The 72,089-nt window shown below is 39.2% G+C and overlaps 3 protein-coding genes across 7 annotated transcripts; all 3 read right to left on the bottom strand.

The window, feature by feature from the left end:
• Positions 1 to 21,966: 21,966 nt before the first annotated feature.
• Positions 21,967 to 22,827, bottom strand: LOC146582907 (uncharacterized). The gene has a single exon (XM_085279776.1). It carries the CDS (start codon positions 22,825 to 22,827, stop codon positions 21,967 to 21,969), a length of 861 nt encoding a protein of 286 aa, XP_085135902.1.
• Positions 22,828 to 29,599: 6,772 nt separating this feature from the next.
• On the bottom strand, positions 29,600 to 52,026 carry cyld (cylindromatosis (turban tumor syndrome)). 3 transcript variants are annotated; one of them, XM_085251968.1, is made up of 17 exons: positions 51,688 to 52,026; positions 50,044 to 50,586; positions 47,933 to 48,244; positions 46,075 to 46,180; positions 45,313 to 45,414; positions 43,131 to 43,247; positions 39,528 to 39,916; positions 38,889 to 39,054; positions 38,648 to 38,789; positions 37,784 to 37,906; positions 37,476 to 37,567; positions 36,402 to 36,468; positions 33,733 to 33,865; positions 33,158 to 33,266; positions 32,811 to 32,929; positions 32,256 to 32,472; positions 29,600 to 31,826 (listed from the first exon to the last, which is right to left on the bottom strand). In XM_085251968.1, exons 2-17 carry the CDS (start codon positions 50,533 to 50,535, stop codon positions 31,642 to 31,644), a joined length of 2,871 nt encoding a protein of 956 aa, XP_085108094.1. In that variant the 5' UTR covers positions 50,536 to 50,586; positions 51,688 to 52,026; the 3' UTR covers positions 29,600 to 31,641. The 3 variants fall into 3 exon arrangements, with proteins under 3 accessions (XP_085108094.1, XP_085108170.1, XP_085108251.1); XM_085252044.1 differs by lacking the exon at positions 43,131 to 43,247; XM_085252125.1 differs by lacking the exons at positions 43,131 to 43,247; positions 45,313 to 45,414.
• Positions 52,027 to 56,739: 4,713 nt separating this feature from the next.
• nod2 (nucleotide-binding oligomerization domain containing 2) lies at positions 56,740 to 62,899 on the bottom strand. 3 transcript variants are annotated; one of them, XM_085251689.1, is made up of 12 exons: positions 62,705 to 62,899; positions 61,848 to 62,407; positions 61,498 to 61,551; positions 61,236 to 61,362; positions 59,207 to 60,980; positions 58,974 to 59,057; positions 58,807 to 58,890; positions 58,644 to 58,727; positions 58,486 to 58,569; positions 58,265 to 58,348; positions 58,068 to 58,151; positions 56,740 to 57,840 (listed from the first exon to the last, which is right to left on the bottom strand). In XM_085251689.1, exons 2-12 carry the CDS (start codon positions 62,331 to 62,333, stop codon positions 57,768 to 57,770), a joined length of 3,018 nt encoding a protein of 1,005 aa, XP_085107815.1. In that variant the 5' UTR covers positions 62,334 to 62,407; positions 62,705 to 62,899; the 3' UTR covers positions 56,740 to 57,767. The 3 variants fall into 3 exon arrangements, with proteins under 3 accessions (XP_085107815.1, XP_085107901.1, XP_085107982.1); XM_085251775.1 differs by having other exon boundaries at positions 62,709 to 62,899; XM_085251856.1 differs by lacking the exon at positions 61,498 to 61,551 and having other exon boundaries at positions 56,741 to 57,840; positions 62,705 to 62,897.
• Between the last annotated feature and the right edge of the window lie 9,190 nt (positions 62,900 to 72,089).

Raw genomic sequence — 72,089 nt, 5'->3', positions numbered from 1 at the left:
ATATTAACCTAAAGCTCCTTATATCTAATATATCAATAGTGAGGTGGTCAAGGAACATGGGCCAGTGCTAAACTTTGCCCGCTGCACGCTGGGAGGTGAACTTCCAACTTTGCAGCCAGATTTATCCACTGAGCTACTCAAAGCCATTAACAGTGATGTGCTTATGCCATGAAGTAGAGTTCTTGGCAACAGGGTGACCATTACAGAGTAAACTTAGTGAGTGCCTCTAACAAAAGAGGGTTATGGACTCTCCTTTTCTGTTTGTTTCTGTGGGCCTCTCACGTGTCCTTGTATCCCCAGACTTAGCACTCTTATGCAAAGTTTAAATCTGTAATGCACTTCCCATAAAAGGCCGAAAGTGCCCAATCACACCTAATGGCGGTGTGTTAAAACACAGTGTACATAGCCTCCAGGGCTCCATATACTACCCAGAGTGCATTGACCACAGTGACTACATGCAGAAGGGCACTGTGTTGTGATCAAAGACACGGTGGGGCTAGTGGGGATGGAGGACGAGAATCGGCTCTCATTATGGCTGCGGAACATCCATTTGAGCATTTTTAATATGTGTATCCTATTAGGCAGTTTAAGTGCTTTTTGATAATTGTGCTTTGTACTTTTACAGCACTTCAGTCTATTCCCAGTTCAATTTCCTCTTTTATCGGACGTTTGAAATATTGATCTCTGACAGATAAAAGCAAACACCATAATCTCACTCGGGTGAGCTGGTGAGTGAGTGAGCGTGCGGTGCTAGGGGAATGCACCGGGGGCCGGTCGTCCTGCCAACCTCTGTCTGTTTTATTACCTTTATTCGTCAACAGAATTTGCTTACTGCTCTGGGATGTTTATGTAAAGCCCCTGCAATCTGATAGGTGGTTGATATGACCATCTCTCCTAGTGACCCCCCCAGTCCCCCACTCCACCCCCATTCTGTCTACCAGACCACCCGTCTCTTTCCCTTCCATCAACCCCCCCATGACATTTTGCAGAATGCAGCACAGGGGCTCCCGAGGTGCTTCTGATGATTGCCGCTGCTTAAACTGCTGTCAGCGCTGTCAGGATAACAGTGATTTATCTCCATAGCACTTTATGGAAGTTAGTGTTTTCTGTTAACCTGAGCACTGAAATGCTGCTTGGTGCTGGCTTGCAGTCACATTAACCTGAATCAATCACGTCTTGATTTTTCCATAAAAGAAAAACCCTCTGTAAATAACACTCGAGCTATTGGCGCACTGAATACACTAAGCTCAATAGCAGCCCTGCTGAGCTCTGGTTGATGCACAGATATCGTTACCTGTTTCCAATATCCTCGTGCCAACGCAGGGATTTGATGCTTTGACTTGCGTGTATAATTTCTTCAAAAGGGGCAACACTTAATACCGCTACTGTCAAGAGATGCACTAAACCAATGGTAAGAATGATGGAGAGAAAAAAAAGTTTCCTATAAAAATCCTGGGATGGTGAAACAATAATGCACATTGTGTATGAAGCAGTATGTTCTTTGGTCTGACTTAAAATCTGTTCGGTTTCAGATGGCAGGTCCGTCTTGAGATAACAGAAAGACTTGTTTTGATGTTTAAAGCATTGCTAATCTCCTAAAGCTTTAGGCTACTCATCCCACTGCATATTTGCAGGGTTGTCAGTTTGAGTGTGGATGCAAGAGGATGGTCCTCTGAGGAAATGAATATTTTTTTTCAGTTTTTCCTTTTTAGCTTTGCAGACACTATTTGAGATTTACTGCAAACATTTGACCACCAGCCTGGTGTATTGACTGCATTTGACAAGCGTAATCCTTTTCTTCTTTCCAGTCACTTCCATTCTGCAATCAATCAGAGCATCAATGCCCTGTAGACTGCTATGAAGTGCAGAGTGTTCGATCATGAGCCAGGCACCTTGTGGACTTTCGCTATAATATAGTGATTGATTCATCTTCAAAGATATCTTAAGTGGTTGGCTGGGCACGGTATATAATGCCTTTTGTTGACTGCAGCCCTTTCTTTTTACCCAGCTTGCAATCCTTTAAAACAGCAACACAAGCACACACGTCAAAACTTAACCCGAGACAAATACACGGTATCACTTTTGATGTGATTCATTCCCGCTCACCCCTTGAATTTCTCTTGTGGGACAGAACTTTGATTTGAAAAATGCTAAAGTGTTGAGTAGTGTACAAAAAGAAGATGCTCTTTCAGTCTCTTCGGATCTTTACTCTGACTTTCTTGTTTGAAAATTGCAAATTTGAACCTGAATCACAAATAGAAAACGGTTTGGATTAATCTTGCAGTAACCCTGTACTTTAAAGGAAAGTTGCAGCAGACCTATACTTTGACCAAACACACAATAAGGCCAAATAATAGACTTTTAAGTTTCAGTAGAGGCCAGACCAGACCCATAGGTCTGCAATACCTTTATGTTCAGTCAGATGTTTGAATTAGAGTGTGTTCAGGTTTGATTGACCTATTTGGGCTGTGATACCCTTGATCATCTCTGTGAGCTGAAGTTTAATGCTACAGCCGTGTTACCAGAAACCAAAGAGCTGCTTGTGAGTGGAGCGAAAAGCAAGGATGGGTCGTGTGGTTTCTTGCCAAGTTACAAATCTGCCTTTTTATTATATCAACAGGATCAGCACCTTCAAAATCTTGTCCCAGAGAAAATGAAGATAGCATTTAACTCAGACAATGCACTTGTTCTCTTACCGACCAACATGTTCATGTTGGTCTGGAAGAGGTGTGTGTATGTGTGTGTGTGTGTGTGTGTGTTGGGGTAGTGGTGGTGGTGGGGGAATAGAAGGAGATGTGGGTGGGAGCATTGCAGAAGTAAGGAAGTGTAGTAATTACAGCAGAGGCAGTGTCAGTGACCTCTAGATTGCACTATCTTGTCTCCTTTGTGCCTGCCTTTGCAGCCCGCCTCATTGAGTGAAATTGTATCTTTTCACTTTGGCTCTCTTAAAAATGTGCATGGTATTGGGAGCCAGTGAGGCGTGATTTTTTTTTTTTTTAATGCCTTTTCTCCACCTCCCCTGCACCCCTCCCTCCAGCCTCCCTCAGCTGCCCCTCTCCTCCATCCCCACTGTCTTACTGGGAGGTATTTCATGAACAGCTGGGTCCCGGGAGAGGAGAGGTTAGTCAAAGAGGCGCACTGTGTATAATTCAATGATTATCAGGTGTGTGTATGTGTGCGTGTGTTTATATATGTGCGTGTGTGTGGCCCTCCCCCTTCTATTGGCAGGTGTCAGGTGACAGGCAGGCCATGTCACTGGCTGTCAGCTGGCTTTCTATTGGAGCAGTCACACTGTTCACAACATTACCATAAGCTGATGAGCAAGGCTTGGGCCGTCTCACGCTCTAAGCTGCAGCTCTGATGTCACATAGGAGAACCGGACAATGTCAGTGCTAAAACACCTAAATCTTAACAGCCTTCTTTTGTTATGATTTTTTAACTCATTTTGGGTTTTGATTAGTCTTAACCAGCATTTCTACTGCATGAAAAGTAAATGAACTTGAATTTTTGTTGTATGAAAATCTAAAAATTGGTTTTTTGAAAAGCCTGATTGTGATGGTTCCAAGCTTAGCAATACTTTTATGTAGAGTTTCTTTAGCTGCAAACTCTTATCTGTGGCAATACAGTTATAGGAAACAAAAAACGCTTTTTACTGCTACATTATCTGTTTTATTTGTTTGTATTTTTACAGACCACAGTAAGAATTTGGTCAGGGCAACTGCACATAAATGATCTGATTAGCGTTGCTTAGTCGTAAGTTATCTCTAACAGATAGTTATCTCATTAACAATACATTTCTAAGATCTTAACATGCATTTCTCACTGTTATGTTATCATATTTTTAAAAAGATTCTTTATGTTTTTAAATGCTTCTGACAATCTCTGTTCCATATTTTAAAGCACCCTGATCTACTCATGTTGTTTTTAGGGGAAATTAATTTTATTTGATCATATTTACAGTGTGCATGTAAGTAATCTACACTAAAAAATAAAAAAAACTGTTTTTTGGCTAGCACATATTAACCTCTAGAATCTGCTACCTGAATTATGATAATCTTCGACAAATACTAACCAAGACCTCCTATTACTAAATTCAAATAAACTATTTGATTGGTTTAGATGTGAATTCAAAGTTTGTCTCACATTTCTTTCACCTTTTTAGCATGGTAATTGCTATTCTCCTCCTCAGCGGGGACCTGTTTGAGATGGAAGGGACATGTGAACTTCGTTCGATTCCTAGCTGTTGTTCCCGGCTGTCCTGTCAACATGGCGGGCCATGGGGAGCACAGTAGAGCTGGCATCAACACTTGCAGGACTTTTTAAAATCCAGCTTCTTTGATTTGTTATCACAGGTTATGTTTGCGAGTTCTTAGCAGTGCACTAAAATAAAAGTAAATTTACAATCCTAAACGTGCAATATATTTGAACAGAAATTGGAATCCACATTCAACTGAGTTTTATTATGCATCGTGAATAGCGTTAGTAGCCTGATTGGCACACCAGCACCTGCAATGACAGTTTTTTAGACGTCACGCTTTTATAAAAAAAACCTAAACAGCGGTATTCTTTTGCTTACAAAAAAGTACATTTTTGAAATAAACAGTAGCTTTATTTCTAAAAGACCATCAGACACTTTTGAAGCTAAAGAGCACATAAAAACGGAATTTGTTAAAGTTTTAAAGGGTCCACGGAAAGTGGCAGCCCTGATCTGATCAATAGCATTAGCTGGGACAAAATACATAAAAAGGGAATCAATGCTAATAAAGTGAGCTCAGCCTCACAAGAAAGCCTCTGCCATTTCCATTCACCTCCAGATTGGTTGTCTTCTTTGTCTACTTCTGTGTGAGACATGGCTGACTATATGTGACACACAGTCCAGGTCAGAGATTGCATCTATTTACACTAAGCCCATCAGTCCAGTCTTATGTAAAAACATGAATATCAGGACATCAACTGATATTACAGTAATGCATACATGTTTCTGTTTCTTGTATCTCCTCAAAATGGTATTTCAAGTGCATGCAGTTAGACTTTTAATGGTAAAAGTGATGCTGAGATATGAACTTATTTGCTGTTAGGCAGCTTCGTTTTTGATTGGCTACGGAATGATACTATTGAAAAATCCAAATATTGTTTTTTAAGACATTGGTTAAAAAAATATTGAGCAAGAAGCTGGTAGGGGATTGGCATTTAAAACTTTTTATTAGTAGTAGTAAATCTGTTTTTACAAACAAACTTTACTATGGCAGCAATCCATGTAATATGTTTTTTAAACTGACCTGGTCAGAATGAACAGGTTCTTTGTTGGTCCAAGCTCTGACCTTTCAACCACCTTTTATGAAAATTGTGAAGGTAGGTTTTGCATAATCTGACAGAGAGACATTTGTTACCACAATCTGGTGGAAGTAATGATTATTAACCTTCAGTTTCTAGCAAAGCAGCAAAGCAAGTTGTAATTCAAAATTGGAAAGAAGCAGTAAAACTAAAAAGAAAAATTCATTTCCACACATGATGCTTAACATAACACAGCAAATACTAAGTTTTGTCAGATAAACTTGATAAGTTTAGTGTGTAATAAACATTTTTCCATACCCTGAATTAAGTTGAATTTCATCTATGTAACAAGAAATCATCAAATGTGATATCTCAGGGTACTTGACACAGGTAAGTCAAGGCCTTGCAATATTATAGAGACCCAATCATTCACTTTGAGCAAGAATTTGACAACAGTGCAAAAGGAAAAAAAAACTTCTCACCAGTTAGAATCTTTACCTAGTCTTGCACAGTGTTTAGAGAAAAGTCTATAAATAAATGCAATGTCCAGTAATGAATTATATTCCATCTGCTTGTAATGGGGTTTTAAATGTGAAACACCAGGACGCCACTCTACATACCTTAGCTAACCTCCTCACTGTATGAGAGTCTCCCTCTCTTGAGTCTCAAGCACCTGTTAAACTGTGAGAACACTCGACTGCATGACTGCGTTCTCAAAAAGAATCATAGTCCGTCAGCAAAAGCACAAAGTCTTTATCTACAGAAAAATAATTTTATCAATAAATTCAACACAGACTTATAATATTAATGTGAAAATTCATGCCCTCCCTCCTATTAAAGAAAATGCTGTGTTTAATCATGTATAGGTGGGCTATTAACAGCAAATTTATGAAATCTAGTTTTTTTTTTAAAATGTTAGTCATATGGTAGTCTGTTATGAAGAAATGTAGAACTAACCTATGTACCTTTCCTTTGAAAAAATGCTTATCTTTTCAGTGTTCCCTGAAATATTAAAGGACTTATGTAATCTTCTGTATCTGCTTCACCCATGTATAATACAGGATCTGCACACAGAGGTCAAGTTACCCAAGGCTTGTTTGATTTAATCTTCATTCATGGAATTAATGTTCATAGAATTTGAATGAACTCTCTTTTTTTATCGCACTGAAACTTTTGACTTTGTTTAACTTGACATCGAAATCATGTTAAAAGCCACAAACATACAAACACGCCTTAGTGTGTGAACCTTGTTCGGTTTTGGTGAATTAAGATGATATTTTTAATCTAATTACTTGAATCCAGTGCATATGGCGTTTAAGGGAAATTCTAAAAATATATATTTTAATCAAATTATTGAACAATCTAAATATACTCTACCTTTCAAAGCAATTGTATGTGCATGAAAAAAAGAAAACATTTGGGGGGGGGGGGGGGGTGTTGTGGTCTAGTGTGATGTTTTACACATAAAAGGAGGTGGATTTACAAACTTTCTGCGTATCCAACATGCTTTTGACCAGAATAGGATATTTTCCAGCACAGTCTGGAAGCACAATTTCCAAAGAAAGAGAAAAGAGAACTGGTTAAACTTTTGTTGCTTAATGTGTGTGCACATGTGTGTAATTTAAACACACAAACACATTGGTTCTGGAGCACTCTCTGATCACTGTGATCTGGAGCACAGCGCCCCACAGTGGCTCAGTCTGGGACAGGTGTCCTCTCTCGCAGCTCCCAACTGTATGTGTGTCCGCTTCAAGGTGGACAGCACATTTACATAAAGGTGCAACCACTTTGCGCCTGTGATAATCAACACTGTTTATCGTTTGATCAGCTATGATTGATGCTCTGTTAATACAAATTTAAGTTAGCGTATTTTCCCTGCCAAGGGACCCATGAAGAGGTTCAATTACAGAGCAATCTCATTAATTCGAGAGCTTGTTACTGAGAGAGGACAGCAGGCTTTTTTAAATTCTGGAATGCAGATGTGTAAGGGACATAATTAGTAGATAAGAGTCCTAATTGGATCCTGCTGTGTGGCTGCAGAGGGTGTAGCCCTTGCAATGTTTTACAAGTTCCACGGTGTGGAAGTACACTTTTTTTTTTTTAATAACATGCTCACACACATGCGCCATCCGTCACATAAAGTGGGAAGGAGGCCCTTGTATTGTTAACAAATGATTATTGCTGAAGACAAACTTTGTCTATCAGTTGGGTAACATTAAAGGCACTTAAACAGATATAAGTACATGGATAAAATTTGTATTTGGAATTATAATTTGATATCGCTACACATAATTTATCCCAAATCCTTTGATATACCTGAGTTTGATAAAGTAGCAGTCCAGTACACTTTCAATTAAAAGAGCATTTTCCTTTTTTCTTTTGGGTTGACAAAAGCGCAGAGGGAAGGCATCAGACAGTTGTGTGCGCCTCCTTCTGAGCACAGTTGTAATGTTTTATGACAGAGGTTCTTTTTCTCAGCCTTGTCTCCCAGGCCGTGTAAAACGTCACTGATGTGGAGAGCTAAGCAAGTCCGCAGGGCCCCTTCAGAGGCATATCAAAACACCAACCACCCTCCAGTCCAGCACATAGAGGCCGACTTGATTACCCTTGTTAGCTGGCCGTGTTATTTAAGCATGCTTTTCTCCCAGTGGGAGGGGGACCTACAGAAGACTGTACTGATCAATGTGTGGGTCTCCCATGCACACATCCCCTCTGTGTTAGGAGCCCGATCTGTGCCGGGCAAGCACATAAGTGGCACAGCAGGACTGGGAGGCAGGACCAGGGTGGAGGAGGTGCCAGATGGGTGTGGGAAGGGGGAGGGTGGTGGTGCAACCCGGTACTGGCTGGCAGAGTTCCCCCAGCTGTGCCCATTTGAGGGGAAAAGCAGCCCAGAGGAAGCTCCATTAGTTCCTGGGCCAACCCAGGGCCTGAGTGCCTGATAGGAGTGGCAGCAGAGCAGAAACGCGCTCTCCCTCTTCTCCAGCCTCAGTGACCCTCCACTCTCAATTACTTCTCTAAGAAAGGAGCCTACAGACAATGAACACATCCTCTGGAGCACTGATTTATGCTTCATTCACAGAAGTTCTTTTTCTTGTTCAGTGTGAAAATTGAGAAGAGGTGTCCAAGAGCTGTACCTTAGTCTGGCTTATTATGTGGCAAAGGCCTTCTCAGCATTTACTGCACCTTTCTTTTCTTTTCTTTTTTTTTTTGAATATTGTCAGGCTTGTACTTTTTCAGCGATAAAATACTTGGACCAATCAGTCAACGAAATCTCCACCATGCATCATGTCTACAAGACAAGGACAAGTCTGAGTGAAAGGCTCAGTTTTCTATAGCCCAACAACCGTTTAATGATCAGATCCAGTCTCTATAGAAATGTATTAACTGTGAAGCCACTTTATCATACTGTTTTGTCTGAAGATTTGACTTGCTGGAGTACAAAAGTGGTCTGGCACACTTTTATAGAAAAGGATTGTGTTAACATCAAAGTCAGACATGCTCTAAGGCACTCCTCCCCACCCCAAGTGATTCATTCACATCAGTGTTTCTTTAGCCAAAAAGAAGCAGAAATGTCTGTATTCTGAAAGATGACACATTCACTACTCATTTTCTCCCTTCTTGGAACAAGTGAGGACGAAAAACACCAGAAAGGACCAGTCAGGAGCCTAAACGTCAGCTGCTTAATGACCCATATCTCTGTTAATTTCAAACTGTTTATTTCTTACACCCTGGTTGCTATAGGCCGGCCACTTTCCTCATTAAAAAAGGACAAGGTCACAAATTTGTGTCAGCTCTGTGATTTCTGTGAAGTTAACAACTCTTATCTCCTGCTAATCTATTCACCCCGATAGACAGTGTTGCAGAATTTCTGCATGAGACACAAACAACTGAGAAACACATGTTCTTCACGGTAAATTCGAATTTTTGACTCGATCTCTTTTAGTCCGAAGCTGATTTATTTCTGTTGTTTTAGGAGGAACACGTTAAAAGTCTGCAAGCTACCAACGGAAACAGATTAATTGTTTCAGTGTTTTACACATGTTTGTTCATTATGTTTTTTAACCTCTGTTCTTTTGTTTCTTTAAAGGAAAAACGCTTTAGCCATCTCTCCTATTTTCTTGTTTTTATTTGTCTCCCTTTTTTTGTAGTTGATACCACCTAGTTTGGTTTTGTGTCTGTGTGTCTCCATGTTAACTCTGTTTGTGTGTGTTTGTTTATGTGTCTCGTAAGTCTTGGCCAAGTAATCTTGGCCTGGTTGCCTGCTGTGCTGCCTGTCTTTCTTGCTTCCATTGACATTCAGACTGAGCAGCTGTGCCTCTTCATGTTTTTCAATTAGACATCACTTCAAACCAGCCTGTTTGGAATTTAAAAGGCTCCCTTTCCTTGTTTAAACACCCTGGAAACACTGGACATGAAAAACAAATCCAATTGTAGGGACTTTTTTTCTGGAAAAAATATACATCTATATGAGGAATTTTTTGTGTGTGTTGCCTGTGATGGGCAAAACTTTGACCTTTAATTAAGAGTGAATATGATTACTGCTGTGAAGGTACTCTTTAGTGATGGGGGATAAGAAGTGCAGATTATCAGAGGAAGGTTTGACTCACCTCAACAGGTGTTCCCTCTAGGTGCTGGGGAAAAAAAGGCAAAGGCCACAGTAGTGGGACTAAATAACCCAAAAGGTTTGCATTTTTCCAATCACAACAGAGGTGTCATTTATGTCCCCGTCACGAAGCGTGACCTGGACCCAGACTGAGCCCTGAGGAGACACGCTATTGATCTGCACAGCCAAGAAAGCCAGCTGCCATTAAAGCCATGACAGTGGAACTGTACGGCATCGATCGGCAGCGCCGGGGCCCCACCATATTATTTATAGAGGAGAGCTCCATCCACTACTCTCTTATGTCTGATAATTGATGGCAAGTGGGGCCTTGCTTCCTACCCTGACCCCGACAAACTGAAAGTCAGATGGATTACATCTAACACAATTATGATTGATATTATCAGATTACGCCACGCACGGCAAGGCATGCTGGGTGAGCAGAACTGGGGCATGCACTGTTAGAGGATGTCTGGCTTTATTCCTCCTGTGGGAAAAATGGTGAGCCTGTGGTGAAGGTGCGTGTCTGAATGTAACTGAGTCAGCGCATGCAGAGGTCCCGGTGAGGCTAGCGATCCTAGAATATCCAGTACCGTCTTATCTAAGAATCAGATATAAAACACGCATGTTGCAGCCTGTGTGTACTCGTGCATATTAGAGCTTCCACCTGGTTTGAGATGACAATTACAACTCTCCTACAGGTAGTGTGAAACTATCCTTGCAGTTGACTCAAGTTAATTAATACATTTTCCAAAGTTGAAGTTGCCACATTGCCTCATTGATTTATTTCCGCCACTTTCATAAGACTCCCCAAGCAGAATGATTGGATTGAGATCTTCACATTTTCTTCCACCTCAGTTCATTAACATTGTTTTATGGTTTTGTGGGTTTCCCTTTCTTTTTTCTTTTAAAGGATTTCCTTTGTCTTGGTAGATGTATTTAAATAATCAGCGTAGAATTTTCCTAAAAAATAATTTTTAAATGATTTCCCGTGAATAAATTCTACTGCGAAAACATTAGCGTGAAAAGGAGTCAGAGTGTTAAAAAATCAGTTTTGAAGCAGTTTTTGCTTGTAGATCCAAAATTTGACATTTGATTTTGTATGTTTTTATCTACAGTGTGAGAAAGCTTCTCCATGCTCACTCACTTGGTTATGAAACCGCTATTGTAGATGAGGCTGGCTGAAAGTGGTGTATTCACAGAGCTACAGGAGCATGCAGCACAGACTCTTCCTGTCCCATCAATGACCAGCATACTGCTCTCAATCCATTTCTTTATGTAGTATTATTATGAGGTTTACTTGCATTTTTTCCCCCTCTAATCCAATTATTCTGAATGACTATAATGTGATTCAGACATTGTTTATTATTCAATTACAGGACATATCTCTCTCTCAAACATGCAACGCTTGCTTGTAAAGCCCCTCTTTATAACTAAGAAGTTTCTGCATTCTTTGGAGTTCATCGTGATGGGGAATTGAATTAACATGACAGAAGGAGTAGATCCTTATGAGACTTAAATTCTAACGACAAGTCTGTTAAAATTCATTTTCCACTCTGATTAGATTTAGTGTGATCATCACGACTTCACAGACATGTCCGTTCTTCATTCATATTTGAGGGAAGAAAAACATAAATCTCCCAAATTGGTTCCAGTCTCTTCTTGTTAAAATGATGGAGATTTATAGCTCGACTGTACAAGGTCTAAGCCGTTTGCCTCTCCCTGCCAACATCAGCTTCATAAATACACCAACAAAAATGTCTTGAATGGTCACAGCAATTGCCCCAGATTAAATTAAATGTACATCTTTCTCCTGTTAGATTTGTATGCCCAATTAGTAAGAAAAACTAAGATTCTGACTAGATACTGATGGTGGTTTTATGGCACAGTAGTGCACAGACTACATGTCTGCATAGTGCTTTAGAATGAGATACATAATGACTTCCAGTAGGTGCTGGTCTCCCATTTTATATATATTACTACTTTAAGTAGCTGTGATAGATTTTAGGGTTGGAACTGGAGAGTGTTCGCATTTAAGGTATTCAAAAGTGAGCATCCTTTCCTGATGGGAAACTGTAGTACAGTAAATAAAATGTATATTTGAAAATCGTTATGTACATGTGACTTACAGTCTGTGATGTGTGCACAGCACAGTGAGCTGTAAGATCCCTGTAACAGTGAGATGAAGTGAAGGAGGGGACCAGGAACAGACTGGTTGGCTGACTCTCCTGTCTCTCTGGCCAAGTGCATTTTAACACCTGGAGTCCTGGCAAGGTCCTCTCCAAGCACTACACTAGGAGTTATTAAGAGCCCCCAAAAAAGGTGATTCAACTGATGTGGGTGGGGGGTATTGAGTGTCAACCAAACAAAAAAAACAAAAGAATTCTCATTCAAAAGATGGTGTAGCATTACACTCCTGCTAATCTTTATCAGCCTAATTTAATGGTTTGTGATATTTGATTTCATTTTTTACTTCAGCAAAGAGAGGAGGTACTATATGTATGGTGAACATATGGCACATATTAGATTACTCATATATTGTTTTGTTTCTGCAGTATCCTCTTTCTCATCCACTGGCTTCATGCAGCATATGTTCTCTGCCATTACTCATATCACAGAATCTATTGAAGTTTATCTGGTATCTGATACCAGCAGTATGTTATATGTTCATAAACGGCCGCTAAGCTCCAGGTAACTTTTTTTATCCCCCTCAAAAAATTAACTGTAAACTTGTGGCAAACATGGCTCCAAATGCATTTACCTGTTGTGAAAACCTGTTTTTTTTTAGCAACACTAGCCTCCAATTATTCAGGGTATTAATCATGCAAAACAGCAAATTGCATCACGTGAAGTTGTCATTTTGTTCTTAAAGATTTTTCCTTTTCTTATTGTTTACATTTTTTCGAAACTACCATAATTTCTGCACGCTTTTTTAATTAGCCCTAATTTCAAGGCACATCTGAGGCAGATAGTCATTCTGCAGGTATTTGCTCATAAACCAAAGTGAACCAAACTAGGTTTTGACCTGAAAATGAAATCTCACTGCAATCACAGTTTTACTAAACAGAAAAAATTAAACCTTCCAGATGGTTCTAGAAAAATGATTGAATCAAAAATTATAGCACAATAAAGTGTTTTTTGTTTGTTTTTTCAATTTCAAAGTGTCTGGTTTTGGATTATTCCTTAGGAACAGAAAATCTATGCCGAAGCCAAATTATGACACTCCAAAAGCAAGCAGTAACTGCAGAAAAATCATTGTAAGCATAGATCACGTCTATGGGTATAGTGATTTTTGCAGACAACACAGGTGCAAATTTAAATGTTTTGATAAATGATCACAGATAAATTCTTTTAAATACATTTTTGCAAACAATAAATATAAAAACAAAATAATAATGTTGCGAGATCAAGCCTATTTTCTTTCTGCTTGTACGGTGTGTCCTTCTAAATGAATCATCAATTGTCTCCTGTCTCTGTCATCATCTAAATTGTATTATAAAGTCAAAATGCAGCACAATACATCTTCAGCGCAGCTATTGTGGCAAGTAATTGAACATATCAGTTCACAGAAGCTAATAAGAGCTAGCTTTGTAATGTAGGAATTGTACATTGACAAACGGATTGCATTTACTTCTTTCTGCTGTGCTTATTATCAGTAAGTTGTAATATAAATATGCAAATCTGCTGCTTGAACTTTACAATCCTCAGTTGAGGCTATTCATCTCCTTTAAAGTGTTCATTTACATGTGGAGAGCCCCCATGCATCAAGCCGTGTCATTTTGAAAGCAAATATTAATCAATTTTGCATTGTGGATTGCCCCGGAGCGGTGTGTAATACATGCAGTGTCTCAGCTGGGATGGATGCACGCAAACGGCTCCCCATTCAAACTTCTGATAACTGTGAAGTGCAGGCAGCACCATTAAGTGCTATCACTAAGCTTTATCATATGAGGTGCACACATGCTCCACCATTCCCAACTCTGGACCTTTTTAAAATAGCTTTGTTTACAGATAAAACAACCTTGAATATAATGCTAATTTCCTTTATCCCATCTAGATACACCCAAACGCAGCTACTGTATTCAGGCTGTATTTCTTTGACAGACGTTTCCTTGCGTGCTTTGGACATGCAAGACAAAAATACCATATAAGTTGTCTAATGGATAATTATTTTTAAAAAAAATTAAAGCCAGATGGCTTGTTGTCTCGTTGGCTTACGGGTGATGGCACATGTGTTAACTGACACTGAATCTTCCATATTGTTCAGTTGATAATACCTAGTGAGCCACCTACGATAATCTTTCAGGCTGAAGTTTGTCTGAGTCATGCAAACTGCTGTATTTCAGCTGACGCGGTCTGTTAATGTTGATACCCTTCAGAACTTGTTAAGCTCATTCCACTGTTCAGCAGCATGACTATTCAGTTTCACAGGAAGCTACAGCAGTTTCACTTTAGTGTAATGGATTGGAATAATACTGTGATTTCCTGTACTCAGACTCATGGCCCATGTAATTTGGTTGTCGGCATCATGATGTTGTACTAATGAGCTCTCAGTGTTGTGTCATGTTTTCATATGGCACTCCTTATATTGTCTGCTGGTGATGGTGAGAGTCTTTGGCCTTGTTACAGAGCTTTATAAGCCATGATGGATTCATGTCATGTTTATCCATCTGCTCACATGCCCAGAGCTCCTCTCTTCACGGCTGCCTTAGCAGGAAAATATGAGTCTGTTTGGGGTCTTTCTGTTGTCTAAAAACTTGTAAAATGTGGTTATATTCAGTTAGTCATGTTTTCCAGGCAAATTATTTCAAATGTTTTTGGTGATTTGTTTTTTCTAGCAACAATATGAGAATGTGGTCTTGAATGAAATATATCAGCTATCGATAAGAGAGCCATGAAGTGTAGTAGATGCATTCCATAGTCCTCAAATATCAGTCACACTTTAGCTCATAACTAAAAACCTGAGAGTAGCATGTTATGATCCAATGGTTTTCCTTGAAAGTTCTAAAAACACTGTACAGTGATATGGGGAAGAAATAAAGCTTGCAAAGTAATCTACTGTACAGTAATGTATCTGTGCAAAATCTGTGAAAGTCATCACAGTTGCATGGCACCTTTGACCAGTGCAGTACAATCAGATTTTCTAGCTTTGTTGAGGAGCTTTGTTCTAGCATCACTGTCATCATACTGAGTAATACCACATTTGGCAAGGCCGCTGGCGTTTTGCAGGCCGTGTAACCAACCTTACCAGGCAATCTGACAGGCTGAAACAACAGTCCTGATAAAGCCAAGCTAGCAACTAAGTAAAAACTCAGCATACAGCAAATACAGCAGCCTGCCCCCATTTCCCTAAGGGCTGCCTCCTACTCAATAGCGTCAGACACGGCAGACAAACGATGATAAAGTGATCCTCTCATGACTTTGACAGGCCCGACAGACAGCGGCAGGTTTGGCTCACGCAATAACGCCAGTCAGCCAGACTCAAAGAAGAGCAATGAGACACGCGTTTCATCTGCAGCTGAGCAGTCAAAGCGAACACCTACCCTCACAGCCAGGTCCCTAATTATTGCAAACCACTTACTACTAAATAAAGAATATTGCTGCTGTCAGAACAGTCTCACAGTCTTTAATTTAGTTTTTAGAATTTCTAGATGACAAAAAATCTCTTTTGTCAGGAACAGGAGGGTTATTTTTAATACAGTATACAAACATATTAGTTTGTTAAGATAAGATAAGATAAGATAACCTTTATTAGTCCCACACGTGGGAAATTTGTTTTGTCACAGCAGGAAGTGGACAGTGCAAAAGTTATGACGCAAAAATTAGAATACAATAAGAATAAATACAGTACACAGCTGTACAGAATAGAATAAAATAATATACTATATACAGTAGAATAAAATAGAATAAAAATATACAATAAGATAAAAATAGAATACGAATGCTATATACAACTGAGTAAAAATACAACGATGCCAGAAAAGATTATTGCACTTAGTGTTATTGCACATGTGTGGATGTGTGTGTTTGTTCAGTTAAAGTCTTTGTTGTGGAGTCTGACAGCAGTGGGGAGGAAAGACCTGCGAAATCTCTCCGTCCCACACCGTGGGTGCCGCAGTCTCCCACTGAAGGAGCTGCTCAGTGCTGTCACAGTCTGCTGCATGGGGTGGGAGACGTTGTCCAACAGGGATGACAGCTTAGCCGCCATTCTCCTGTCACTCACCACCTCCACTGGGTCCAGAGGGCATCCTAGAACAGATTCTATTCACACTAAATCTTGGAAAAATATATTAATGTTATGAGAATGAATGTGTTTATTGGCCCAAGTGTGAGATGTGTAAACACAAAGCATGGTAAATAGTTTTAGTTTCCTATTGCTCTGAAACTATTTCTCTATGCGGTGACCTGTAATGACAGAAACAATGCAAGTAAACACAAAAACATTGTTTTTTGCTGTCATTTCCTAAGAATCAGAGGAAGTTTTCTGGTTTCTAAATCTAAATTTGTGGTCATAAGTGCGTGGTTATAAGCACAAGTCTTAAACCTGATGAAGGTAGTTAAACTGGCTGCAACAGAAGACTCTCATAATTGCACAGCAATGTCTTTGAACCTACCCACCATAATTCTGATATAACAAAAATGCATCTCAAACGTCTGTATCTGTAGCACAAACTTGTACTCCTCCACTGATCACTATACATGATTACACAACTTCCAGACTAGGTGCACGAGGGCACCTATCAGCCACATCTATGGTACCAATGACAGCGGCACAATGGCTTGATGACATTAAAACGCATCTAAAAGTGAACTACAAGTAAATGAATGAACAGTATTTTTTTTACTGTTTACATATACCAGTTTAGTCAAATGTCTTGCTTGATCTTCCAGGTAATTTAAAGCACCAGGAAGGACCATAATTGCTTTAAAGAAGCAACAAGGCCACAAGGAGAATGGTTGAGCCAAAGGTCAAGCATGTAATATCAAGGAGATCGCACAACTGTCTCCACTGCACAATAGCTTCCAGGAAAAGACACCATGTAGCCATTTCAGCATAAGACATTCATTTCTCTGTTAATTATAGTCATATTGCTGTATTGAAGTCCAGTGTTCTTTAACATATTCTTTGTTTTGAGTCCTTTTTGTCTCAGGTAATGGAATGTCAGCTCAGTGTGATTCCCGTGTGCTGCAGAGTGTTGATCAAAGTGACCTCTGCACCCCTCTGCTCCTGCAAATCAATACACGCAGTCAACAGGAGCTGACAGAAGCAGGCGCAACATATAATAAATGACAATTCACCAACACAATGGCAAGAGCATATCTGACAACTGCTGCTCATGGCAGTCATTTTCATGTGATGCCAAGCTGTTATGTTCAAAGTGGGATTCATTTGCCAGGACTGTCTCACACAGATGCTGATATTACAAGGCTGACTTGTAAGCACCTCATCCCCCAGTCATATGTTCCCGCTGAAGCTGTCCCAGCCAAGTGCTGACAGAGGCAGCGGTATTACAGTTGTATCTTTTTATTGTTGTTGTCTTTCAAAGGGAGCTTATATTGAAAGCAATTTTCCTCTTAAGGGAGCAAATTGTTCACAGAAAATTGTAACTGCCATTGCTTGGAGATGATTGGCTGCATCTTTTGGTGTTGGCAGCCAGGAATGGAAGGATTTCATATGTGGGATTGGAGAGGAAGAAAAAAAAAAGGAGCAGCGCATATTAAGATGTGTTGTGAAAAATGAGTGTGAATTTTCACACACTCCGGATGATGGAAAAGGCTGCTGTTTTTTTGTCAGGTGGAGGGGAAACAGAAATCTGTGTGTATTTTGTTCTTGTGCAAAGAGGTAGAGGCAATGTGTTGTGGTGATGGGAGGTGCAGTTATCATAAACTACTCTGTGAACCTATCAGAAAAACTGTCCATTTCCCTTCATGTTTTGTAGCTTTGTAGGGATCAAGAGGATTTGTTTTTGCTGGCAGTTTTCCCAACACCTGAAACAGAAGGAAAGGGACATCTGGGTTGTGTTGTGGACTAGGAAGCTAAAACGTATGTCAAATGACTGCTTCTAAAACAATGAGAGGGACCAGCAAGGCTCCCTGTTCCCAGACAAAATCTTTGTAAACTGCACATATTTAAATTATGACTGGCTTATAAACATACAGAGCATATGGTTTAGCCATCCTTTTTTTCATAAGCACATAAGAAATTGAAGAATATTTTGACAGTTCTGCCTGCATTGATCTTAAAGTCTTGCACGCTGCCTTTAGGAAATGCTCACATTTTAAAGCTTAGCTTTTAATCGAAATTTAAAATGTAAGCATATATATTCACAGATAAGGTTTCACATCATGAGGGTAGAGGTTCGCTAAGCTAAAAACAAACCATAGCAAAAAAGCTGCCCTATCCATGGTTAGGGTTGGGGAGGGACCTGCAAATCTGGCAAACCACAAATATTTTTTGGCAAGAGTACAAAATAGTAAAACACAAATATGGTTAAAAACAATGACAGGCTAAGACATTTCAGGGAAAATATCTCACATGCATTCAATGGAATAAACCACAAGATATCTGAATCATGGAGAAAGCTGATCTGTATTGCATTAAAAAGCCTATCCAGATCCATTCATTCAGTAGAACTGTTTAGAAATTATAATCAGACTAACGGTACAAAGTGTTGTTACAACAGCCACTAGGGCGGAGTTAGCTAGTCATCAGCGCCAGCTTCTGTAGATATCGCTAAAGTCCAACATATAGATTTCAAAATTCTTTTTCAATCTGATGACAACTTTCAAGATTTGGAATATTTTGAACTACCAACATTACAAATTGCACCTTTAATACTTCTCTACACACCTGTGTACAGGACTTAACTCGCAGTGCCAGCTCTCCTGCAGACTTGCTCCCCTTAACTTTTCCCCTTGCATGCCAAATTACGCCTTCTATGCCAAGGGGATTGATTGGGGAACAAAGCCAGACAGTAAATTCACTGCTAGAATTAGAGACTTCTCTTTGCTGTATGGTTAAATAAAATTTACTTTTATTGCAAATTCATTTATTTATTTTGGTACTTTGTCTTTAATATTCAATAATGTGTAGTTCTTCTGATTTCTACCATAGTAATAAAAAAAAAAAGAGCTTTATATAGCTCCGCAGCTTGATACCAAGCATGAATTCTAAAATAGTTTTACTTTTGGTTACTGCCAGTGGTGATGACCATCAAATGAATGCGTCAGCTGTTGCTTGTTGTATGCTGTTAAAATGCAAAGGGATCACATGGCTGTCCTCGTGTTTTCATTTAACTGTGAAAACACAGAAAGGCCTTAATAATGATGTGGTTTTCAGCCTCCCTAAGACAAGATTTGAAGTACAAATCAAATATGCATGTTTAAAAAAAAAAAGCAAATGCCATTCTAAAAGACAGCTGTGTATTTTATTTCTGTTTTCAGTATGTGTTGCAACAATGATGAACCATTGCATCTGGCCGAAATTATTGGTTAACCATGTAACCAGCCCAATCTGACCTAAAAACTGATGAAACCATGTACAATGTTTAAACCACAGTAACTGATGCTTAAGATCTTCCAAGATAGACAAGAAAACAAAAATTCTTAGCAGTCATAAGAACATCATTCAGCTGAACTGAACATTCAAATTCTCAGACTATAAAAGTATGATCCATCTATTCTTTGACTATCCCATTCAAGTTTGAAAAAGGGCTGGAGCCTAGCTGTCATGGATTGGGGGGAGCACACCGTCACCAGTCTGTCAGAGGACTATTACAGAGGGACAGAAAACCATTCATGCTCATATTCACACCTTGGGTCAATTTAGAATCACTGATTAACCTAACATACAAGTCGCTGGCAGGAAGCCAGGGTACAGAGAGAGAAGCTTTACAGGAGCAGGAAGAACATACAAGCTCTACACAGAAAGGCCTCAGCTGGTCACTGGATTCAAACCCAGGACCTTGCTGTGAGGCAACAGAGGCGACATGTTAAGAGTTCATTTGCAACAAAAAAAGTGTGACTTCCTTTAAAGCCATACTTCAATCTATTGCTGTCTGTCTATTCTCCAGTAAACTGCCCCTCGACATACCACATCCTCCCTCCTCCACCATCACCAACAGGTCGTTGCAGCTGCTGCTAATTACCCACATACTGACATTTCTCTAACTATAGACATAATGAATTATGAAAGTGACAGAGCCAGACCAAACTCACTCAGCAAACATCATGCCACACCTTCCACCAAACCTGTTTGTTTTGGGCGAGCTTGCCTCATCCGTTAGTTGTTATTGTTTTTTCTAAACATGACATTGATTCAATTTACCACCAATCAATTTCAAATTGTTCTGACATTTCAGATATGACCTTAAAGCCAGGCAGTCCAAGAACTATGAGTAGGATTAAACTTTTGTTAATGAGGTGATTTCTCTTCACACGGGGCCGTGTGACACGATAGAACAGGAGTGGTCAGTAAAAATTAGATCAATTATTGTGAACGAAACCGCTTTAACTTGATTACCTTTGCACTCGCTAATTTGTGTAATTAATAACCTCCCCTCAGCTGCAGAGAGCAGTTTATTAATAACAATCTATATCTGTGCTCCTTAATGAAATGGCAGGGGCCAGGCCATCCGTTCTGCAGGTAATGTCATAATCAATGGTGCCCAACGCACATGTTAATTACCGTAGTTATTAATTGTTACAGTTGGACTTGAATGCTACATGCTGTCAGCCCCTTTGTCCTGCTATGTATAGCAATCAGTGGATTGAAAATGGCAAATCTAATTAGCCATTCAGCAAGCAGGCTGGGAATCCAAATGAGACGGTATCAGCCCTGACAGCTGGCAGCCGAGGCGCCGTTCACACTGGGCCGTGAACAAAACCGGCATTATCCACTGCCCCGGGAACAACAGGAAAAGGCATGTATCGCAAACTAATAAATACATTCACAGCAGCAGCCTGCCATATCACACAATGGTCTAATGAAATGCTTGCTTGATGCCTTTGTTTGGGTACAAGGAGTGTTTATGCGTTTATCTGTACAGAGTGCACCTCGTCCATCCTGCAGGCACCAGAGAGTCATTTTTAAGGAGGAGAGGGATTCTGTACAAACTTCTGGAAACCATTTTATGTAACTGATAAAAAAAAATTTATTAAACCGATGATTCAAAATCCTTTATTAAGATGAAAAGAGTAAAAAAATAAAGTTGAAGTTTTATTTCAATATGAATTGCAGTCCTGTGTATTTATAATAAAGATCAGCATTTATTTAAATAAAGATGATATTATAATAATATAACCCACGTCTAATCCATGAAGCTGCTCCATTCATAGTGAGGTTTTGTATGTTTCATAAACCCTGTCAAGAGCTCATAAGAAGTTTTCCTACAAAGACAATAATGTCTGGATGGTCTCCAGCCCCTTTGCAACCCTTGGATAAGCATGATGGATGGATGGATGGACCTTCAGATTATCATTTGTCTCTTTAAATAATTAGTGTGAATGCTTGTAAAAGCATTCACAGTATTGTTGTTGTAATTTTTATTAGTGTGAATGCTTATCAGCATTCACAGTATTGTTCTTTCAATCTTTATTATTCCATTTTATATATTCCGTACGTTTTTCGGCATCTATCTCCTTCAACACAGTTCAACTTAGAAAACCCATTCAAACACCATTAGATTCCTCTTCTTTAGGACATTACTGCTTGTATTTTTCTCATTTTTAACATTTATATTTTTTAAATTATTCAACTTTATTCAACAAAAATTTTCAAAGGGAGGATCTTCAAATTCTCATTCACCTTACTCGTCTTTCAACTCTAACTACTTCCACATACATTCACATAGAGACACCATTAAAACTTTAAAATGAAGCCAAGACATTGAACTATTCAGCTTGTATTTATCTATTTATCGTTTTATTTTAATGAAGTTTACTTTAAGTGTTCAGATTTGTACTCATTTTTATTTGACTACATTAAAGTAATCAAATAAAGACAGTTTTGATAGAGCTCCTGATGTCAGATGGTAGGTTGGGCTTGCCAGAGGTCGTGCGTTTTCTCAAGTCTATTTTCTGTGAGACAAGTTCTAAAGGATCTTCTCGATGGCACAGCGGATGTTGGTCAGAAACACTTCATTTCCCTTCTTGTTGAAGTGAATTCCATCCTGTCCGAATAGGGTTTCGTCATAATATCTCAGGGAGGGATGTTCAATGATGAAGCCTCCAAAGGAATGAACTGCCTTTCTCATGATTGAGTTTACAGTTTTTTCGCCCATGTCCATCATGTACTTTGGATTTCTGTACCTCCACATTTGGCGTTCGTTGATGCAGGAATATAGGATTGTCATGGAGGGGATCCTTGCATGCAGTTCAGTCAAGTCTTTAGTCATTGCAGAGGAAAGTTCCTGGGCGGATACGAGTCCCAAGTCGTTCCCGCCTGCATGAATGACCAAAATATCAGGTGGACTCTTTCTGAACATCAACTCTGCATCAAAACAAAGAAGGACGCCATCCCAGCGCATCCCTGTTTTTCCAAACCAATGAACATTGGCATCAAGTCCAAAGTTTTCTCCAAACTCGTGGCGTGCTGCCCATTCTCCCCGCTTTATGTAACTTGAGCCGATGATCCATATGTTAGGTACCCTCTTCTGTGTCTTGCTCATTTCAGTGTGACTGCAGGGTCTCTCTTTAGAGAAACGCCGTTGCTTCTTTGCTGTGGAGAAGCTTCTTTTGTCATCAAGTCGATCCTCAACTTCAGATCGCTTTCTTTTTGATGCAAGTTTGTTGCTAGTTAAAGCAGATTGATCAACCAATGATAGTTTCATCACACTGGGTGGACTTTGCACTCCAGTGGAGAAACTGCTCCGTACTTGGCTTGTAGACACTGGCTGTTGGGTTGGATCATCTTTTAGGCTCAAAGCCTTCATCATTCTAATGATGGTCTTCATCGAAGATGAAGAGTATTTCTTTGATAACCCAAGCATGATATCACAGCAATGACTTCAGGGACTTTTAAAAACCTTTTGTCAAGACGTGTGAGAATTGCAACTATAAGCTCCGAACTGAAAAACAACAATGAAAAGAGTTGAGGTTACAACCTCTATTTAAGGGGTTTTGAAGGTCTGTCATGTGGAGTTCCTTTGATGTCATCTGCACCTCTATGATGTCACAGAGTAGACCCGCTTTTTGTATGCTATTTCCTTTATCACCATCAGAGATGGGCAGTAACGCGTTACAAGTAACGCGTTACTGTAATCCGATTACTTTTTTCAAGTAACGAGTAAAGTAAGGGATTACTATTGCAAAAATGGTAATTAGATTACCGTTACTTTCCCGTAGGAACGCTGCGTTACTACATTACTAAAACCGTGATTTTTTTAAGAGAATGTCTCATGACAGTGACGTAAGCAAGTGCGACGTTCGTGACAACAGCTGTGTGCAGATCAACAATGGATAATATATCGAGTGCAGGAGAGAGTATGAGCGTGCAGCGTTTAAAGCGTGGAAGTACTGACCTTACTTTGAGTTTGATTCCATAAAAAGTGACAAAAACATTAGTGTCCGTTGTGCGTGGGAAGAAAACTTCTTTTTACAGCAAAAAAACCCCCCTAAACTTCCAAGCAAGCACCAAGTGCGCAACGACGTAATGGGAAACTCACAGAGAAACTCGCGGATTCCTCCACTGACCGCCGCGGCACACCTGCACCAGGGTAAACCTCCGCCTGCCCCACTCCTGCTTTACAGGTGAAAATAGAGCAACAGGACCGCTAGTCTTTCATTTTATTTATTTTCTGCTGTGTTTTACTTTCATCTATTTGAAAGAGTGAGTGTAAACACAAAATTTTTTTTAAAAAAAATTATGTGCTGGAATGTGCAGAAAATAGGTTTAAATATTAAACAAAATTCTTCCAGTCAGAGAATGTTGCATATAATTAAATTTTTGCTTGATGCATAAAGTTAAAAGATTAAAACTAATAAAACAAGTTTTAAAAAGGGACCTTTCCATTTGATTACATTTTGTATGATGGATTATGTAGAAAAAGTAGAATTGGGCTGAAAGATCTATCGCTTTATCACCTATTCAGGTTGTAAATCGTGTTTTTAAAAAGTAACTAAGTAATTAATTACTTTTAAAAATAAGTAATCAGTAAAGTAACGGGATTACTTTTTGGGGGAGGTAATCAGTAATTAGTTACTGATTACTTTTTTCAAGTAACTTGACCAACACTGATCACCATTCAACTTAGAAAAACCATTCAAGCACCATTAGATTCCTCTTCTTTTGGAGATGTGTGCTTGTATTTTTCTCATTTTTGGCTGTTATGTTTTTTTTAAATTATTCAACTGTATTCAACAAAAATTTTCCATGTAATTTAAAGGGAGGATCTTCAAATTCTCATTCAACTTACTCCTCTTTCAACTCTAACTACTTCCACATATGTTGACCTAGAGACACCATTCAAAAACTTTAAAACGAAGTCAAGACATTGAACTTTTCAGCTTGTATTTATCTTTTCAATATCTTTTATACTTTTTCTTCAGTTCCAGTTTAAGTTTCATCCTTTTTTTTTCAGCCGTTTCAGAGTTTATAATGGGTGTGTATGGGACGGAATGTTGGGGCTAGAGTGAGACAGCTCAACTGCTAGAGTGAGAGGAGGGGGGGAATTTATCTTAAAATATTTTCTTAAAACTGTTGCTGTGTCCGCAGCGTTTGCTCTACAGGTCTGATTTTACCCTCAAAACGTAGCCATCGCTGTCCTCTTTCATCTAATGTGTTTATTATTATAATAGGTGTTATGGTTCTTTCATAAATGTCACCAATGCACAGCCTCCTCCTTCCAACTCTTCCATAGACTCTAATGTTAAAATGGCTCAGAAAGTTCGTTTGAAAATCAGAAGTACAGGCTGTCTTTCCACTGTCACCACGCCAATATAATAAAGTCCACAGGCATGAAAACTGAGAATTCGATAGACTAGACATTGCTGCCACGCACGGTGAAAGAATTTTGTCAATACGACTTGTACTTTTCATTTGGGAACAATTTGTTTCGGCCTGACTTTTCTGTTCATTTTAAGCAGCAAAAGTGAGGTGCATGTCTGTGTGCGTGTATATGGAGCCATTGGGTGCAGTCACTATAGCAACCAGGCTCACACCTGCCTGCTTAACGAGCTCTCTCTCACTCTGCCAAGATTCATCTTAAACACTTCTCTTTCAACTGCTGCTGTGTCCACAGTGTTTGCTCTACAGCCATCATTTTACCCTCAAAACGTCGCCATCGTTGTTCTCTTTCCAACACCGTCTCTTTAAAAGCTCAGGGATGTAAACTTTTTAAACTGTGTGGATCCAAGTGGAGGGATCACATTTTAGTCATTCAGTGATTCAAAGAGTATGAACTTTTAATATTCATTCAGATGTTTTCTGACTAAATTTTCTTTTCTCATTACTTAGGTTTTTCTAATTTACATTTAAAACATTTTCAGCTATTTTCCAACTTCTTCTGTGTGAACATCAGCTTTCAAAAGTTCTGCACTTTGGTTTTCAGGTAAAAATTTCTGTATCTTTCATCTTATTCAAAATGTATAACTTAAAATTCAGCAATTAATTCATTTCAGTGCATACATTCAGATTCAAGCATTCACACTGCAGTTTCTTCAGAAAATGCACTTTCTAGTTTTACCTAATTGTTGCTATGGTTGTGAGAGGAAAGGGTTAATAAGAGTACAAAAGGAAGCAGGATGTGGTTTACTGACACAAACCATAATGTGGATTGTGACATAAAAAAAACCTTAATATTCCCGTTTTTACACAAAGTGGATGACAACACGTAGTTCACAATGAAGCAGTATGCCTTGTGTGTGTCTGGTGTCAGTCTCCATATGCACTGCGCTTATATAATTAAGGGTTAATTCATATGAAATCATGGCCAGTAACTAAATGCTATCACGTGGGTCAAGGTTAACATTAAGAACAGCAAACAGTAGGCAGAGCTGATAGCAAAAAGGTCACAGGTTTCAATTTCCACAATGTGCAACCTGCAGAGACGATGGGGAAAGAGCATGCACGCGTGTGCTCTCTGAAAACCGTGCATCTTCAACTTTGCATGAGTCAAAAACAGTGTTTTTAGCATTTTAATAGACTAATCCCATTTCAAAGTTTGTCTTTTTTATTGATAAGAATATCACAAAAAAATTGAGCATTATTAAGGATTGTTTGTTTTCTCCAAAAATAAAGGTTACTGCAAAATGCTCCACTGCCATCACCAGGTGTTATTACTGTGACTGTTGTCCAGTACTTAGTGTCTCATTTTTTCATACTGGCACTTGACATGTTGTCATGTATTATATTATATTAGCATTACAAGTAAATCTACTAGTGAAATGAATTCATTTCACTCTTTTGCAAGCAGGCGTACACATATAGTGTGCACGCATTCATTGTTTGCACATACGCACACACACACACACACATATCCATATTTAAAGCAGGCAGCAGCTTGTGTCTCCATCAAGAGAGCACCTGTAAATAATGCAGTGTTAAAGGTGGCAGCCAGGAGCGAATTACAGGGTGAACAGGTGGAAGGATCCCCACCCCCACAACCTCCACCTACACACCCTTCTATGCACCAACTCCACCAAACACAAAGCCATGCCAAGTCTCACTCTCAGCTTCACCAGCCGTATTCTTAACACCACACGTGCTTCGCTATAGTGTGGTGGGCCCAGGGGGGCCGCCGGCCTTTCCTCTCGCCATACTCAAAGCAGTGATGGGCAATAAAAACACTTCACATCTTAAGTGAAAGATACGACTTTAAATATTTTACACACATTCTGCATATGCAATTTATCCACACCTGGCTCTTAGGACCAACAACATCTGGTAGCTGTTGCTTTAGAGGCAATTAATTCTTCATCCAAGCGACCAGGTCCTTTCTGAAAATGAGAGAGAACAACTTACGTGTTACTTAGATGAGAATAAATGTTAAGATTACAATACAGAACACAACAGCAGTTTAGAAGAAGCAATGATACATGTTTTACTGGAAAGACATCAAAAGGTGAAATGGAGTATTTGGCTATAAGTGTAGTTTTATCTTTTTACAAAAGACAACTATCGTGGCCAATGTGCTGTATGTAAGAATGTCGTTGCTGATTCAAAAAGTGATTAATGAAAATGTTAATTCCACATTTCTTTATACCACAAGTGGCATTTTAAAGAAATGGTGGTGTTTTTTTTAAAGAATGTTGTTTGATGAAACATGGAAGGCTGCAATCGATGCTTTAAAAAAAAAAAAAAAAAAAAAAGACAGAAATGCTAATTTTGTGTCCTGACAACAATCAAGCCAGAGGGACTTGCATCTCTCAGCTGATGAATTGACTTGATAGATCTACTAAATGTCTGAGTGTAATTTTAGAGAGGCACGTGTCCACGGAAAAGAAAAAACAATCTGGGTAATGGTGAAAAATAACTGTCTTTGGACGCCTGAAGAAAAGTTTGGGGGGAAAAAAAACTAAAGAAAAGATTTTAAGATAACTTAAAGTGACTGAGTAACTGCTGAGTTAATACTTCTGGCAATAAACATTTAGGTTGATTACACTACTTTGACTTCATCAGAAACTGACCTTTGAAGACACTAAATAAAACCGGTTACCGTGATGGAGTTAAAACAACACTGAAGTGGTATATTGAGTTAGGACTGATTGGCTTAAAACCATTCATGCTCCACTCTTTTTCATCTTTAGTGCCGGAAATCACTGCTTTCCTGTTGTCTGAATGGCCGCAAACATTTACCTTCCTTCTGCACTGATAGGATTCTTTTGTTTATAGCTGTTTTTTCCCATGGGAATGAAAGTAGATTCGAACTTCAATGCTAAGTGAGAACTCTTCTGCATTTCTGTGCACCATATAACAACAGGGGACACCAGATTACCTTATGAGATGGTGTTTAAGATGCCCATGCTGCCACCAAGGCCTGTGTCCATGGCGTGGATGTGAGAACCACAGCAATGAAATCTTGGCAAGGTTATAAAAGAACAAAACAGTCCTCTGTCAGTGAGAAAGAACAGGCTAGTGAGACATTTCTAATCCAGCACCAAAATAAGAGTTTCTGTTTTGAGAGAATTTTAAAGTTTAAGGTCAAGTGAGTAAAGAATGACTTGTGGTTTATGGAAATTGTTGAAACTCTCCACAGGATGGGGCAAGTCCTAATTTAGCTCTTTCCTAACCCTTCTATTTGTTTGGGTTTGACTGCTGTTTTTTGGTGAATCAAAAGTTTAAGACCAAAGCAGGTGAGGTTAAACTACTGTAATCCTGTTTGCTGTTAGTTTGTGTGGAGGGTGGGGTTAAGGTGTTAGATGGACACTGGTTCTACTGACTGTTTATCATAAACACAGCCTAGCCCAGAGAGGTCCATCTGCTTTGATTTTATTTAGTGATTCCCCCCAGGGGCCCTGAGCTGGAGAGAGAATAACAATACTTGAGCCCATCTGTTCCCATAGAACCAGCCCCGGCTAAATTACCACACGCTACGAGCGGCTGGCATATGCTGTGGCATAAAGCTATAAGAGGGCATTGTGCGCCAGCTGTTCTGTTGACAAATACTTATCTGGCACTTCTGAAGTCAGCTTGCTAAGCTGGTTTCAAGTTTGACTAAAAACTAAACAGGGTAAGGTGTGGAACAGGCCTCCCGTCCGGGGTGGAGATGCATGTATAATGCATGCTGCTTTATCCAGGCATATCATTTTGTCAGAGGTCGTCTGGGGAATTGGGTCACCGATGTAGACTTAAGCTGAGCATATTAGGGCAGCTAGAAGACTGCAACCAACCGAGTGTTCAAAACAGACTATAACTAATCTTTCACATTCTCCCGTAACAATAACAGGCTGTAATCATACTGTTGTTAAATGTTTATATGTCAGTGGATGATGGTAGTAATCCTGTCAGTAAAGAAACTGATCTTTCTATGCGGGGTTAATACACACTTTAAACAGTCATGAATACACCAAGGGATCTGTGGGGATTCATACCTATATGCCTTTAAAATAAATAAATGCAAAAATAAAAATAAAAAGTAATAACACTGAACAAGAAAATAGATACTGACATTCATGTTTGTTAATGGCAGATGAGATGCAAGCTACAGGTACTAAAATCAGTCTTTGTGCATTTGCACTACACTAGCCTGACATAAGTGAGTTTTCATCTGATTCAGAAAGTAGTATCACATCTGTGCCATGGAATGATAGCAGTCAGTTTAAACCTAGCACCATGATTTCCTACCCAGCCCAAAAAAGCCTGGGCATGATAAAGTCTATAATGAAGCCAGCTAGCTGCATCTGAGTTGCTTTATATACACTTTAATTTAAAAAAAAAAAAAAAATGTTTAGCATGAAAATTAATTTTAAAAATATCTATTTCTTCCCAAATTATTAGGCAAACATAAAATAAAAAGTATATATCATGCTATAACTTGCCATGTGCTTCAGCATCACTGCTGCAAATGAAGACCAAAAAACGCATTAGCCTCATTTATTCTTGTTAATGTAGTTTGACACATTTAAAAAAATAAATAAATAAAGATCTACTTATTCATGTGCCAAGTTAAAAACCCTTAGTGACTACATGGCTGAAATACCAACCGGAAAACTTGCAAATTCGCTCCAACACCACACAGCATCTGCAGAAAAATTCCTACACTGGCACAAAATACACAAGACTTGACATTTCACCCTTCAAAATGGGCTTTATTTTTAACATTTACAGGAACATCACTGACATAAATTTTCCACCTGTTACATATGTCTACACTGTACAGATGAAAGAGGAAAAAAAAATAATCTCAATCCTAATCTCTGCTCTGAGACTTCTCTCATAGAGAACAAGGCTCCAATCAGTGATAAGCTCCAGCAGTGCAGAAAAAGTTTGCACAGGTGTCAGAATACCTGCAACAGTGGAAACGACCACAGACCAAAATGGAAGTTGTCAGGTGGGAGGTACTTTAAAATTTGTCCTTATACGGTCACCTAATAATCACAACCTAATCCATGATTATTAAGGTGTGATTAAGTGTATATATATATATATACTAAAAAAAACTTTGTATTTAGATTGGTAAGCTTTTGGTTTTTGGGAATATAATGGAATCAAGGATCATCTTTTTATTTATTTTTTTCTTTACATACATTGATGCGTCAAGGTTACCAGCCTTGTGCCTCTTCATTTCCCATCATCTGTTAACTGTTCCATGTGTCACTATGAACATTCAGTAGTAGCTGCTGTTGACAAAAACTTACTTCATATAGAGTAAGAGGACAAGGAGTACCCAAAACGTACACTTTCATGAACCCTGTTTCTTTTTCTTAGAAAGGGAGAATAGTTTGTAATATGTTTAAAGTACAATAAATAATAATATTTTGATCACAACTGTTTTGTTATCTTGTGCCTGGATGGAAATATTGCAAGTTATGCTTTCATTAAAGGCAGCGAGAGTCAATACCTGCTTCACCTAAATCATAGGATATCCAATGCGCCACGATGGGCAGAGAAAAGGTTTTGTAAACATAAAACATAATTTAGTTTTACTCATCAACACAATGAGTGACAGACTTAAAAACACTGCATATGAAATTCTTCACATCACACACACTTACCTTAAAGAAAACAGTCAGACTTTTCCAGTATTTCACCTCATTGACCCTATGAATGCATGGAGTGCTCCACCAATCAGCTTTACAACAGCAGCCATTGTACAAGTCCCCCTCCATGAATGTATCTGGCATCTACACTGCATTAGCAATGCAGACCATTCTTTACAACGAGAGCAGAGGAGCAAATTTGTATTCTGTAACACAAAACCGATGTCTCCCGACCGACAAATTAGCACTCACTGTGACTTCAAATGGGGAGGAAAATAAAATAAAAAAACAAAACCTAAATGTTTCCTGATAGGTTCGCTTGGGGATGATGTAAAAGGTGCAGCATTAGTTATGCAAGTATGCAGTAAAACGTGAGACTTTTACAATGGCTACATCTGTTTCTGCAAAACATACTGTAAAGACACTTACACAGTTTGATGGGAAATTATGCAAACCTGTTCACAAAGAGCAAAGAGTCTGGTTTTGATGCAGCTGCACAGTAGGTTGACATCTATACTGTTGATGTTACTACCAAGACTATGCTACTTAGGTATTTTACACAGAAGCGTACAGGTTGGATGAGGATTTGCACACTGCATTACTTCCTTAATGTGCGTTATGGAAAGCGCCCAACATTTTCAGTGATTAAGAATAGCAAGACTCCTCTTTTCTTAAGGTAAATGAGGTGAGCAAGGTCTTCCCACTAGTTCATTGTGTTTTTGTTGCACATGTTTTGTCAGTCACTACAACGCAACATGCCCTCCCGCCCATTATCTCTTTCCTCCCTCAACAGGGAGTGATTCCTCATAATGCCTACATTTGCTTCATCATCCACTACCAATGCTCAGCTGTGAGACACAGGGAAGCTACATAGGACTACATGAAGAACACAACACTTCAACTAATGCACAGTGCAAATAGGCTTCTCCCCCTTTCTTCCATCTCTCCAGCCTCCAGAACCAAACAGGCATTGAGGAGAGTAAGAGGGGAAAGGATTAATTCTGGACAGTGCCCCTACTGGCAGGCAGCTGTTCTTCTTTTAGTTTAATTTTTGGTCTTCCTGGAACTTTTCTGCCTTGGGGAGGTGGAGTGACTAAGGAGCAGGAGGGTAGGGGTCTTGGGAGAGGGTTCTACTTGTACAGGCTCATCGTCGGGCTCTGGTACATGCACATATAAGCATCACACAGGAGGCGTCGGGCCTGGCCCTGGATGCTTTTGGGATCAAGGGTGTGCAGCTCCTCTGGGGTCATTTTCAGGTAGGCTTCCACTTCCGGACAGGGAGAAACTTGCGGGATGTTGAAACCATTCTGCCCTCCTGAAAAATCGCAAGCGAGGTCATTAGAGACAGCAGAATGGACACAACAAAGCTAGGTCATGACTAAAATACCTCTTCAATTTTAATTAAATGCAATCACTATTAGTTGATTTTTTACAACGACGTCCTTAAAAAAAAAAAGGTGAAACTATAAAGCTGTTATCAAGTTACCAGTGAACAGTAGCACAATCTCATAAGAAAGCAACAAAAATGCTACATAGCAGCTTATGCACTAGAGGGTAATTAAATATTTCTTGGCATCTTAACAAACAATTGTTTGCTTATTTGTATAAATAGTTTTTAACTTATTGTGGGTCGTAGTTTTGACATTAAACAAAGAAGATGGTTTTTTTTTTTGTTGTTTTTTTTAAATGGTAGTAACTTCAGTCAAAATTTACAAAAACGACATCAACAGGCCATCACACGCACCATCACGGTCGGCCATGCTGTCGAAGAAGAGCCAGGCTGAATCTGCGCTGCCATACTTGACGAAGGCCACGTAGTGACTGGTTTCGATGCACAGCACGGCGAACAGCTCCATCCTCTGGCGGGGAAAACTGCCCTGACGGCCTGTACTTTCTTGTAGCTCCTTGGGAATGGACAGTTTGCCGTGTCGATGGGCTTTTCTCCTCGGATGGAGGTGAACCTAAATCAGTACAAGCACATATGTCCCGCGTCATACACCATTTGTTACACTGGCCTTTTAGTGACAAACAAAAGATGTTAAACATGTTATTAGAAATATTCCACAGTTATTTAAGAAATATATAAAGGAGATTAGAGGAAACAAAAGTCTTCCAGGAATCCTACTGCCATACAAATTATTTGAAAAATAAATAAATAAATACAAAGAGTTTGTTAAACTTAACACTGAACCACTAGGATTTCTTTGGATTTGGCGCCACCAAATGGCTGATTCTGGCATAGACTTTAAAACTTGTTTCTGGTTGAAGTAATGCTGCAACAACGCCTTGAGTTATTTACCTGTGTATTGCACTTTTCACAGAACTGTTTAATCTTGCCAGCAGTGATGTCCCCGTCCTCATAACAGTCTCGGCACTCGTAGAGAGCCAGGCCTCCGCAGATACGACATTCCCTTGGAGCTGGATAAGAAAACACAAACCTTTGGTATAGTGTGTTGGCAGTGATAAAGTTAAATTCTTCAAAAAATTGAAAGCAGACTGGAAAGCAAGAAAAATTGGTTCCTTTATCTCGGCTGAGCTGAAGTGACAACTGAGTGGAAATTCAATACCAAATGCCACATACAGCTTTGAATCACCACTGACCAGCACATTACAGACCTAGACTGGACATAAATATTAGCTACTCACTGTCTTCAAGAAGATCTGTGATGTCCAGTTCCAAGGAGGGGAAAATTTTGTTGAACATTTTGAAGTCTTTGCCAAAGCGGGGCATTTGGATAATTAGGCAGGAAGGAGCCTAACAGAGAAAGAGAACCCATAGGTGGTCGTCTATAAATGTCCAAGTCATAAAATAGGAACTGAGACTATCGTGCTACAGACGAATAAGAGGAAGTCTTTCCAACAACAGGAAAGAAAAAGAGGATATTAAATACATAATATACGGTATAAACTGTGTAATCGTTAATATCTGGAAATATATGTCTTATTTTAAAGGAAAGGTGCAACTTCTATAGCACATGCTGGAGTAAAACTGAAAAACGTTTCTGGTCAAGTAAATTAAACACTCCAAAAACATTTATAAATAAGTACATGCCAATGTAATATTTCAGTTACAACCTCTTAATTCAAACTCTTTTTTTCTTTGAATGTTTAAAAAAAAAAAATAATAATTAGTATATAAAATGTTTTTAGACTTGCAAAAAAAAGTTTTCAAACAGTCAATGCACTATAATATCAAACTTTTGAAAATAATTCAAATAAACCTCTGCAAACTTTAGGTCGCTGTTGATGAAAGACCATTCCAGGAGCTGCTGGATGGTGGGAACTCCGACCTTGTCCTTCTTATCCATGAAGATCTGGTAAAAATAACAGTCTTGGACCTTTTGACCTGCTGACCTAGAAAACAACAGCAAAGTCTTTGTTCAATGATCTTCCTTCCTCAAGGGAAAAACTAATTGTGTACAGGTCTTGGAAGCTCTTCATGAACTGTGCGCTTTTTCGTAAAAAATGATACAGCAAAGAGCAATTTTTACTTATACAAGCTGAAAAATACCAGTACCAATATTTGTAACAATTTATAAAAGAAGTAAAAATAGTCTCAGAATTTGTGAAATATGAGCGGGAGGTGAAAGATCAACATAAACAGAAAATTTTAACATGTTTTTAAAATCAGGCTGTTTGACATTTAACAGCTCAAAATTTAACATTTGTTTCACTATATCTGCATGTCTCTGACAAACTGTAAAATCAGATTAAAGATTGTCAGTAGCATTCATTCCAAGTTCGGCAACTTGTAATGACACAGCTTAACAATTCATGTACAGCAAAACAACAGTCATAAATGATGACATCCAACTCTTTAAGTCATATAGTCTGCTCATCGGAATTTCAAAGATTTGTAAATAAAACCGCAACATTAGCTTTCAGTCTGTCAAACAAAATTCCCACAGTCCAACCACTTTGCCCATGTTGTAACCCATAAAGGTTCCAGTGTCAAGAACTGTGGTATAAATTTACATATTACAGATTTAGACACATGGTTTAGTGCTGTTGTGACTATATTTCCACTGTCTGGTAATGCACTGATAATCAGGGGGAAGTTCTTTATGGCACATCATAACCCTAACCTTTAATATTATTTTTGTGTGAAAAGTACTGAATTTTTTTTATTACCATCCCTAACTAATTCTTTACGAAAAGCAAAGTAATAACATGTTTTAGCAATTAAAGACTGTTTAGATGGAGGGATGGTGCTTTCTGGATGTTTTTTGTTTAAGAAATGTCATTTAAATGACTTTGAGCATAGCATGGTTGTGGGTGCCAGACAGCCTGGTCATAGTATTTCAGAAACTATGGCTCTATTGGGATTTACCCACACAACAACGTCTAGAATTTACAGAGAATTCTTTGGAAAAAAAAAAGAAAATATTCAGTGAAAATCAGTTCTCTGGATAACAATACCTCACTGCCAGGTCTCTCTTGGAAATGAGATTTTTAATCTCAATGAGATTTTTTACCTGGTTAAATAAAGGACTAATAACTTATGTCAGAGGTCAGATGAAACTGCTTCAAGTAGGGATGCACCGATACCGATACTGGTATCGGGGCCGATACTGTAAAATGTGTGTGTACTCACTCGTAAAAGTTAACCGATACCATGAACCGATACTAATTTATTTCATTAATCAGAGGGTGGCTTGTCATTTTTGTTGTAGTTTTTTAGATTGGCCACTAGGGGGACATCCCGCGCTAAACAGGCACAGGGTTAGACGAGTCAGACTGGCAGCACCAGATAAAAAAAGAGAAACTGGAGGCTGCTGTAGCTAGGCTAAACAAAATGTCAGTGTGGACCAGAACAGCCAACTTTAACTCAGGTTTTGGAAAAGCGATGAAAAATGTCAAGAGAAAATCCACGGGCAGTTAAAATAACAGAGGCTCATTTTATCGCTCTGGATGACCAGCCAATGCCAGTCGTGGAAAACATAGGATTCTTCTCAGCATACTCAAGCTGCGATATGAAATTCCCAGCCGCCCACACATCAGGGAGATAATGGTGCCAAAACTTTCTAAAGAGGTAAAGACAAGCAGTGTGTGCGCGATGTCAGTCCTTGGTTTAACGGCAAAGTGGACTGATGATCCAGATGGGGAGTTCGTTCGTCAATGCCAAATACTTTCGTTATTTTGTTTGTTTGTTTACAATATGGAAACTCTGCAACAATTGAAAAGTTTATTTTATTCTCAAACCTAATTTGTATTTATTTTATTCCAAACAGAAGTGTTTATTTATTGTTCCGAAAGCTCGAGACAGTGCCGGTTTGAAAAAATTGGTATTGTTGCATCCCTAGCTTCAAGCTAATAGCAAGGACCCAGTAACTCAAATAACCACTTGTTTAAACCAGTGTATGCAGAAGAGCGTACCTTGGTAGCCTAGAGTTCTAGACAACACTAGAGGTAACACTTTTGTTACTAAGAATGGGAAACCAATGCTGCTATCCACAAAGGTTCATCAAAACTGGGTAATAGAATATTACTGATAAGTTTTGTTTTTTTTAAGTTTACAAGATTCACATGGATGTCTAGCTGACAAAAAATGCATGAAGATTGTTGATATCATGTCAAAACAAGTCAACATCTTGGAAGAATTTTTCAAAATGTATATAGTATATTAACCAAGTACTATCAAGGTGTATCTAATGAAGTGGCCAGTGAGCATACATTCTCTCCATGGCTTAATCAGTTTTCTTCTTGGTGTTTGAGACAGTCACTTTTGGAGTAGTAAAATATTTTAATTTTACAAAACCTATCAGTTTGGGTATTTTCTGTTGGTATTTGTTTTTTTTTAATCTTGAAAAAAAAAAGTAAATTACATAAACCTGTATTTCCTTGGAATTTACAGATTTTCACATTTAGTTGTAAGTTACTTGGCCTTTACCTTAGCTTGAGCAACGGATCCACCCTCAGTATGTGATGGAAAAGGATATTGAGGAACTCCTCAGGATCTGTAATGCAAAATTAACTGAAATGAGTTTTGAGGCAATATTTCTGCACAAATGCCACCATAAACTGTTCAAACTATGAGTGTACGTATATATAGTATATTAATGATTTGGTATGTAAGTGTCTTCTTTTTTTATAGCATTTATTTTGAAATTTGTCACATAAAATCTACATCCTTAGCCAGACACAAAAGCAATACTAGTAGAATGGACACTCTTTCGAGGATGCCAATGTTCACATTTTGGACAGAGAGGACCGATGGTTTGAAAGAGGAGTGAAAGAAGCCATCTATGTCCACTGTGAGCGACCATCTTTGAACAGAGGCGGTGGTTTACGACACCAACTCTCTGCCATCTATAATCCAGTTTTGAGTTCTCTCCCCAGACGCCTTAACGCCCACTCACATCCTGGGCCATCTGACCTCAGGAATTCGCATGATAAGGTGGGGCCAGGTTTCACAATGAGCTCACCCAAAACCCTGGCTGATTGGGACCCACACCCATTTTTACACCTTGGCTCAGGCGATTAGAGGATCGTCAGGGGGGTCCTTTTGTCCCTCTGTGGGGGGGATACTCCCACTAGGTTTAAATCTGGGACTCCCCACCATTTGACCTTAGAACTGAAGAAGCTTCTCGGATGAGATTTGAAACGCCTTCAAACAATTTAAAGAAGTCCAGACACTTTTCTTTACAAGCTCCTTTGACTACTAGTAGAATACTAATAATTGAGACAACTTCCAATATCAATTTCCAAACCCATGATAATGAGCACAAGGTAAGTCAAAGGAGCTTGCAAAGAAAAGCGTCTGGACTTCTTTAAGTTGCTTGAAGACGTTTCACCTCTCATCCGAGAAGCTTCTTCAGAACTGAAGAAGCTTCTCGGATGAGAGGTGAAACGTCTTCAAGTCCAGACGCTTTTCTTTGCAAGCTCCTTTGACTACGATGACCTGGATGACTGAGAACCTTCACAGACATGAGCACAAGGTAAAAAAAAAAAAAAAGTCTCATACCTTTTTCTTCAGATGTAAATCCAGAAGCAGCTTCTACTTTCTCCAAGATCCTTCTTAGCTTCATAACTTTAGTGGCACAAACATATCCATGTCTAGAAAACAAAGTGGTCTAAATACTCCAATACAGTTTAGCTTTTCAGAAGCAGTTTGCTTCACATCTAAATTCAGGTTTTGATGGATGGAATAAAAACGTCTTCTTTTATTTAAATGTATGAGCTCTAATTTAAAATTGTTCAGCACTGTTCCAACACAGACTTACAATACTGCAAGAGTTAAATACATGGATCTGAGTATCTTTTAAGACTTACATGCGAAGAGGGTTGACTATCTCTGTACGCAGCAGCTCTTGAGTCTCTCTGTAATATTCTACGTCAGTCTTTGATCGTGGCCTCAGCAGAACCGTGTCCAGTACAGAACTGAAGGAAAACAAACTGCAAAGGACCACCAAAGGAATTAAAATGAATGTTGCCTGTTAGCTAATTGCCATACAATGGTTGTCTTTGTTTACTAAAAAAAACAGACCCAAAAGTATCACAGTTGGAAATATAACTAGCTTGATGGCTGTTTATCCGCAAACAAGAAGATATTTTCTGATAGTAAGATGTTCAGATGTTTCATTTAAATTTTAATCTAAACCTGGAACAAAAAGAAAAATAAAACAAAAAAACTGAAAAGATAATTCACTAAAAGCTACTGGTCAAATATCCATTTTCAACATTTGTATTAAATCATGGATACCTAGTTGTAAAACTTCATATGATGCACATAACACAATTTGTTCACTTACATTAGTGTCCATTTTGTTAATTAAGCATCACATGTGAATCTTGGACCTTCCTTACTGTCTACAGCCCTCAGACTGAATTTAATAACTACAACAATAGTTCAAGCACTATTACAGGAATTTCTACTATTCTGGATTGACTGCTTCACCTAAAATGACTGTTGACAGAAACTGCTATATAACCATCTCCCAGTCAGCTCACAGCTGGAGCTCATCCTGGTCAAAGCTTTAAAATAAAATAAAAAATCTATTAAGTTACTGCTTTAAGGCAAAGGCTGGTGAGGCTCTGTGCAGTCAATCGATAATTAAAGTGCACATAGGGCAATAAAACAAATTTCATATACTGTAGATAAAAAAGTATTTACCCTTACACCTAAAGAGTACTGACCAGAAGAGGGTTGAATCCAGGTAGCAGGAGTTGTAGTGACCCTGAATGCCTTTCTTCTTTCCCACCATGACATCCAGGCCATCATTTTCTGTGCGTGGAGGTGTGTTCTCATGTACCACCTCACTCAGGTAACCCCCAAATGCTGCAGAAAATACACATAGTACAAGTGTAAGCACAAATTTTGTGAGACCATTAGTTAAACTAATCATTTTAATTATTGATATACCTCCAAATGACTCACCAATGGAGTTGCAGCGCTCTATGGGATTGGAGGAATGGTGAAGAGACGGGAAACGGGAATCGGGCCGGCAGCACTTCAGCTTCACAAACAGGGCTTTTTTGGGGGGACAGGTGAAATAACGTGTGCCTTTGAATGTGCCATCAGTGCAACCAGGGCACTCTTCTTCCTGGAATTACAAGGTCATGTGATTAAATTGTTGCAAGGTCCTACAAACATGTACTCTAAAAAAGTAACATTTTCTTTAACTCCAAACGTCTGGGAACCAAGGACTGCCTGATCCTGTACTTCTTGACAATAATGTGGCTGTTCAGTATCTGATATACTGAATTTCATATACCTAGTCTATATAGAAGTCAGTTAGTATGTGTTAACCATATGCATACTGTCTGTCTACCAATATATTATTTACCAAGGCAGTGTTTGTTCAAATTGTTTGCAATGATAGCACAATATATTTACACTATGCGCAAAATGGCAATAATATGAGTTGAGCTCAGGTTCACGACAGACAGGAAATGCAATAATTATGGGGGAAGGGTAGGACAAAAACATTAACAAATTAATATACTGCATAATACTGGCAAGACAAGCAGTATCTCTAATTCCTGTCCCTAATTTTACATCTTTGTGTCGTCTCACCAGCTCCAGACCAGCCAGAGGCTCCAGTAGGCCAGGAGGCAGACCCACCCAACGGATGACACCACACAGAGGAGGGTTCTCTTTCACCTCTACCAGAGACCCCACCTCCAAACCTGGTTGTCCTCGAGGAGGTGTTGAAGGCCGTGGCGAGGGAGGAGCAGCAGAAGAAGGGGACTCTGATTGCTCTCCCATCACTGACTGAACAGAGAGTGACAGGGGTCCATGGCTCATGCTGTCAATAGGCCCAGGCTTACGATTGAGACTGAAGGGCAGCGAGTGAAATTTGTTGTCGCTGGACAATGAGCCAGAGGGTGGGGCCCTGGATGGTGGAGAGGACTGGTTGAAGTCAGGGGGTGTGTCAGTAAGTGACTTGGCGGGGTCCTCCCCAACTGCATGAGAGAAAACAAAACCCAAAAGTTAATATGTTTTTTAAAAATATATTCTGTAGGCTGTGTGTAGGGCAGAGACTGTAGAGCAGTCTTTAGGGAGGAAAACTATAAATGCTTGTTTTATTCCATTTTTACCACATGCAGCAGATCAGCAGATGGTTTCAGATGGTGATGAATTACTACATGGTAAACACCATTTTTACAGCATCTTTGGGCATTTTCACACAAGTGACGCCAAAGCTATCACACATCAGTGATACATCAGTAGCACGTGGAAACAGTAGAGATCAACCATTAAGAGTCTTTTCATGACCGAACTGATTTTTACTGTTATTTACTGATCAAACTCTAAGAAATTTGTAGTAAAAATGCAGTAAATGGCATCTTTTTCTGAAAATGTAGGTTCAGGGAACTTTGAGACACATGAGTGCCAAAGTAGTGCCATCTATTCATTTATTTTGCTGACAATCTGTAAAAAGAAAATAATAGAAGTAATTCTCAAATATTGGACCCATTGATCAAGCTGAAGAAAACATGAAAATGAACAACAAAAGCTTAAATGGACCAGATATTTGTTATTTAAATGAGAAGAAAATACCAAAATAAGAGGCATCTGTGAAAGGGTATACTGTTGAGTAGATACTGGCAAGCAGAAATAATTATCTGTGTCTTTTAGACAATTGTAAAAAAACAATTGTCCATTGCTGAGCAATATTCTATATGGTGTGAAAATGCCCTCAGCTGTGGTATGAGGTTAAGTAATTGGATATCATTCAATTTACTGGCAGAATCAAGTTACAGATTTTCCATATGTCACAGTGAGTCAGCTTTATTTGATAATATTGAAAAAAAAAATCAAGTTGTGAACAAATATTTCATGAAATGAAGTACACAAGGAAATACTGTACCATTAATTCAAACCATGTGTTTGTGAAATGGGACTTTTCAGATGAATTCCCTGTGTTCAGGACAGTTCAGTCACTATGTAATATCTGATGCAAGCTGGAGATTCTGGTAAAGCCACCGCAATTTACATCTGCATTTCCACTGCTGTAAATATAATGTTTCATGCAAATCCTTGAACAGTGAATGACTTGAATGACTGAAAAGCTGAAAAGTGGAACTTTACACACCATCTTTTTACAGAAGTGGGAAGTTACTGAATTTATTCCCCACTACCCTTTACAATGTTCAATATACACAGCCCTGTTAGAGGACTTTGACATTTGTTTTCTTGAAATTCAATATGGAAAACTGAGTAATATAAAGAGCATAACATAATAGAAGGCCACTTAGGTTTTAGCCATTTTAGTTATAAAAATTTAGTTCAGTATTTATTATCTATGGATTTTATTGCTTTTGCCACCTAGGGTGCCCGCTGCACAACAACCTCAAACAATCTCTAATAACGTGACTTCATAAACCAATCTCACAGTTTCATTGCCCCTCTCTGAATGTTTTTAACAAATTGTTATCCTCTAAATTGTAACATTTGTTTCTCTGTAATAAACAGACACCATTGCACTGTGGTAACATAGCTTATCCAGAGAGAATAAACAACAAATGCATGTTTATTCATTGTGCCTCTCTGAATTTTAAATGTACCAGTGATTAAAAAAAAAGTGCGATATAACCAGTGCTGACTGAATTGTCATGACAGAATGCAACTTCAAGCTTGTCCATCTCCAAATGAACTCTTCCTGTACTGAAAGAACCACAGAAATGTGTAACCTTGTCTGCTGACTTTGATACAAATGAGAGCACCAGTGCATAAAAGGCCCAAAATATGCAGGGTAACCCTGAGGAAGATGAAAATGATTACACATTCACAGGATGAGTAAGCAGTTGTGAAAATGGCACATCAGCTATTTGTGACTGTCCTAATTTCAAACAGCATGTGAAATTACCTGAACTAAATGCATTACTGAAATAACACAGAAGGTTTTCAAATATTATTTTGCCATGACACGGCAACATCACAAACAGCTATAGACAGCAAATTCTGCTTATGATTAGTCCAAATTTGCCATGATATTTAGGCACATTATCACCTTTTCCTGCATGTCTTTTAATCTTATTTATATTTTCTTTTACTTTGTGATTCTGTCACTGGATCCAAGGACAATAAATATTCTTAAAAAATTTATTCACAACTGCTAGTGATGATTGGTGATGAAACGAGCAGTGGAAGAAGAACAAAAACAATCAACTTGTTTTCCTACACCATGAGAAACACATAAACAAGACAACAATCTGACAAAAATTAGCCAAGTCTGACTCCACAAACCTAATCTTTTACTAATGCTTTTGCTGGCAAATGTGCTGAACCACCATCAGTAGCAAAAAACAAAAATATCAGAAAGGTAAGGAGTCATTTGCAGCACAAAGCATCAATAAAAGCCTTTAGAAACACCAAATAGCTCATGCAGGTAGAATACCACAAAGAAACACTGAAATTGTGAACAGGGACAAGACTACTGGAAAAGTCCTTACAGCAAGCTACTGCAGCAAACTACTTGATAGTATTGCTCTGTATAAATAGTGTTTACTTAAATCTGGTTGCAATTACTTTTTGTTACCAGAACCTTGGGAAGGGGGGGAAACCTCACAGTTATCCTTCTTTTGCAAAATCAATCACATAACATTTTTTTTGCCCCAAAATTTATGACTCGGAACTCAAAGACACTTGAACAAATCCACTCTGGAACTGTTTTCCTTTCGTTTACATTTTTAGTTTTTCTTGGATAGCTGCAGATAACCAGGACAGAGCGGGGAAATTACATGCAGCACAGGCTCTGGCCAGCAATACATTGGAGCAAATTGTGGCAACTGTTGTTTTGATTAGGCACCGTATGAATAAAATGCAATTGAATTAAATCAATAAATCAAATGAGTATCCAGTGCTCAAGGCTTACGGTACCTCGAGGTATTCATTTAGCAGCTTTGAAACGTCGTTCATCAAATTCTACAACATTCTCTTTATATTACCCGTACTTCACGGCATACATTTGATGGACCCGTTTATTTATGGCAACTCACAGTACCAGAGTGTGAATGTCTTTTACTATAGAGGGAATGTGGGAATGGAAACCCTTATTTTGCAACTGTAAATGTATTAAAGCTCTGCAGTACCTCAGATTAATATGTAGTTTGTAAACAGTAGCTTGCCTTTAAGATGGTGACATCCCATGAGTACTTTTTTTTCCCCTTTTACCTTCATCAATGTACCATGTGCTTTTGGATTTGGGCTGGGCTGGGGGATCAAGAGAGCTGCCATTTAAAGTATAGTAAAACTCAGACTTGCTTCTACTGCCACACTGATGACCTAATCCTGTAAATACAGCAAGTACATGAAAAGAGAAAGTACAGAGAGATAAGCATAATGTGCACGTGTGCACACTGTACCAGTGTATGTGCTTTAACTTCTCTCACCATGTTTCAACACTGAACAAAGGAAACAGGCATCTACAACTCTAAGGAAAAGATCAATCATGAACGGCAACAAAAAGTTGAAGAGCAGGGTGAGAGGCACTGCATTCACATCAAGTCAACTTAAGCAATCTGTATTATTTTCTTTTATGTGGGACTTCCCGACAAAACAAAGGTATCATCCCTGATTTTACTCATCTAAAAATATTATAAGCTTCAACAATAATTATCTGCAACAAATAAAAGACAGCCATAACTGGCTTATATAGTGTATGAAAAGTGGAAATGTGTAGGATATTTTTGGCTTTACAACCTGGCAAATTTGATGGAATGCCCCTTTAAAGTAAACCCACTGTGATATTCCCATAGAATAAAAGTAAAACCTCATCCATTGGCTTGTGAACTCCTGTTTAAGATGAGCATTGTTAGGATTTTGGGGTTTTGAAACCAGATGTCATGAGCAATGACATCTGGTCTATCTAAGATCTTTTCTGACATATTTACACTATGGATGTTCCTCAAAAGACTTTGTGTCTAGAAGACTAAAATCCTTCAACATTTAAGACTGAGACTTTCTTTGCATCAAAATACTGTAGAGCAGCTCTGGTAAACACACCTGTCATCTGTTTACTTTCTTCCTTACTCATTTAAAGCTTTCATTTACAGACAGAGCAAGTCCTACAAAGACAGCGTGTTAATGATCAAAAAGCTGTTAAGACCACAGTCACCAAGAACAGCATTTATAACACACTAAACCATAATGGATTGAAATCTTGAAACGCCTTCAAGGTCCTAATGCTCAAGAGGGCATATCTACAAGCCTGTATGGCTTTCTAAATGTGATCTAAATGATTCAGAACAAAGTGTTATGGTCAGATGAAACCAAAATTGAGCCCTTTTTGATTGGAGGAATAGTAAGACCCACAGAACAACATCCCCACAGTCAAGCGCAGGGTTAGAAACATTATATTTTGGGACTGTTTTGACAGAACAGTGAGTACAGGACAACTTCACAGTATTGAGGGGCCATGTTTTGTAAAATCTAGGACGAGAATCTCCTTCCCAAAAAAAGAACACTGAAGATGGGTTGTTGATGGATCTTCTAGAATGACAATCACCAAATTATACTGTATTCTAAAGAAGAAGCACATTAAAGTCATTGAGTTTTCTAGTCAGTTTCCAGGCCTTAGTCCCAATAGAAAAACTGTGGAGGAAGCTGAAGCTTTGAGTTGCCAAGCAGCACCCTAGAAACCTAAGGTATTTAGAGAGTTTCTGTAAAGAGGAGTGAGCCAAAATCCCTCCTAAGATGTATACAAACCTAGTGGCCAACTACACTAAACAACTTACTGCTGTCCTTGCCAGGAATGGTTTCTCTATCAAGTATGGTCATGTTTGCTTGGCAATTAAATACTAAAATGAAACCCCCAAACAATTTGAAACCGTTCAATTCTTTGTAAGTAAGGAAACTTAAAAATTCAGCATGGGATGAAATAATTATTTCCACCACTGTTTCCCTAATTTCTTTATTGTGTTACTACAGTTAAGCTCAGGGTTTCAACTACTTTAAACATTAATTTTAAGGCAGCATTTTCAATTCTTATGAGCGCTATTGACCACTAATATGGTCATCTCAGGCAAAAAGTGCTGGCTATGAGCAAGTCACTCCCACCTGTTGTTCAAAACTTCTCTTTGGAAAAGACAGCCAGTCAAAAGAACGACAGATTAAAGGGAGGAGAAGCTAAAAGCATTTTTTCAGTGGATGAACAGAAGAGTTGCATGATGACTCAGATAAGATTTTAAAAAAGGATTATTTCACATTTACATTTTAGACCAGACAGCTACTCTAAGAGAGTCCAAGAATAAAAATACAAAGCTGGAAATAACCATAAGTCCTCTTTAAGATTTATCAGCACATCAAGCTGTGGTTATGTATGTAGGTAGCTGTGCATCATAACTTAGTGCACTACCTTTGCTCTTTGGTTTGCTTTGGCTAGAGGACGACTTGTCACTGGCCGGGCCTCTGGGGGCAAAACTGTGCTTTTGGAGCCTTTGGTCCTGCATGGAATATTCTGTGAATTCCAAAAATACATCCATATTAGAGGAAATTCACATTAATGACCAGTGCAATTTGTTAACTGCATAAACAGTTAACTAGAGCATCTAACTGCTGCTTAAGGCATTCTAATTAGCTGCAAGTTATCTTGCCCCTCACTTGTCCCGCAAGCTGTAAGTAACATTTTCACTGTCAAGTATCAAAACAAGAGGAATTGGGAACCAATAAATAACACGTTTGGTTTAGGGAGACAATTTAAAGTAGTTCTACTTTGAGATAACACATATCTCCATGGTCAGATACTGCTAAATGAATGGTTTTAAAGAAAGGTGGCAAATTTGCAAATTCTTCAATGTCAATTAGTCTTGAATAGTCACCTGACTATTCAAACTTGAATACAACTTTGAACAGTCAGACAGCAGCACAGATAAGCAAATCAATATTCCACTGTGGGGAACAAAGAGCCAGAGTATCTCACTTGACTTTCAAAAACAAGTGAGCCATCAACACAAAAGGCTCTCTGTTCCCGCTGCAAGCAAAACACAAACTCAGAATGCTAGGAAGCAGCTTAGTGCTGGTCCAAGTGAGGCACAGCTGAATGTTATCAGGAAAAGAAATGCTAATGCTAGACAGTACAAACACAGTAAAAACCAGGAACAAATACTACATAACTCACCTGGCATTACGTCACAGATGGGGACAAGTCGAGTGTGTTCCAAACTGGCAAAATTACACAGCAGCTTTCCATCAAACACACCATCCCAGTCCCCGATAGGATTGTCCTGAAAGAGTTGGAGACATGACAACCTTGTAACCCTCTTAGATGCTCCTCAGCACTGGAACACTGATTAAAGTGGTGCCACACGTGGTACTTCTCCTCGTATTTTTTTGATGTTCAGCAAGGTCTGCTATATCCCACTCTATCTAAAGATTTTGTTTAAACTCGATCCTCTGTGTTATGATAAACCATAAACCATGCTCATCTCATCTTTTTCCACATTAACCATATCTTCCACCTTAGGTCCTCCTCCACCTGAAAGCTCCACTGTCTCTGCAAGTACAACCACGGTATTCTTCTTCTTCTCTAGTTTGGAATCCAGTAATATGCTTCAGAGGGATAGCCTAAGATAAGCTTGAAGCCAGTGCCACTAGCTAGAGAAGGCAGGGCGAGGCTGGACGCAGAGTGAGGCAGAGCAGTGGGCTCTCCTCAGCTGCCTGCTGGCCCTTTGCCATGCTGTTGGGTCATACAGCACTAAGTCTTTACCTCACTCCCCGCGTGACTGTCTTGCCTTTGTGTGGGAGGCTCAGATGCACCGAGTGGGCTGCTGCTGCTGCAGCTGCTGGTGGTGCTGATAACGATCAGCAGTCAAATGCCTTAGTTATGTATTTCAATCTCTCTATCACTACAATACCACTCCCGCCTGACAACAGTAGTCATAGATACCAGCTACTACAATCCAAGGCAACAAGACGCGTTCCTACGCAGTAACTGTCAGAGAAAAGAAAATAATAAACACAGGCAAGTTGTACAGCAAACATGAGTTAACTGTGATAATTACATGGAATTGCATGCAAATTCCACATGAAATTGTTTATGGATAAAAATGATGACAAATGGTAGAACATTTAAAACATTTAAAAAACATAAAGCATGAAAACTGCAGCAGAGTAGGACATTTTTTTCCTTTTCTTTTTTTATATTTTCACACCAAGTCCTAAAGTAAGAATTCCATCATGAGAGAGGATGTCTAAACTGGTAATTTTATCTGAGCCAGCAGTTTAAATCACTCAGTTTTACAGACTTCTTACTGACAGAGACTTTACCCATAGTCTGTATCAAAATAGCAATACTGACACATTTCTTTATAATAGTTGACTGAATGTGTAAAAAAAAACAAAAAAACAATGAGACACTTGAAACTGCACTGATTTTTCTTAAGACAAATTTGGAGGTATTTTAATTGGCTATTATTCAGTGGTTTACTGCAACATCCACTTGAGACTGAATTGAAATGTGTTTGACATAGCTGGCAGACGTAGTGCAACCACAGATAATAGATGGTCTGAATGTCAGCAAACATGAATGAACTGTATTCAAAGGAAATACACTATATTTTGAAATCATCATTTTCTTTCTTCTTCTAAAGCTCAAAGACAAAATATATATATATTTGTTTTTTTACTAAAATTGCTCAGTCTGTAGAAAAGGTTGTACAATAGCACATACGCATACTATACAACACATATTATTAGGCACTAAGGCATCTCAACTTACTATTACCTGACTGATAACAGTGGGCTTCCAGATTTAGCGTTATTATTTACTTCTTAAAAGAAAAAGAGAATGTTTTTCTGTATGATCTTAGAATATTATGTTGAATGTTTAGCATTTTCCCCAGACTGGAAGGTGAACAAACTGATCCTTTATTCTAACCAGCAGTTCAGAGCACTAAAAAATTTTATTGCTTGTTTCTGCATCTGTCCAGGTGTACATTTATGAATAGATTAACCCATTTAAAGGGAACCATTCTTACCATGTCAACTCCTACATAGTACCCCAAGCTCTCATTGCCGGGTAGCAGGTCACAAAAAATGATGGTGCCTCTCTCTGGTCCCTCCCTGGTCTGCACCAGGACCCTTGAGTTGATCTCCAGTGGAGGAAAGTCTTGATCCTCTTCCACCAGACCGATATTGTCTACCTCCAGCTCACCCAAAGGTTCGTCATCATCATCCTCCCACAGTTCAAGCTTGTCCAAGGCTACAAACACACCACATTCATCCTCACAGCGGAAAAGCTGGCGACCCTGGTAGGTACCTTCCGTGAAGCCTTGACCCCGACCTTCCTCCTAGGATGGGAAAATAGAGGAAAGACAATGAGTCCAATTTAGAGAGCAAGTCAAAACAGGAGCAACAGAGATGAGCAACTTATTCTTCTAATTAGGAGGCCAGTTTGCAAAACGGCTTTCTGTGAGAGCATCTGATCGATTACTGCAGCAGGAATATGACTTGACTTACTGTGATGATAAATGCAAACATTTCTAGTACAGACACTGGATGATATAAGATATTGTGCATCTTTATCCACAGGCAGGTTCTTTGGATAGAAAAACTGCTGAATCACCATTACTGCTGGCAAAGCGAACATACTGAACTCTATGTAGTTAGGAGTATAAATCAGAAGTTTATCATAAGCTTATATGCTAACTGAGGCAGCTATACTGAGGCGCAGTTTGAATGCTTTAGCTCCATCAGCCCACTCAAGAAGACAGCAGCTGGACTTTGAAGAATACAAACAACATTGTGCTGCAATAAACAAGCCTTTGTACTGTATTTAATTATTGTACTGCATGTACAGTCCAGAATGAATAGCCTAGTTCAAAAACTCAGATTTTGTGATGAGATTAAAAGGAACAGAATTAAAATGTTGACCTTATCTTCTTACAATCGAACCAGTTTAAACACTGCATCTCTGTTTTAGCCTTGTGTAAACGGTAAACAGTTATAGCCACTTCCTTTAGAAGTTTAAGTACTAGCTAATAACTTCACATCTGTTAAATAAAACCTGAAATATCTGAAAATAAAACAAGCAATATACATTATTTAATCCCACATTTTTACTCAAAGCCATTAGATGCATGATTCACAAGATTGAAGCTTTACAGTTTGTTTTTTCAGTGTTATATTTACACAAACTGTCATTATCACACTGCTTTTTAAACCAAGTGAATTGAAACAGAAGTTGTCAATGTGTGGCATCATCGCTGTAAAAGCAATACAAATGTGAATATTTTGCTTTTCATTCAGCTTCTGCAGCACTGCTGTGTACCCTCAACAGTCATCAATACAGTTTAAAAAGTCTACAAAAAAGCTTTTTTATTGTTAGCTATGCTATTTTTGTTATACATTATTTCCAAAAATAGCAACAGTTCAAGAATTCAACAGTGCTTTTGTGTAAGGAGAAGATCTTTTTCCCTCCCAGTACCATATAAATGACACTGACATACTTAGACTGACAACCTACATTCTTATCTATACTCAGTTTGTAACACAACTAAAAAAAAATTATTGAGCACTTTCACTAATCAGTGCCATGAGATGTAAGCGGAAATAGTGGTACTTCTGTAACTTATTAAGTAAGTTATTTGAAGAATAAGTGTTTTATTTGCTGGAATCATTTGCAACAGTTTCCAGTTAGCCATCATGTCAAAAAAAAGTTGCATGAGTCAAGCAAAAATCACCTGGTTTCAAACAGCACTCAAGAAACAGTTCCTGTTTTTTGTTATTCCTATTTAGTTTTCAGTTGTTTACACAGACATAGACATAATAACTGGTTTTCAAGATTTTTTAAGGTCATGCTAAAAAGTAATACATTGGTTTTAGTGATTATTTTACTTTTGCAAGCATTTGTCTCATATTAATTAGATACATGAATGAAGCTGAAATAAAACCTTTTTTAAGCCTGAAATGTTCTCATTTAAATTGTTACTTTTTTTTTTTACATTTAAACAATTTTGTCAGTCCTTTAAATTTTATTTAAACTATAGTGGTCATCTCATTTTTCATGAACAGATCAAAAATCAAATTAAGAATCTACATGGATACCATGTTTTTGCAAAAATGAGAATAAAACTGAAAGAGATCTCACCAGAAGTTCCACTCCAAACCAGATTCCAGAAAGAGCTCTATCAGGAAGCAGTGAGCCTTTGAAGCGGACCACACCAGGCAGAGGTTCATCCCCTGAGCGCAGCTGGACACGCACCTTGGAACCACAGTCAATATCACGGACACGCTCTAGCCGTGACTTGTTACAGAGTAGCGCATACCGTTCCTCACAGTTAGTAATGGGGAAGAGCAATTCAGCCAACTTCTCATCCAGCTCCAAGACGTCCCGCTCATCCAGGCTCAAAACCACGTTGGTTTGGTCCAGAATACGGAGACTTTTCTTCCCCTTGCATGGGGGCAGCGTTCTTCCTAGGCTGTTGCGCTCCTGACAGGCCTGGCCAAGACTGCCACGGGGAATCCTCAGGGTCTTCTGGGGAGGCTTCTCCACTGTACACTCCTTTACAACCATGTAGAAACGCCAGTCCTCCCTGAAGCCCCCACTGGGCTTCTCCTGGCTCCACAGGGCAGAGCTCATGTCTGCATGCTAGGCAGAAGCTCCAATGTCAAGGCAACCTTGACCTGTGGTCTAAGAAGAAACGAGAAAAATTAGGAAAACCCTCCCCACAAAACCCCCGCCCAGAACACTTAAGGTTTGACCTAATAAGTGAAAGTGATGAGCTTACATTTCTGCAATGTAAATTAATGTGGTTAGACAGCTGCGGTTATGTGCTTTAATACCACAATAAGTTAAACATTAATATAATTCATAACATTAACAATATTTCTAATCTAGAAATTTTCCAAAGCACAAATCAGAACTCAACTAACAAGAACAACTGCTCATTCTGTCTAAAAGTACAATTGAGCAAAAAACAAACAAACAAAAAACACACATTGGAACAGTTTCATTAATTAGATGCAAAAAGATGTGTGATGAGCCATACTGAAATTAACCACGGCAAAACTCTGGTAAAACGGTCTTAACTGCACTGAGAGTTCAGAAAATCTGTGATCCAGTTCGCTTGTTTTGGTTTCTTCTGAGAGATTGTTGTGCTCTCATCTACATTCAGTAGACCAGTGATTTCTATTTAAAAATCAGCACTTTGTGTAAAATTACTACTTATTTCAAATTTCTAAAAATAGAGAGTGAGCAAACAGTTGACTTATTCTGACACTCTGGGTAAGACAGATACTAGTCGGGTGGATTTCCCCTGATCACACCTCAGATATGATTTTTCAACCACCCGACAGAGTCAAGAGCACACAATACTTCTACATCCGTCAATTGTTTCAAGCATGACAGCAGCTACTGAACTGCGACATTTACTCCGTCAATACGCTGTTGTTTTTAAGAGCCTGAGTAACGTTAGACCATTTTTACAAGATTTTGTAAGGCTAACGCCATACATGGCTAAAACCCAACACAGATTGAAAATGAAAGTAATTTCAAACTGACACGCGCTGACCTGCTGTGACATTGAGTTAACGGGGTCTTTCAGATGACACCTACAAAGCGATACTATGACTTGCTTTAATCATCATTTTCCTTTGACAACATCAGCAGCGTGTCGCCGGGCAGAAGCTGTCAGTCAAAGGCCCTTTAAGAGAGGAAAGTGGCTAGCGTACAGTGAGCTAAAATGCACCAGACAGTCATTTACGTCCAGTGCCAACAACACGGACACCTTACCTTTGATATGCGTGAATTCGGTTAGTGGCTACAAATGGCTGTCATTTCGAAGTCCATTCCAGTTAGACAAATGCTTCTGAAAACAGGTTAGACTGCTCCCGTAATAACCTCTGATTAGCTAAATGGACAGCTAATGCTACTATCCTAACCAGCTAAGTATCACGCTAAAGTTAGCCTAGCGAGCCGGTCAACAGCAAGAAGGCTGGCAGAAGACTGCCACCTTCCTAAGTGTACTAAAAACATTTAAATACACCTATTCTCCACGAGAAATGTGTGAAATAATACAGTGTATCGCTACATCTATGAGATATATTATTTACAGGAGACGACCACACTAAACTTAATGTATGACGTCCTCGTGTTCGCTGACAGACATTGGTTAGTCGTTTCTTTCTAAAACGCTGATTCGCTGTTTGTTTTGTCAATAACCAAGTCCCACTTTCTGGGGTTTTCCCACGGACGGCAGAAAGTGTAGTTAGGTTGGAGTGTGGCTTCCAAGGCAGATGATGCTCATCAGCTGCAGGCAGTTCAGAAATATTTATTTAAATAGAAGCAATTTTACACTATAATTATGAAATTAAAAAATTGGTATAAAATTAAATATGGCCTAAGAGTAAGAAGATTGACATTATTAATAGTATCATGTACTTAAGTATAAAATTGCTGGAGATCTGTCTGTGAAGGTTCTCAGTCTCAAGTGTTGGAGATCATTTGTAATTTTCTCAGTATAACCAAACAGGTTCGTTATATGTTCCAAGTTTTAAAGTGTCAAAGACAATACAGCCTCTCCATTGTGGTCCTGTGAGATTTCTTCTTCTTCTTTGGGCTGCTCCCTTTAGGGGTTCTCACAGTGGATCATCTGGCTCCATCTTACCTTATCCCTTGCATCTTGCTCTGTCACACCAACTCTTTGCATGTCCTCCTTCTATGAATCTTCTCCTTAGTCTTCTTTTTTTTTTTATTCCTGCTTGACAGCTCCATCTTTGACATTTTTTGTTCATGTTCATTATCTAAACTGGTCAACCCTGTGCTGTCCCTCTGATCTACTAATTTCTAATCTTGTCCATTCTGTTCTCCCCCAATGAAAATCTTAACATCTTCAGCTCTGCCCTATGCCTTTTTGTCATTGCCACCATCTGCAAACCATACATAATAGCAGGTCTCACTATCACTTCGTAAATCATCCCTTTCATTCTTGCTACTATTGTTCACACCAACTCTCACCTCGACCCACTCCCGCCTGCATACGCTTTTTTCTCCATTTCTCTTGTGCACTGTGCATTTCTTTGAATGGTGGACCCCAGATATTTAAACTCATCTACCTTCACTATCTCTGCTCCTAGCATCTTCATATTTAGAAGTTGTCTAATTCGTCTCTCTCTCATTCACACACAAATTCTGTCTTACTTCTACTGACTTTCATTTCTCTTCCCTTCACCTACACCTCTCTTCACCTCTCCAGGTTCTTCCACCTGCTCTGTACTTGCATTACAGATCAGTACAGATCAGACTCCTCCATGAACTCTTCTGTCAACTTACAACCATTTGGTCAACCTGTGTTGTTTTTAAATGTGCTTATGAATAAATTGATTGATTGATTGATTGATTGATTGATTGATTGATTGATTGATTGATTCCCACCCCAACCTGAAACACATCTGTCTCTCCTACCGCACACCTCATTAGTGTCTTACTGTCTTCATACATACTTCTTGGCCACTGCCGACTTTCTCATACAGTACCACAGTTCCCTCTTGGCACCATCAAGTTTGTTCAGTATGTGACCTAAATCTATATTTCTATAAAACAAAGGGGGAATGATGTGCTGCTGCAATTTCAAGTGTTTGCACTACTGTCTGGGGCCTGTTCATGAAACAGTAACCAAAATAAGATACAACTCTTAGATCATACCATTAAAAATATTTTGCTTGTCATGTCATCTTAGGGTGAAAAGCATGTCTCAGATCAGTAGTTTGAGCTCCAGTTATGGCTTTTTTTGTATTCATTGCTTTTTGGACTGACTACTTGTTACTATATTTCTAAAATATAGAATTACTCAGTTTCTTTTTTTTTTTTTTTTTTTAAATGACATCAGAAACAGCAGTATGCGACATTACGTGATGGCAGAGCTTCAGTTCATCCTTTGTCTTTTTTTTTTTTTTTTTTTTTTTTTTTTAAATAAATAGGACAGGGGGAATGAATGAGAGAAAGAGGGGGAGAGAAAGAAAGAAAACCAAAGGGGAGAAGAGACGGTGAGAAGGGGGGGGAAGAGAGAGAGAAAAAAAAAAAAGAACTCCTGGGTCACCTGTATGGAGAAAAAAAAACAAACAAACAAAAAAAACAAACAGAGGAGACAGCAAACAACAAAGAGTAACATAATAATAGAGAAAACAAAGCACCATCACAATAAACTAGCTAGTCATAGATAACAATATTTACTAAATAATAAACGATATTGTGCAGCACGCAAGATAGACAGCGCACAGTGTGCTTTGAGGCAGCAGCCAAGAAAGCTTTAGTCCGCGTCTGTGAATACCCATGTGTGCATACCTGTGTGGATCAGCATGCTTGCATTCCAAAGGTTTCTCCATGTAATGATCTGCTAGGGAGTGTGGGGGGGCCACAGCCCCGTCCTCCAGGGTGTGAAGCGGGTATGGAGGAGATCAAAACTCCAGACATCCAGAGGCCCCCAGAACACAAGAGACCATGGAAGACCAACAGAGGGGCAGCCGCGCCACTGTTCCAGTAAGAGCTGAGGAGAGTCCCAGATGAGGGCTCGCCCAGCAGCCGCGGAGCAGAAGTCAGGGGGAGTTGCAGTGACGCGCCCGTGAGCTCCGCCGGCCCCCAGCTGTGCCTGAGTGACTGAGCCCCAGGCCGAGAGGCCAGGGGCACCCCACCTCCAAAGGGGCCCGAGCGAGCCCCAGGCCCCAGGCCCCAACAAGCGGCCGCCAAGGAGTGAGCCGGTGTGTACCCGGACGCCCACCCCCAGACACAAAGAACCACCAACACACCGACACCTGAGGGAGTCCGCCACCGGCAGGGGAAGTGGTGGTGGGTGGAGATAGGCCTCCAAACCTTGGAGGGCCTGAGGTGTCCCCAGAGAGGTGGCGTCTGATACCCAACCTGACATATAGACACAGACATACAGGCACACACAGACAAAAACATCCATTCCCACCCTCATGCTCTCATATGCACTCACTCCACACTCAACCAACGTGGAGACAGACATAAAGAGACGCTGTACACACAATCACACTCCCCAAGCGTACTCTACAAACCGGGTCTAGGTACCCTTGCCCCTGGAGGGGGGAATTGCACCCAGACCCAGGTGGTGTTACCCTTTTCCCTGCGGTGGGGAGAGGCAGACCACCCCGACTCCGCAGCAGCAGGGAGGCCCCACACCCCAGACCGCAGTCGGACGGCCAACTCCTCCTACTAGCCCTCCCGCTCCAGCAGGCCGCAGAGAATGGGGATTACTCAGTTTCAACTATTACTATTCACAGTATTGTGACCATTCATTTTTTTTAAAGAAAATGACTAACCTACACAGCATGACTACTTTTGTTTTACAATTAGTACAAGGTGAACTCTCTGAAGCAGCTTTCTTGTAGTTTTTTAAGCAGTCTTTTGGAATAACTCTCCAGGCTTCTTGAAGGACATTCAAAGCTCTTCTTTGGATATTAGCTGCCTTTTGTGTCAAGCTGATCCCTCAATGCTTCAGTAGGGCTCTGGGAAGGCCAATCCATGACTGATGGTGTGTTATTCTATCTAGGTCTGCTTTTACTGCATTGCCAATGTGCTTGAGATCATTGTCGTGTGATCATTGTAGTGCATTATTTTAAATCTGACAGTATTTTTCTGTTTTCTTTATATAATCATTTTTGACAAAATGCCCAACATCACTGGTTCAAATGCAGCTGTCTCTGAAACACAGCTTTCGCAAAGGTTTACAGATGGCTGTAGAGATTCACTGTTATACCTCTTTCCCTCCGTATCTCTTTTCATGCATATATACTGTTGCTGATTTGAAATTAAAAAAATACATTTGGTTTGATCAGTCCATAAGACCTGTTTTACACATTTTTAGTCCAGGTTTTTATATTCTGGCATAACTCAGTTCTTTCTCTCTGTTTCCCTTCTTTGACTGAGACCATATAACAAGTCAACCACCCTACTATGCCAGTAAAGGTTGAATTAGCTCCAGAATTTAAATATCTTGGGGTCATTATAGACCCAAAATTATCCTTCAAGAGTCACATAAATAAAGTGTCCCAGGTACTTAAATTTAATGATTGAAATTTTAATCATATACGTAATAATTTAAATATGAATGTTGCAAAAACTTACTTTTACTCAATGATCATCTCTCATATGGACTATTGTTTGACGTCCTGGTCACTTGCTTGTCCAACAACACTTAAAACTATTGAAAACATTTATAAAAGAAGTTTAAAACTACTTGACAAAAAACCAACTTCCCACCACCACTGTCATGTGTTAAAAAAACATAAATTACTGAACTTCAATAACTTAGTGAAACTTAAAAGAGTGTGTTTAATATATAAAGTCTTACACTCCCTTGCTCCACCACCACTAAAGCAGTTCATTAGGCATAAAGAAAGCTCAGACAGGACCACTCGAGCTTCAATCCAAGGAGACTTGTTTATACCCCACAGACGGACAGCATTTGGGCAGAACGTCCTCTCTGTTAAGGGTGGCCATCTGTGGAACAGTCTTTCTCAACCCATTAGAGAATGCTCGACATTCATTTTGTTTAAGGCAAAGGTTAAAAACTGGTTATGGACAAATCAAGTGTGTGATCATGTATGAGTTGTATAGTTTTAATGTTTTATTTGGGAACAGAATGGTGTGTATGTGTAAGTTTGGTGATGGAGTTTTTATTATGAATGTATGATGAATTTTTATGTCTATTTTTTATGTTTAAGGACAACAGATGGAAATTAGCCTTTGGCTGTAATCTGGCATGTTTACATTCATGTAAAAAAAATTTTTTACATTTATGTTCATTAACATGCACTGTCCTAAATAAAATAAATAAATAAATAAATGTTCTCACCTTATGTGAATCTGATTCAAGTACTTTAGCTGCATTTATTCAATCAGGATTAACAGAATGGGAATTATCTTTTTATAGGATGTTTTTTTAATTACATATCTGCTTAATGAGCATTATATTAAAAGACAGAAAATAGAAACCAGTTTACACACATGACAAAAACAGGTAACATAGACAGCATAAATATAGTATATAGTGTAAAACAGAATACACCCAATTTCCACCAAACATTCCACAGAGTTGTAAACTCATTCCTACAACAAACAACCAGAAAAAAAACATCCAACAAAATGTGCTCTATAAACTTTTCTGCTGTGATAAGTTTTAATAAACAAAAATTGAAACTTGTCATGTCAGTAATTTCTCCTTTTAACTTGCACAACAAGGACTGTAAGAATACTCTTTGTAAATGTCCCAGACAGTTTTCTGTATCAGTACAGTAAAAACATACATCTGATCTGATACAGAAAATTGTTTTTCTTTTTTTCCCACTCCAAAACAGCATATTTGCCTCTGCCCTTCTATGCAAACTTCAAATGTAACATTTTTTGTAACCTTAAGACAATGTAACTGGACATGTGTAGCTGTTTCTGACTGAAGGATATGAAGGTGTTACAACTCTTCCATAACGGTAACCACAGACTATACAGTCTTACATTCTGTAGTAAAATTTCACACCTCTTTCCACTAACAACTACAAAATAAAATAAAGAAACAAAAAATAAAAATAACACTTCTGCTGTTACTATGAGTAGTAGAAGTTGTGTTGGTGATGTAAAAGGTAGTATTTGTTATGGTATAAAGCAATGCCACACCACTTCCACCTATAAAAACCCAATAAAGAGGTGTATGTATTTTGCAACCTTGAAAAAACACTGATCCAAATTTTTTTAAACCCTATTACACATATTTTAAATCTCAAATAAAAATAGAAACTATTCCTGTAATAAATAAAATACATTTTCTTGCAAAGTAAAGTCCTTTGCCACTGTAATACAAATCAGAAGATCAGTCTTGATTCCAGTTGCTTCATTTCTTCTACATCCTCCAAACTGAGATCATTGTTTCTTAACCTATAATGCAAAAAGAAGAGACAGTAGTAGTAAATAAATGAACAGGAGACATGGGAACAAAAACAAAGAAAAAGAATATTCTAGCTTACACCAAACTGATGCATTTTTTTCTTGGCACTGAAACTGACAAACAACTTGTCTGGATGCAAACAGTCCAAAAGTGGATGCTCTAAAGAATATAGGGAACTTTGTATTCATGAGTGTCAGGCTTGCTGAGCATTACATACCATACCGATGTCACATATGTATTGTGTTTAAGGGCTTGAATCAGACATTCAACCCCTGTTCTGGTTATGCAGTTTTCTGTCAACCTTTAACAGGAAATAAGAGGGTGGAGCATTTTAAGCACTGCTGTGCAAGCAGTGGTTACCATCAAACCAGACTGCTATTGGTAATCTGCATACAACTTGTGTCTAACACTTACCAAAGTTCCTGCAGTGATGTGCTCTTCCTGATGAGATTAGCGAGGGCACATGCTCCTGCACTCCCTACACCATTGCCTACCAGGCTGTAAGCAAAATGTGCAGGGATGCGTTTTCAAAAACAACTGATAAAGCATCCTAACATATCATGTAAATAGCACATTCATGGTTTTCATAATGTGAAAGTTAAGCAAACATGTTCCAGAATTATTGCAAATCTTACCTTAGCCACACCAGAGAGTTGCTTTTCTCAAGACTACTAGCAAGGGCCTCAGTTCCTGCATCACCTATCCTATTGCCCCATAACCTGAAAATGCAAAGAAATACTGTAAATGAAAATTCATCAACAATGAAACATGACATTTTATGGGAAACACTTACCCTAAGTACGCCAAGGTTTGATTGACTTTCAGTCCCTCTGCCAGCTGCTTTGCTCCTTCTGCTGTTATGTTATTGTTGCCTAGCCTTGAAGAGAAGAAGGTTATTTGTTAATCTTTTGGTCATTGGGCCAACAGTAGAGTCACATTTGATGACAAACGCTGACCTTAAAGAAATGAAGACCTGCTTGGTCTTCAATAAATAAGAAAAATCCTGCATGCAAGCATCAGTTAATTTGTTGTTGAAGAGCCTGGAAAGAAACAAAAAGATTTTGAAAGTTGGCTGATAAAATTTAATTTAACTGGCAGTATTAATCATCTTGATAATACATACGCAATTTTCTGAAAGCTGTCACACTGGATGACTTTAGCAATCAGTTTGCGGATGCCCTCATCTGTAATGTTGTTATTTCTGAGGCTAAGGAAGGAACAATAGGCATTTCAGAATAAAAACTGCTCCTCTCTTAGAGTGAAAGCAGTTAGAGAGTTTGTTCACTCTAATGAATTGGCGTTCAATCTATTAACCAAGGAAATTTAACAAAAGAGAAATGTGTAATTTCCACTTACTAAAGGGAATTGCAAATGTGCATGCAGGGGAGAAGCTGTTCCACTCCAACATCACCCACAGAGTTGTTGTCCAGCTGGAGGCCTACAGGATTTCTTAAGTGCTGGAGCACATAAGCAAGCGCAGTGCACTCTACAGGTCCGATATTACAGTATGTCAATTTCAGATGGTCCACCTCCAACTTGCTCATAGCATCTTTAGCTATCTGACTCTCCTGCATCTCATAGAGGCATTTTATAAGCCACACAAAGTCGGGCATTGCATGCATGCTCTTCTTTTCCCCTTGTACAGGTTGGGGAATGGACCTAAAGTGTTTCTGAATGCCTTTGGAAAGGCATTTTGCCACCTGTCTGGCCTTTTTTTCCACCGCAGCGCTGGGGCAGCAGTGGAGCCACAGATTTTGATGGCGCTGGGACAATAGTCCAGACACAAACATGGCTGTGATTTGCAGATTTGGTGTCTCTGCTGCTTTACTTTCCTTCTCTGAAGCTTGCTGTTGTTGATCACTGGAAGGCAAGCAGGCTCCAAAGCAGACACGGGTCAGACCTGTCTCCCTCATGTTCTCTAGCTCAAAGAGCTTTGGGATAACTGAACGGTTAGTGTTACTTGACAAAACAATGAAGAGAGCAGCAAAGAAACATTGCAATGTCACATGACTGAATTCATAGCACTTGGAGTGGGTAGAGGACATATCTTTGCTTTTTATGAGAAAAACCATGCAGATATCCTTTTCAGTTACACCACATGCTTCAAGGTCTGTACCTGAAAAAATATAACAGGTGGATCTTATCCCCTCAAATGCAAGCTGTCCAAGAAGAAGGACTGTTTTTAGGTGCTCCTGTAGCCAGCCTAAACCCATCGTGCTCTTCAGAGGACTTTGGTGCTGGAGAAAGTGCTGTAAGATCATCAGGTAAACATCTGTAATTGTTTTGGGGCTGCCTTCTCCACAGCCCAGCAGCTCCTTGTGGCACTGTGAAACTATCCAGCAGAGAACTGGACTGTGACAGAGTCCAAGTAAAGCTGTGTTCGCCTGCATTGACTCTAAAACCTTAGCGGCTACAGTGGGGTCCCTGTGATGTTTCCGTACAAAACAGTCAATCCCAGCTGGGGAAAACCCTTTCAGGACAACCTCTTTGCGTAGGTGCTTCTTTAACAATGGGCTCACTGCTTCTGAACGGCTAGTGACCACTTTCTGCACCCCCTTCATGAGGGAACCCTGGATTAAGTTGAACAATAATACATGAACAGGTGCACGCTGGGTGGGGCAGCAAACTCTGTGTTCATCTGTAAAGCTCTGCTTGAGCTCATCCAGGCCATCAAAAGTGAACAGGATTTGATGCGGGTGGTCCAAGATGAACTGGAAAATTTCTTCTTGATTCCGGTCTGGCCAGCAGCAGTGCTGAAACAACAACTCCTTGGCTGACAGTTCATTGTGCTCTGAATTCAACCTACGACAGCTGAATGGAAATAGAAGGAGAAAGTCTTGAAGGGCTAACCCTCGAGCCCAAAGCAAGTGCAGCCTCTGGAGAAGGGTGCTTTTTCCACTGCCTGCCTCCCCAGATACTAGCACTGTGTCGGCCTCCTCATTCACTATACCCGCCAAACCAACGATGTCTTCCAATCCCAAAGGTCCATGGGCATTAACTTCAGCTAGTTCCAGCTCGCCGTCAGTGTAAATGTCATCAAGAGACATATGGCTAGTTCCCCCATAAGTGCTGAGAAAGCAGGCCTGAGCAGACACAGAGCTGCTCAGCTTCTTCTGGTACTTTAAAAACTCTGTGAAAGAAAAATTTGTGAAGAACAGATGGAATGAGTGAACAAGTCATCATTTCATACATCCTGTATCTCTTTGGTAAAATGTGGAACATGCATAATCTTGTAATATAATCTGCCAATTTTGTGTTTCAAAGTATAACCAGAAACCTTCTGTATTTCGGACATTATTCCCATGAGGGTGATCAAGGATAGCTTTACTCATAAAAACAATACATATTGCTGCGATTTTAAACATTGCTTTTTACAGTAACAGACCTTTGGGAGGAGTCAGTTCCCTCTGGTTAAGTGGCAATCCAGGTTCTTGTTTTTGGTGAATGTACTGCAGGAGAACCGATGCTGCTAAATCACCTCTGGATCTAACATGGTCAAGCAGACGCCTTGCCTGATTGATCACATGGACATGGATGAAAATAATAAAAAGTTTATTTTTGACAGTTATTTGGATTGTTGCAGAGTTATATAAAAGACCAACTTACATATTCATAATCTAATAATGCAACAGCAGAAAGAGCTTTACCTTGCTTAGCTTAGCACAAAGACAGGCAGCAAGTGGTAAAAACCTTGCCTGGATCTATACAAAGGCAGCAAGATATGTTTACCAGTTTTCTTTATATTATTTTATATTACTTGTATAATTACTCAGGAATATCAGAATAGTATTAGATCTATTTAAAGTATAGTATTGACTGATAAAGTAACATAAAAAGTAACAAAAATACTCCAGCACTTCTGTCTGTATGACATCTAAGTATCAGGAATTCAGAAATAATGACAAGCTTCATTCCAAGACAGTTTAAAGGTAAAGAACAATTGCATGAAGTTGTCAAACCACACTTTAACAATGTGACATTCAGGTGCTTACAGTACCTGTTGGGTGGGAGTATATATAGGTAACCGCACTTCATCACAATCAGCTGAAGAAAAGTGACCCGAATCCAGCAGAGCTTCTAGAACACCATCAACACAGCCCTGAAGCTTGTGGACAAGGCTCGGTCGTTGAGCCAGAAGAGTTTGATTAGAAGTGCTCTGACGTTCATCGTTTTCTTCTAGATTTGAGCAGGATTCGGAGAAAGAGAGCCCCACTGCCTGTGCTTCAGGCAAAACCAGTTTGAGAGCATGTAGAAAGAGCCCACATGTGTCCACACCCTTTGTATAGACCAGATCAAGCAGCTGTCTTGCATTGGTATACAGTGTTCTTCCTGGTACCTGTATGTTCTGGTAGTCCTCCCATATGAGCGCCCCCTGGGCAAGCAGTATATCCAGAACCCTCTCCAGATGCTCAGCTGACCCACTGCTGCACAGTGCATGCAGTATCTTCGTCCTTTGTTTAAGCACTAGTTCCTCGGCAAGCATTCTTTCTCCATATCAGTGCCCATGCTCAGGGACATTCAGTTTGTGGTTACTTCTGCTTCTTGTGGTGTGAAAACCTGTCACAGCAAATGGCCAAATGTCAACATGTTACTATGGGCCAACTAGAGCTTCCTTCTTTCTTTTCTAACTCTGTTTTAAATACCATACAGCAGTACATGTCATTTTGTGCGTCTTTCTCTTAAGCCATAACAAAAAGTTAAACCAGAATGAAAAGAATATATGGCTACCATTACATACACATCAAATGTGTTGCTGGTCCCTTTAAAACATGTACAAGTACGGAATAGCCGACTAAGCGACCTCAATTGCAGACGTAAGTAACACAAAATAAAACCACAAAAAAGAACACTTACTTACTTGGCTTTCTTTCCTCCCTCTGTCATACGAACAGAGCCGCTGTAGAGTTATAGGGTCCTACCTCTTGCCTATTCTGCAGCTGAAAGTGAAACTTGCCCTGATTCCAAGTCCCTCCCATAATATGGTAGCTAAATACAGGCGGAGATGTGGCATAGACGCAATGGTCAACTTCCCTGGTGCTTTCCAGAGCAAACAATGGTGACTTGATACTTAAGGTTGGTTAAATATAGCTTGCCACACTCAAGCGCTTACATTTCACTGAGACTTCCACATCCTCTTGTCTCGTTTGCAAGATACTGCATTCTTCAGACCGCAAAGAGGAACTGCAGTTTTTAAAAAAGCAGAAGGTTGAATAGAAAGGGTAATTTGGGGTGGGATTTTTTCTCTCTCTTCTTTTAAAGAAAGTGGCGGAAACTTTTACAGGTCTTAGGTATTTCCAATCCCCATCGCAGTTTGGTGTTGCAACCACTTGATGGAACTATTGCATAAGAAAACAACATGGTGTCGGCACAGATTTTCCACTTTTAACAGTTTCTTTTTGTATCACTAAAGCTGTCTTCTTCGAATCAATTCAATCAGAGCTCAAACTGTGTCTGTGGGCACAAGATACTGCGGTTCAATTAGAAATCAAGCAGAAAATCCCAGCAGATTCATAAAGAGGTTGTAGGAAATCATCTTGCTACGGTATCAGTTTTACAATGTTAGAACAGAAACTGAGAACCTGCAGTGTAGGCTGCATGCTGTGCATCTGATCTAAACTTCAAAAAAAACCCAACCCTAAAACCGCACATAATGCTCCTTACTCCCTCTGCATTCTTTGAAGCTGAGATAAAATAGGTGCGAGAGTGACTTTTCGGGCAGTCATATATTTATCATTTTCATTATTACAGCTCCCTCCTGAGTAACATGATTAGCTTATTGTGTGTGTTCGCTGTGCCCTGTTCGAGAAAATCCTCAAACACTCAAGGGCAGGAGTAATCAAAGACAAACTGGAGTAAAACTTTCAAACGGGAGTTTCTCTTCTTCTTTTGCTTGTTCTTCTTGTCTGAAAACAGGCAACTCCACCAAGGGGAGTGTAATGCAGAGTGCTCTCTGTCAGGCATCTTACTTGAAGCTTTAAGGTGGAGTTCTGTTATCCAAATCACAGCAGGGGGGTCGAGAGAAGTTTCAACACATAAGAAAAGGGGTAAAATAATGTCGAAAATAAAAAAATAAAATACACACACGGTCCCAAAAGACATAGCTGTATATTTCTGTGCTCTGTTTAGAGACAGTTCCAAACACTTTTTTTATTGCAGGAAAAATATGTAACTCCACTTCATTTGTTTGGACTATATAATATTCTTCATTATTAGTATTATTTTTATATTATTAGGAGCTGTTTTGTTGTTCAATCACTTTAAAGACAACTATATATATATATAAAAAATTCTTTATCCTTCAAGTAGAGGTCCTCTGCCAGAGGCCTGGGAGCTTGATGGTCCTGCACAGTATCTTAGCTGTTCCTGGGACTGCGCTCTTCTGGACAGAGATGTTGCTCTTGGGATGTGCTGGAGCTTGGTGGTCACGCCACCAAATGCTGGGATTACCACTAAGACTACCGTTGCCTTCATCCTCCACATCTTCTCGAGCTCTTCTCTTAGCCTTTGGTACTTTTTCAGCTTCACATGTTCTTTCTACCTGATGTCTCTGTCATTCAGTATAGCTACTTCTATCCCTATGGCTGTCTTCCTCTGTATGTGTATGCGTGTTTGTGTATGTTATTTATTTATTTATTTTTCATGACAAGCTTGAAATCGCAAATGACATCAAATTACGCTTGAACCACAGGATCTAATCCCTATCTTGGACTTTATTGGACATGAGTGTTAAGTCTTGACCCACCCAGCACTAAATAACCTCACCCACTAAATCAGCTTTAAACTGCATGTCTATGAGTAAGAGTGCAGCTCGGGGCTGGATCCTTCTCACTCCTGTAACAGAGATGGAATACTTTGGCTGCAGCCATTTTATCACTGTGCATTCTTTCTGTGCAGATATCAAAAGCACATGTTGTGAGCTCAGTGTTAAGCCAGGTGCACTGATGGGCTGTTTGTGTACTGATTGCTTTACCAGAGATTCAGAACTCCCAGAAGCAAGCCGGCATGTTTCATTTTAGTGTAATCTTACAGTTACACAAAGTTTGCTTGTTTTTAAAACATATGTAGTGAACTTTGAAACTACTATATTGCAAAAAAAACAACATAACATAACATGATATGACAAAATCAAACAGTCAAATAATCAGAAGCTGTAATTGATCACTGTCAGGGAAATTCGGTACAATGACACCACAAACATGAGCACACCGATTTGCATTATTGTTAAAATGCATTGACTTAAAATCAGTCAGCTAACAGTTTATGTTTTTGTATGAGATAGTGCTTCCTTAGCAGGTTACTGAAATTATAGTGGCACTTTGTCAAAAAGACTTTGGAAAACAGTCATATCTTTTTTATAATTAAAAGTTTAATATTTGTTTCAGAGATCAGTTCCCATAACTCCTAGACATAATTCTCTAGGAAACATAAATAAGATGGAATATTAGAGATGTTTTAATCAAAATACAGAGAACTTCAAACCAGTGATGCAAAAAAAAGCATTCTTCCCAGTGTGCTTGTTTACACAAGCAGTAAAACTTTTATTTTAACAGGTTGCAAACTAAAAACAACAAGGCAGCCATGTTATCTGTGGTATTGCAGGTTAAAAAGCTGAGTGTGTGGTATATTGACATGCTGTAATATTGCTTTCCACTGAGAGAATGGCTGAGTGAATTACCTCATTCAATTTCTAAAGTTAAAGTTGGAGGACAACTAGTGCAGCATGCATAAATATAAGCCATAAAATGCCTTTTATATTGGAAGGATTTATGTATAATTAGAAATAGCCTCTTCAAGCCAGAAAGACAAGTATTCAGCAGAGGAAGTGGATGGCGTCGCTTTCGGAGCTGACGGGTTAAGAGGAGCATGTGTCCATGATGATGGGTGTGTGTGTCAATCAGGATTTAATTGACAGGAAGATTAAAGCTCACATCTGAGAGCTCCCTTTTTGCAGGAGCAGCCAAGTTGAAGGAGTCTGGTCTCCGGCATCTGCCCGAGGTTTAGGGTGCTGTGCTCAAAGTTAGCGCAAGCACCCTGCTGAGTGTGCGCTGTCTGAGATGGGTCCTACTTGTTGGACATTCATTATCAAACTCTGTTTGCGCCTTTCATCTGCAGCTCTTTGCAGCACTCAACGTAAACTACAGAGGCACCTTGCAGCTTGACACCTCTCCATTCAGTCTGTACCTTAAACAGCATGCTGCCACATCAAAGAGCTGCAGCTGCCTTTGATGTTGCAAAAAGAAAGAGCTCCAATGATCTACTAAAAACCAATGCAACTTTCTGGAGCCTTGTTTTATTCATTTGCTATCTCGAGAAGTCTGGAGTCAGCCTCTGGAAGTCCAGACAGATTTGGACTTTGAAAAAGTTGGACAGTGCAATTTGCAGAATGGCGTGAAAAGGAACAGTCTGCTGCCTTTTGTGTTGTTGTTGTGGCAGGGTTTATATCTTATGGTGAGCTATTTAATTCATAAGTTAAAGCGGATTAAGACTGAGTTTAGATATAAATGTATGTAAAATGGCAAAACAACTTTGCTCTCTGTGTTATTACATCAGTTCATGCAATAAAACTGCAAAGATCAGGCCACATATCAATATCACGGATCCTCTTAAACCTCTCATGCAGACTGCTGTAGATGCAAAACAATCTATTTTAACTTTTTAAAATGGACTCACCGTATAGCCTCACAATCTCTTTTGCTTGGCAAAGGTAAAATAAAGGATGCATAGAACATTGTTCTTTACTTCTGCCATTCATTTGACCAAGTTCTTCAAAAACATAGGGATCAGAATATACAAGACAAAATTAAACTGTGATCCTGTGTTTGTTGTTGTTTTTTTTATACCCAATACTAAATAACATAATAATAACTTAATAAACAGATTGTGTTTGCTTAAAATGTTCACATTGTTCTGGAGTTATGATATATAAGAAATACTGGACTAGTGGAAAAATAACTTTCAGTCCTATGCACGAGCCACCACAGCACCAGAGCTAAACAAAGTCATTGCCATCTTAGTAATTACAGGATGAATTAAATCCTTCTAATTATGATTTCATCAGCTATAACAAAGGAATTGTCCAAAATGAAAAGTGGCATTTAATGAAAATGAGTTCTGGGTCAGTCACACTGAACTTTAACACTTTGTCAGCGTCTTTCCTAATTGAATGAACTTGACAATAATTGAAGTGTTTTATTTTTGCCCTTCTTTAGACACATAAAAGACTGCCATGGCAATTAGCTTTAATTCTCTATTTTCCCCTTTTCTTTTCATGCTCTTGAGGAGGCTGGGACCGGCATATTCCGATCATTTGCATTATCCAAAGCAAATCTGCTTTGAAGTTCTGAGATTCTGTAAGAAAAAAGAACCACTTATCCCACATGAAAAAATGTTCAAAGCTCATAAATTCACTGGAACAGATGTACATTATCATTGGATTTGCCTTTCCCCCTCTCTTTGCTCCTTTATTGGTAATAGACTACCTCATGTCCTTCTCATCCTTTAGCGTTTAGCATCTTCCCTTTACAGAAGCTAGCACCCTGCTGTGCCAATCCACACTTCAAAGCTTTTTGCCTATCTGCTGGAAACAAAGCACAGAGGACATCTTATGGCAGCCTCTCATTTCCCCATATTTAAGTCAATATCATTGCGTCTTGCCAGTGGTATCACAGAGATGGGGTATTTCTAAAAGACCATTCCTTCTAACCCATGTCTCCTAACAACTCAAATATAACACGGTACACATTCACAGCAGCTGTTTATCCTATTATAGTCCCAGCTAATGTGGATTTTTTCCATGACAGTCACCAGACTCTTCATAGCCTTAAATATGGAATAACCACACACATGGTTATTATCTCAGTAATGACTTTAAACTAAACATAAAAAAATAATCAAGGTTTAGAAAAATCACTGTGTCACTATTAGGAAGTAAACTCTGCTGTGCTGAGCTCCTCACCTTTAATTACACTAAGCAACTGTCACTTTCAATAATATCCTCTTAGCCAACAGCACACTTAAATACCTTTATGATGTGCAGTGCTGAGAGAGTGCAGCTCTTTATTTTCTTCTGTAAGCTGCTTTTCTTGGTAATTGTTCACTGTAATTGCTGTTAGCAGAGGTTAGGTATGGAGGCCTATCTGCTCCCACCACTCCCCCTGCCAGTTGCAGACACCCTCAGACATTGGTGCGTTGGTGGTTCTTGGTGTCCGGGGATGAGCGTTCAGGTACGCACCGGAGACCAAGGAAGACCAACAGAGGGACAACCGTGCCACTCTCCTGGAAAGAGCTGAGGAGAGCCCCAGATGAGGGGTCACTCAGCAGCCGCGGAGCAGAAGCCGGTGAGCTCCGCCGGCAGCCAGCTGTGCCAGAGTGACCGAGCCCCAGGCCCAGAGGCCGAGGGCACCCCACCCCCCGAAGGGACCTGAACGAGCCCCAGGCTCCAGGCCTCGACAAGCAGCAACCAGGAGTGAGCCTGTGCTCTGAGGGCCTCTGGATGTCTGGAGCCTGGATCTCCTCCATACCTGCTTCATGCCCTGGAGGACGGGGCTGTGGCTCCCCACACCCTCTAGCAGATCATTACATGAAGGAACCTTTTGAATACAAGCACGCTCATGCTCACAGGTATACACACGAGTGCTCACAGACACAAACTACACCCTTTTTGGCTCCTACCTCAAAGCACACTGCGCTGTCGATCTTACGTGCTGCACAATAATATTCAACATTTAGTATTTACTGTTATATTCACATAGATTATCGCGATGATGTTGTTCATTATATTGCTCTCTTTTTTTGCTTGTATTCTCTTTTTTCTTTCTCAACAGGTGATCCAGGTGATTGATATATGTATTTTTTGTTTGTTTGTTTGTTTTTGTTTGTTTTTGTTTTTTGCCCTTTATCACCGTTCCTCTTCCCCGCTGTTTTTCTTTCCCTACCTCTCTTTCTTTCTCCCTTTTCTTTCCCCCAGTCATGTCTGTCCCGTGTGTAGCAAGTGAAAATAAAATAAAATAAATAATAAAAACAAAGGTCAATCAAATGGACCAATACGGCAAGGGATGGTCCATTTGGTAAAGTAAATCCATTGGGCATCTTTCTTGGCCTTTAGACGATAATTCTGATGGCAAAAGAACCAAACGGGACAGGCCAAAAAAAAAAAAAAAAAGAAGTAGAGTTTATGTATAACTGACTCTGTGCCACATGCTCAGACTTTCTATCTATGGTGTAAGCCAGAAGTTGACCTTCCATCCATCAGTACCTCTAGATCATTTGCACGTATTTATATTGACTATTTTTATTAACTAGACTTTAAACTCATATCGGCACTCGAGTTTGCACAGCATATAGCATTCAAGGATAGAGAAGACCTGATTGCAACTCTAGCAATTAATAAAATGCTACTACTATTGCTATAAACAATAATAGTAATAACAACTGAATTATAACATTATGGTTTAACAGCACACAAAAACACTTTTCAGGTGGATGAAAATGTAATGAATCTGGTTGGTAGACCTTCCTATTTATTGTAATTTATCTTCATTTGCCCAACAGTTTTTAAAGAACCACATAAGCTCAGCAGTAACTCATCATCATCCTCAAAAAGGACAATTAAAGTCTATTACAACTTGCCAATTAGTAGTAATGGAAATCAATACTGATATCTCCTGACACCTTGAATAATTCTTGCTATGTCTGCTTGCAGACAATAACAAGTTGCTAGTTGTTTAAAAAAAAAACTGTTGGAAAACTAGACATCTGGATTGCGTCTCACAATGGAAAAAATCTTATATTTCCAATTGTCATATGACACAAAGCCCATATCAGCTAAGCTAAGAATAATGATATAATGATATCTGTTTCAAGTTTGGCTTTTTTGGAAGTCACATGATAGTAGTCCCCAGCCCATGTGAGTGAATCCAAAGCCTTTTTTTAACTGCAGGGCAATTATTGGGCTCAACAGAAGAGGCGAGAGTTTCATAAAAAGCACAGTGGGCAGCATTGTAAAATGAAAAAAAACAAAAAAAAACAATGTCCATCTGTACTAACGAGCTTATAAAGAAAGAAAGAAAGAAAAAGAAAAAGAACTGCAAAAGAACAAAGGTGGCAAATGTAAGACCACATATTTATTTTGCTTGGCTGGATGATAAATCAGTAGAAGAAGAACAATGAGAGCGTAATAAAAAGGGGAAGTCATTGCATGTGGAAAACCATATCTAGATCTGCTTGTTGACTATAACTCCAAGAGCTGAGAAATGGTACAACTTCAAGTTATAGGCTTATAAGGCTTATACACAGAGATCATTTCAGTTAAAGTTCTTTATGAAATGACAAAAAAATCGTGGATGTTCAGATCTGTAGAGGTTAACAAAGTTGAAATGAACAGTCAGTAGTAGATCACCTTTCTTAAGACCTCCAAATTTGGAACTTGCAAAGCATGTTCTACATCCTTAACACTTTTACCTGCCACACTTATGAAGTGTCCTGAACCAAAGAGATTGAGCAGCAGAGACAGGCTTACAGATGGGAAGAAGGCACTGTCTCCAGTGCCGTCATTTCAAAAGGCGTGAATGCATTATCCAACCGTTACTCTGCACTGGAGGAGAAAATCTCCATGAACACCAAGGCTATTACCAACATATGTGAAGAGTTGAAAGGAGTGGAGATCAAAGTCAGTAAAAAAATCAGTAAAAAAAAAAAAAGAAGAAGAAGAAAATGTCAGAAAAAAAGAAGAAGCAGCCTCATGCCAGGCTACAGAGAAAAGATGATGCAGTAGGATACAGTAAGAAATGACACTTTCAGCTATATGGCATCTGAGACTCGCAATGTAGATGTATGGACTGTAAGTTTTTGAACACTTCTTCTTCTTCTTCTTTTGAGAAAAGAATTTCAGGGTTCATGTAACAAAACATCCATCTATGAACCCGGTCTGAAATTCACATGTCTAGAATAAATTGCAGTTGGTGGTTTGCGAATTTTAATAAAGGGCCTGAAAGCTCCAGTCAAAAATGGTCAGCTGGTGTTTCTTTTACTGATTGCTCTGCTCTCTTGGTTTTCATTAGTTATGGACAATGCAGCTTTACACAGGGCAATTATGGCATTTATTAGCTTTGCCAGGATCTTACAAAAGATTTCTGTTTATGATGAGCGATGCTCTCCGTGATGCTCACTTGCGTAATCTTTAAATCACTTCAGAATTTTTTATCTGTATACAATGTGATTAAAAGCTTGTGGCTAACAAACTACAGCTCTGCAGGAACTATTATGCTCTTTATTATACTTCAGAATTGCTTTCAGAGGATGACCGCTTTGAGTTCGAGAGCGTTTCTTTAGTTTGTATGCACCTAATGATACACCTCAGGCCAGGACTATACTTTCCTTTCCATCTTTGAAATTTAAAAATCACTAGGATAAGTACAAGTAAGCCTGTCTTATCCCAGGTGGTGACTAAAAGTGCATCTGATATAAATGGATGACCATGTGGAGATTTCTCAAAATCTTAACACTTGGAAGGTTAAAACTTTTCGTGTGATCTGTTGATGGCTACAAACATGTGAGTTCAAACAAATACTGTTATGTATATCTTCCTATGTATGTTTTTCCTCCTTAACCTTATGCAGGAAACATGTTAAACATTAGCCGAAAATTAGCTTCATAATACTAAATATATGTGTTTCCATCGAAAAACAAAAAGTATTTCTGTGGTATGTTTTATGTAGTTAAAGCTAGACATAGCTCATGCTTTCCATTTAAGTGATCACGCTGTAACAACTGTAACCACTTACTACTTACCTCTTATTGGATGTCTGATGCTTTTAATAGCCAATCTTTAAAGCAGTAGTAACAGTAACCTGGTAAGCTGTTTTAGGATAGAAACCATTTGTAATGATGATACATACAAGTTCTGCGGGTTACACTGGCTCGCTCACACAAATAGCCATGTTCGTGAGAGGAAGCCATATCACATTGCCAAGAGGCAGACTCTCTGCAGTTGCCACGACCAGAGATAAGCTGCTAAGCTTCAGATGAAAGTGCATGTACATGTCGAGAGTGTGGCATGGTGAGCAGCTGTCTGTGGTCAGCCTGATTTGGGAGCCCTCTGTGACACCACCAGTTAAGATACAGTGGAGTGGAGGATTTACTGTATACATTTCACCCACACCCTTTTTCATCAGTCCAGTTTAATTCTTGGAAAATAAAAAAAAGTCAATCCACCAAAAAGAAGAGCAAATTACACGAGATA

The sequence above is a fragment of the Mchenga conophoros genome, linkage group LG1 (assembly GCF_057382185.1).
Source record: "Mchenga conophoros isolate Kocher_MC1m ecotype Shallow Benthic linkage group LG1, M_conophoros_male_GT1.1, whole genome shotgun sequence".
In the NCBI taxonomy this organism is placed as follows: domain Eukaryota; kingdom Metazoa; phylum Chordata; class Actinopteri; order Cichliformes; family Cichlidae; genus Mchenga; species Mchenga conophoros.
The sequence above is the reverse complement of the archived record's forward strand: the minus strand, read 5'-3'. Positions and strand labels throughout refer to the sequence as shown.

Coding starts and splice junctions, on each gene's coding strand:
- LOC146582907 (XM_085279776.1), bottom strand. CDS start 22,827: ATGAAGACCATCATTAGAATGATGAAGGCTTTGAGCCTAAAAGATGAT.
- cyld (XM_085251968.1), bottom strand. CDS start 50,535: ATGAGCTCTGCCCTGTGGAGCCAGGAGAAGCCCAGTGGGGGCTTCAGG. Junction 39,055..39,527: donor CTCTGGCTGGTCTGGAGCTG/GTGAGACGACAC, acceptor TTGTAATTCCAG/GAAGAAGAGTGCCCTGGTTG. Junction 38,790..38,888: donor AGAGCGCTGCAACTCCATTG/GTGAGTCATTTG, acceptor TATTTTCTGCAG/CATTTGGGGGTTACCTGAGT.
- nod2 (XM_085251689.1), bottom strand. CDS start 62,333: ATGCTTGCCGAGGAACTAGTGCTTAAACAAAGGACGAAGATACTGCAT. Junction 61,363..61,497: donor TTTGTGCTAAGCTAAGCAAG/GTAAAGCTCTTT, acceptor GTGATCAATCAG/GCAAGGCGTCTGCTTGACCA. Junction 59,058..59,206: donor CACATTTGCAATTCCCTTTA/GTAAGTGGAAAT, acceptor TTCCTTCCTTAG/CCTCAGAAATAACAACATTA.